The 72,089-nt window shown below is 34.2% G+C and overlaps 3 protein-coding genes across 3 annotated transcripts; 1 reads left to right on the top strand and 2 right to left on the bottom strand.

Moving 5' to 3' along the window:
• Positions 1-29,721: 29,721 nt before the first annotated feature.
• On the bottom strand, positions 29,722-30,258 carry LOC140450850 (uncharacterized). The gene has a single exon (XM_072544530.1). The coding sequence runs from the start codon at positions 30,256-30,258 to the stop codon at positions 29,722-29,724; it is 537 nt and encodes a 178-aa protein (XP_072400631.1).
• Positions 30,259-50,502: 20,244 nt separating this feature from the next.
• Positions 50,503-51,474, top strand: LOC140449582 (uncharacterized). Its single transcript, XM_072542796.1, has 2 exons — positions 50,503-50,898; positions 51,132-51,474. The coding sequence occupies exons 1-2, from the start codon at positions 50,737-50,739 to the stop codon at positions 51,399-51,401; spliced, it is 432 nt and encodes a 143-aa protein (XP_072398897.1). The 5' UTR covers positions 50,503-50,736; the 3' UTR covers positions 51,402-51,474.
• An 18,583-nt stretch (positions 51,475-70,057) lies between these two features.
• Positions 70,058-70,672, bottom strand: LOC140450849 (zinc finger MYM-type protein 1-like). The gene has a single exon (XM_072544528.1). It carries the CDS (start codon positions 70,670-70,672, stop codon positions 70,058-70,060), a length of 615 nt encoding a protein of 204 aa, XP_072400629.1.
• Positions 70,673-72,089: the final 1,417 nt, after the last annotated feature.

The raw sequence follows: 72,089 nt of genomic DNA, 5'->3' as shown, positions 1-72,089 counted from the left end.
TGTCAGGACTAGAATTGGTTTCAAGGCTGAGAATTGGTATTGCCATTCGTCACTGCATGTTAGGCGTATGTAACTTATTTTTATTTCTTTGACCGCTTTAATCCAACTATCCGATGCTTTTAATTCTCTAGCGCGCTTATAGCCGAAGTAAAAACCAGTGTATTGCACTGTAATTTCGACAACGGCTGAGCGCGCCAGAGGCAAGCACCGGCTATCGGATTTTCAGCTGTTGCCGGTGGTTGGTGTTATTATGCTAATACCTGCCGTCAACCTCTCCGTTATTCGCCGTTGTCGCTCATTGACCCATCTACGTCCCCTCCAGCGTCTGAACCAGTGTATTGCACTGTAATTCGTCGTCCGGAGGATTATGCAAATGAGCTAAGCGACGCTTTCACGGGGTTGGTTGTCGCGGTATTAGCGTATGCGGTCGGCGGATTAGGAGGGGCCTACGTATCTCTGCTTTGGTTGGTGTTTGTTGCCTGGGTGGGGACGGCTAGATGCTGTTTTTGTTTGGACATCTTCTTCAACGGTTTGGCGGTTAATTTCAATACCTCAACTATTCAAAAAAACACATCTTTAGCAGATTGTATTGGCCTTTTTTTCAAACGTGGAGGATAGCTGTGGCTACAACCTCACCTAGGATCAGGTATTATTGTGCAATGAGTTGGGAACCACAGAAACCAACTCGCCCTGTCCTTTTAATTATTTACGCGGTACTCATAAGGAGTTGATTCGAGGACATCATAGTAGTCATCTGGGAGATCCGTGCCTACGATGTTAAGTAGGACGGATGGGAGATGTGGAACTTTATTTTTAGGTTTTCTGACTGCTATGTGCCCTCTAGGATGGCAAGGCATCTTGAGAACTCTCTGGGCCCTGGTATTGCGACCCTGGATAGTCCGCAAGGTGTATCTCTTGCCTAGGGATAGGATGCGGGTTGTTATTTTGTCCATATTGTTAGCAACTAGGTGTATAAGTTCGGAAGGATAAAAATTAACCTTTCTGCATATTTTACGAAGGATCTTTCTCTCGCATGCTAGGATTTTGTTCCTTTGTCTACGTTTTAATGTCGTAAACAAAGGAGCACGGTATTCAATAATTGGCCTTATGAAAGTTTTATATGTGTGCAATAGTGTCGCTTTATTAGTGGCACCGAATTTTCCGTTTATACCGCCCAGTAACGTTGCTCGTTTTCTTACTTGTTTAAGTACATTACAAACCTCCGCGTCCCAGCTTAGAGTTTTAGATATTATAACTCCAAGGTAGGTCACAGAGGATTTGTGTTCGAGCCTCGTCTGGTTTAGGTATAAGGGCGGAAAGTCGGATTTTCTGTACGTCGGATGTCTAAACACAATATTTTGTGTTTTATCCGCGTTTATTGTAATTCGCCACTTTGCACACCAGTTATTGATATAATCAAGTTGTTCTTGTGCCCTATTGAATACCATTGGCCTCCTGCCTATAGAGAGAAGAGCCGTATCGTCAGCATACAGAAGGGTTTTTACGGAGTCTCTCGGATTTTGAGGTATATCTGCTGTGTAGATATTGTATAAAATGGGAGCCAATACGGAACCCTAAGGGACTCCCGCTTCAGGAGTGAATGGTTCGTTAACCTCGTTCGCTACTTTTACTCTAACCGTTCTGTTTGTTAGATAAGAGTGCATTAATATTATAAAAGGATGTGGCAATCCAATTGATTGTAGCTTTCTTATCAGGCCTGTGTGCCAGACCTGATCGAATGCTTTTTGGATGTCGAGGAACGTGCCTACAACAAGATGGTTTCTGAAATTAATGCACTGTGAAATGTGTGAGACTACTTCAGTTAATGCGTTTTGGGTTGAGTGTCCCGGCCTGAATCCAAATTGAAAATTAGGGATGATATTGTTATCTTCTAGGAAGTTTACGAGTCTCTTTTTAAGGAGTCTCTCGTAAATCTTACCTAGTGTATTTAGTAATGATATCGGTCTATATGATTCAGGGTTTGTCCGGGATTTGCCTGGTTTTGGAATCATTATTGTGTTTGATATTTTCCATGAGGTTGGAAAATAGCAAAACTTAATGGATGCATTAACTATAGTCTTTATAACTGTGAAAATACTCGGAGGTAATTGTTTTAAGCATTTGTTATGTATGCTATTAGGGCCAGGAGCTGTGTTTTTACTGACGTAACACAGCTCTTTAATTGTTTCTTCGTCTGTGGGGGCCATCATCGGACTGTTGATGATGTCCTCGAGACGAATAGGAGTGTTGAGTATTTCACGGACTTGTAGATCGGTTTGAATTTTAAAGTTAGCGCAAAAGTTAGGGTTATCCGGAGAACGGAATGTGTTTTGGAGAACGTTTTTAAACGCTTCCGCTTTGTTTTTCGGGGTAGAAATAATGTTATTTCCAATTTTTAGGTGTGAGATTGGGAGCGATTTTTGTTTTGTTAGGACTTTAAACAAATTCCAGAATTTAGAGCCCTCTTTAAAGTCCAGCTTCGAAGTAATGCTTCTCCATTGTTGGTTTTTCAGCGCATTTACTTCTAGTCTGATACTCGCAGAGAGTCTGTTATATTCTGTTTTTGTTAGTGGGTCTCTGTACCTTTTATATTCCCTCAGGAGACGGCGTTTTTGTTTAATTTTGGCTACGATACGTGCCGGAAGTGCCGGGGAATATTTATTGTACGTTGTTTGTGGGATTGCTAATTCGATAGCCTCTGTTATGAGGCTATCTACTTGAATTATAGCTGTATCAATTTGATCTGTGTTTGTTATATGGCCTAACTCGGGTAGATTGTTGTTAATGAAGTCTTTGAATAGGTCCCAATTGGCTCTTCGATAATCTCGTCTTTTTATAGGAATGTCTATTTGTGGTTCCGTCAGATTTGTGTTTACCAGTAGTGGTAAATGATCTGACGTGATTGAATCACCTATGAAACATTCATCGTCGAATCGTCCTAGCAAGTTTTCAGTGCATAATATGTGATCGACGATGGACATTCCATTGTGATTAAAAAAGGTTTGGTTAGAATTCTCAATTCTAATTATGGGAAGTTCTAGTAATAAATCAGTCAGGTGAATACTGTCCTGATTATTGGAAGTGTCTCCGAATTGTGTGTGACGTGAATTGAGATCGCCTAATAGGATGGCTTTATTGAGTAGGGTGTCAGTAAGTGAAAGGATTTGGATATTATAGGTGTGTAGGAGGTGTTTAATTAAGTGGTGTTTTCTACTGGCACCCTGGCAGTTAACTGTCCCTAAAACACTATTTATCATAAACTAGTTGCTTTTTAATATATTGGAACAAATCTGAACGCAACATTATTCCCGTGCTGCAGCGGGTTGACAACGTGTCCGAACAATGCCTGTACAACATTGTTCGACGCTTGCATGATGTCTCCCCGTCGAGCAGGGAATAAGTTCATTAAGACTAAATTATTGTAATATATGAGATACTTCAAATCCTGCGAGAGAGGATAAGGAGGATCTTGTCTGTACGGGAAAATAGGTTGAATATGATCGGGATTTTCTGGAATCGCTCTCCTAACCGGGCATCTCGGAGAATGCGCCGGATGATCACCGCCACAATTAGGGCATTTTGGGTTCTGCTGGTTTGGACATTGATTTGAACTGTGTTCTTGTCCACAGTTGGGGCATCGTGGTGTTCTCGCTTGACATGAGGAGGCGAGGTGACCACTTTTGCAGCATTTGCTACAATATTTGGGGCGGATTGGAGCAACAGTGGCTGAGTATGGCATTTCGCAGATAAGTCTCTCTCCGTTGATACGGATTTTGTCTCTGAGAGCTTCTGCATAATGGGATTCTGAGTCTGTGAACACTCTTACAAGTGCAGTGGGCGAGTTCGTGGCTTTTGATACAATTCTCGCCACTTTTGAGAAGGGAAACTTAGAGATTGTGAGTTGCTCTTCAATCTCTTCGTTGGATAATTTTTTGTCCACCCCTCGTATGACTAGATGGAAACTAGCCTGGGTGGAAGGTTGTGTGGTTTTTCTCGTATTTCTGTTCCGCCTGACAGAGGAAGAAACCGTTAGGTCCCTGCCAGTGACGGAACGAATTTTTGTTTGTAACTCAGCTGCGTTTAAAGCTGAGAGACTGTTTAGAAAAGCCGTTTTGAGATGTGGCTTGACTACGAAGGAGTCATAATTTTTGAGTATGCCGTTAGAGTGTAGTACTCTGAATAGGATGGATTGCGAATTTAGATCTTCTGATATGTTTTCAATGCGGTAGGTGAATATTTTTTTCACATTAGGGTCGGTGGTGGTGGTTTTAGGCGCATTCTTTTGCGATTGTGGGGCATTTTGGACCGGCGATGCCGGTCTAGGAGGGTTTGTGGGTGGGTTTGAGGGTTTTTTAATGGGTTTTTGGTTGATTATTATATTTTTTGAGGTTCCAGGGGTAGGAGAGGCGCTTCTGGCGCGTCGTACAGGACTCCTACTTACTGAAACAGTGGGTTGTGAGTGACTTTGGGGGGTTGTGGGACGGGAAACGGGATTTTTCTTTGGTTTTGTTGGTTTTTTTGGGATTGCACCTGTGGATTTTTTGGATTTTTGTGAGTTGTTTAGTAGGTTGATTTTTCGTTGAATTCTCGAACAGAAGAACTGAAGTTGGTTCACGTTCTCAAGTTCATCCAACAGGGAGTTAAGTTCGTCGGCAGTAGAGTGGTACTCTGTTGCTGCCGACGAGGCACTGGAGGGTGGACGGATTGGAAGGGATACTATTGATGTAGCAGGGGATAAGGGTGGGAATTCTTCGTATGATCCTACTTCGGGTGCCTGACGGCTTTGAGAACGTAGTATACGTTAAGACGACATGTTTAGAATTAACTACTTAAAAGACTCTGTTTTTGTGGGTGTACTGACCGCTGCCAGTACACTTCTGGGTGTCTCCCCAGGCCCTACTCGGTTGTTCACTCTCAAATGTGCTATGAGAGGGTTCCTCTTGCGTTCACAACTGCACAGATCAGTATCTGTTTCTGGTTACCCTCCTAGAAGGGCAGAGCAGTGTCTCCCTGACGCTCTGTGCAGTGTCCCGAGGGCTTTACGCCCAGTTGCACGTGTAAACTATCCGCAGTTGCCTTGTTATTTAACCAGAATCAGAAATAACTAGTTAAAAAACTCGGTTGAACTACGGAATTATCTACACGTGGTAGATTTCCCGCTAAATGCTTCGAGACGCGCCGACTGAGCGTCGCCAAGGCTACCAGCTATTGTAGGCCCCGCCCACTAGCTGATTTTACACTTGGCTTGATCAGTCGACGTGAAATTTGACGTGGATTTAGCTTTTGCTGCTTTTTTCACACTGTTTCCTCCAAGGAATAAGGTATTTGACCACTTTTTACCGTCATTAACCCATTCGCTGCCAAACTTAGTTTTTTTAATTTCATAGCTTCTACAGGTCAATTTTATGTTCTGAACTTATAGAAAAATATTTAAAAAATTCTTAATCTTTTCACAATAGCCCTGTGTCTAAAAAAATTTTTTGTTCCAATTTTGGAACATGGCCATAAATAGGTAATAAAAAATCAACAACGTCAATTTAAACTTAAACATTTATTGATAAAAAAATGATAACATTTTGAGAGGATCTATTAATTTTTTTTCATGAAAAGATTTGAAGCAATTAATAGGATGTACATTAATTTTACAAATACCGCATCCAAAAGTTGTGTTTGTTTTACAAATTTTGCAACTGTTTTGTTTTAAAGAAATTGGGTAATGTAGAACCGACATATTTTGTGAAACAGATCCTGGAATTTTTCGAAATAATGTTCCTAATTTTGTCTTATCAGGTTTTGGTTGTCGAGGGTTGAGTAGTAGATATGTTGCTACAATGCTTCTTGTAAACCCTAATAGATCCAATGGACGTGTAGGGGAAAGGATGAGGTAGCTGATTTAAAGGTAAATATTTGAAAAATTATAGTCCCACCTTCCTACATTTGGTAGATAAAAAATAAATAAAACCTCGAAGGACCAGCGACCAGTAGGTTGCAAAATTGCGGATTATTAATAATATAGTGGATAGTAAAGTTAAAAGTAGAATAATTAAAATAAGAATTAAGCTAGAAATATTTTTATTGTATTATTTACATGAATAAATAGTAGTATCGGGATTGCCAACAAATCACCCTTTTTAATAATAATAGAAACATAAATGTTCATATAAAATGTTCTTAAACCGCACAACTGTTTATATTAATAATTGTTCTTAAAGCTAAATACATGCGATTTATAGAACAAGAAAGTTTATAGTTTGTTGAATATCCGGCAACCCTGTAATTTTTCGGACCGGCATTTATGAAATGTTGGCATATAAACTGTCGATTTTCTTCTGTATAAAAGAATAATTTCAGGTACTTACATATTCGATGCACAGACACTGAATTTAATTAACTATTTAATAAAATAAGTTATTTGAAAACTACTTCTATTTGAGAAGCGTGAGAATTATAACTTGCTTCTATTTGAGAAGCTGAAAATAAGGTTTGACTTACGTGCTTCTATTTGGGAAGGCAAAAACGAAGTGGTGTTAAGGGTGGTTGGGTTTGAATATTTTGAATCTGAAGAACTGACATGCGCAGAAGATACAATGCAGCAGAAAGAATGCATGTCATGCTGATTGAATGTATTTAAATTAGTGAGAATAACAATTATTATTAGAATTATTATAGAAGAACAAACTATTGTAGAAAATATAATTAATTTTCTACAGGACGCATACTTTCAACGAATTCATCAGCGTTAGATTGAATGTTATTGTGGTGTTGAATTCTATATAAAATCCATGCGTTAGAGATTGAAGCAGACAAAAGGTGAACAAAAATTTGCCACCACCATTTATTGTTACGCAGTTTTGGTCTATAATTAGCGATATTTCTATCCATTAAATCAATACCTCCCATATGAGTATTATACTGCTGAATTGCGTAGGGAACGTCTACCATTATATATTTTTTTTTCGGCTGCAGAATAACGACGTACCAATTTTGTAGGTTGAACGCCATAACAATTTGAAGCCACGTGAGCGATGGCATTATCCTTCCACTGGATAACACAGGCCGACGAAAAATTTTTTTGTGAAAACTTTTTTTACTTTAATAGCTGATTTTTATTGATTTTTATGTGCTGAATCCAAATCTGGCCTTAGTTTTTTTGTATCACCCATAGTTTTTCTGCAATTTGGGTTTTTATGTAGTATACATTTTTATGTAGTTTCTTATGTAGTATAAATACGGTATATGGTGAAATTAATGAAACACTATGTTACATCATAATCATGAATATATTATTACAATAGGTTACTTGAAACAGTTATACATATGATTTAATACAGGTTCCATTAGTCATCTGGGATTGGTTTGTATTTTCTTTCCCTCTTTTCTTTGAAACTTCTTGTGTAGCTTTTTCTACGATGAGTCGCCTGCTGAACTTCTCTGTGAAGTGACCAACAGTAGTCCCCCATCATGTTAGTGTTCCAGCGGCCCTGATAGCGTTTTTCCATCAGTTTAATGTCCTGGTGAAAACGCTCTCCTTGCTCCTCACTTACATCGCCCAAGTTTTCCGGGAAGTAATCAAGATTACTGTTCAGGAAGTGAACTTTCAGGCTCATCAAACATCCTAACTTTTTAAAGTTCTTTAACATGTTAGCAACAATAGCAACATATTCTGGATCTTTTTTATTCCCCAAGAACTTGGTAACCACTTGCTTGAATGACACCCATGCTTCTTTCTCATTTGAGGTCATTGTCGATTCAAAGTTAAGGTCTAACATCATTTTTCTAATGTCTGGTCCGACAAAGACGCCTTCTTTCAGTTTAGCTTCTGAGAGGTGTGGAAACTTTAGGCAGAGATACATAAAACATGGCCCATCTTTAGGCAAAGCCTTCACAAACTGTTTCATGAGGCCTAACTTTATGTGAAGAGGTGGTAGGAGCACTTTTTTTGGATCTACGAGGTTTTTGCGAAGAATGTTCTGTTCTTTTCACCTGGTTTTAAAGATTCCCTAGCAGGCCAGTTCTTTTTGCACCAATGTTGATCTCTAGCCCTACTGTCCCATTCACACAAGAAACATGGAAACTTGGTAAAACCACCTTGTTGACCAAGTAGCATACATGTTACTTTTAAATCACCACATATCATCCAACCATGATCACAATAGCCTATTTTATTCAGCACTATTTCTAGGTTCTCATAGCTTTCTTTCATGTGTACAGAATGACCAACAGGTATAGATGCGTACTGGTTTCCATTGTGTAATAAAACAGCCTTTAAACTTCTTTTGGATGAGTCAATGAACAGCCTCCAGTCTTCCTTTTTGTACTCAACACCAAATTCATTCATCAGACCTGGAATGTCTGTACAGTACACCAAATCACCATCTTGTTCAAAAAATTTTGAAAATTGTTGCTCTCTCTTTCTATACACATAAATGCTGGTTCCAGCACCCAACAAGTTCTTTTCTTTTAGTCTAGAGCCAAGCAATTCAGCTTTTTCTTTAGTTAAGCCTAGATCCCTAACCAAGTCATTAAGTTCAATCTGAGTAAACAATTTAGGCTCTACATTTTCTGTAATACATCGAAATTCTTCATCATCTTGTTCACCTAACTCAGATTCTACATCATAAGATGGTTCAGTTTGAATGGAATCCAAATCATCTGGAGGTTCAGGGACCGGCATATCTTGACCGTGTTTCACTGGTCGGATGGCAGACATAAGGTTAGGGTAGCTTATTACCTTCTTATTTTTTGAGTTGTGACCAGTTACATCAACACTACAAAAGTAACAATCATCAGAATGATTTCTTTGCTCTCTCCATATCATAGGAACTGCAAATTTGAAGGATTTTTTCTCCTTTTTTGACCATTTTCTTAGATCTTCAACACATACATAACATACCTTATGCGGCGCCCAAGATTTATCCTGATCGCCAAGTAAAGTTCCAAAGTATGATCGATAAACCTTTTTCACAAAGTCCGTAATGTTTCTTTGGTGTTTTTTAATCACAAACTCACCACAAATATAACAAAAACTGTCAACAGAGTTTTTACAACCGCGGTTAGACATTGTGTTGAGCACGTGTACAAAAACCGTGAAAGTGAGGATAGATTGACAGTAAACAAACATCAGCTGTTAACGTTCAAATGGAATCTACCTTTTTTGATCTTTTAGTATGTTTCAGCAGTGCTACCAACACAATTTAAGTCCATTACCTCTACTTTTTTGATTATATTTAAACTATTATAGTATATGTTAAATTCTGTAGAAATCGCTTAATTAAAAAAATGTTACTACAAAATGTGAAGAAATTGTGGGTGATACAGCTTTGTAAGCATCATATTTGGATTCAGCGACCTGAAAGACATTAGAATAGGGTATTTTTAGTGAAAAAGTTTTTTCATCGTTGGCCTGTGTAATTATTATATCTTCATTAGAACTTGTGTATGAATCAACGGATCCTTCTAAAAAAGAAAGTACATTGGTATTCAGATAGGAACTCTAAAAATATTGCTCCTACCAGTTCTGTCCATATCCAGCATTTGAAATTCTTCGTCGGATGATTTAGGTTCAGAATTATTGAATTCAGTAACTATAATTTTGCTCATTTGTACGTCTACAAGTTGACTGTTAAAGCCCTCTGAAAAGGAATTACATAGGTAGTCAAATAATAACTTACATAATAATATAATATCGTTCCTACCGCTTGTGTCCTTGTCCAGCATTTGAACTTCTTGTTCAAAAAATGTACATTCAAAATTATTAGACTCAGCAACCATAACTTCGCTCATTTGTGCGTCTAACAAGTTGCTATTACACTCTGCTAAAAAAGAAAAGACATTGGTAGTCAAACATAAACTTTAAAAATATTGTGCCTAATACCACTTCTGTTCTTGTCCGGCATTTGAATTTCTGGTTCGGATGATTTGGGTTCAGAAGTTCATTTGAAGCATAATATTATAAAACAAAGTTAGTTAATTGTATGCCAGGCTTATCTTGTTACAGAGTCTTGATGATTATTTACCACCCTGGTTTAAAAATATGACCTCGGCTTCGCCAATAATTCTTGATAGATCTGAGTTGTCATTATTCTTTAAAGTTGGGTTCAAGACCGAGAAAAATGCGATAAAACAATAATGCACGCCGCTGAATCGAAAGTGTTTTTCTTTAAACGAAATGCATTTTAGGTCGTAATGTTTGCGTTTTCTATAGAATTTTTATGAAGAAAAGTACTTATCTCCTACACGAGAACACATTACTATAGAATATATATAACACGAAAACTGCGTAACTCCATTGAACACAATATTTTACCATACTGCCCTGTATAATTACTAATAAATCGAAAAAAGTTATGTTCCTTATTTAATAAAAGTTAGTCTTACCTTATAACAGCTTGTTGTTAAATTAAGCTAATATTATCACTGCATTTATGCTAATAATTCACTATACACGTGCACACATTGACACTTCGTAACAAACTGATGGATTTACGAAGTTTGCTGACTCTATTTGGCGGGAAAGGAGATACGCCGTTTTCTACTTAAGATATTGCAAGGCAAACAATTTAATCTTGGATTTATGGACTTTTCTAGTGTATGCGTTATAATATTTTCTACTAGATGGTACAAAAATGTAATTTTGTTAAAAAAGTGGAGTTACGCACTTTGCCGATTAAGCCGACGGTCTACATATAACTAAATACATACCTGAACAGAATAAAATCCTTTACGGTTGATATAAGAATCAGGATCATTTTCAGGTCTATCAATTTTTATATGACAGCCATCAATTGCTCCTTTGGAAATCCTCTATGTGCAAAATGTTGTTGGCTGACATGTTTTTCAGCTGCTGCTGGACATTTTATAATTTCTGGAGATAGATTACTCAAAAACATGGTCAATCTATATAAAATTCTATTGACAGAACTGTTACATCATATCTATCTCCTACATCCCGAAAGCTTGATGTTTGATGCCCCACATACAATAAAAATAAATAAATACCTAAAATTTAATTATTTTTAATAAGTAATTTAAACGAATATGCCTTACAATTAAGTTTGTTACATGAAAGTTATACTCAGAACTTATTATCTTTTCTTTTATAAGTTTTACAAAATTATAGGCTTACTTGATGTAATGCTGGTATTTTTCCAAAGGGTTCACTGTTATTATGGTAGTAGGGGCTCCTTTCGAATCTGTCGGAAATGTCATTGACCACATTCCTAGACAGACGGAAATGTTCAAAAAAGTCTTGGTCAAAATAGTTTGGTAGTGTCTTCTAAAATAAATTAATATTTAATATTATATAATTTATTAATATCTAATTAATTATTAAATATATCGTTTGCTGTATTACTAAATTATATTTACTTACCCAAATAATTTTCATTTCTAACATGCTCAAACATCACTTCACCTTCAAAATCTTCCTCAGAATCGATATCTGACATAAAATCGCTGTCTTCTAAATTGTCCATATTTTAAAAATTAGTTTGAAAAAAAAAAGAATTAATAATCAAGATTCCGAGGAAAAAATAGCGTGGATGATTTTCTATTATTGAGTCAACAGCTGATAGCATGGACCAGTGACAATTGATCATATAAAAATGACAACAATCTTAACTGCGCAACTCAGTACAAATAGTTTCTGCTTGAAGGCATGTATCAAAAGGACCGTTCAGTTACCGATTCCGAAACGGTACATGGATCTCTTGGAACAACATGGTGTACGATACGAATCATTGTCCATGTTTGCTTGGAACACATTTTTTATAATGCGCATGACGAGAGCAGTGCGAAGGACGGTTTTCATATCACTTGGAACGAACCTATTGTATTACCTTCAGCCTAAAATCGTAGACGGACTTTTATCTCCTCTAGGATGATTTTTATTATAAAGGCTAAATGCATTAAACAACATAATTTGGAAAATACGTATTCCAAGTTTAAGGTAACATCGCATACTTTTTCGATCGCAACTATAATAAGAAAACATCTGATCCTTGGTTTTTCAAATTGCTGCTTTCGTTTGTTCTCACAAAGAATTTGTTGGGCCTTATGTTCCGTTGATAACATCAAAATGTCTTTCTTATCTTTCCATTTTAAAATCTTGATTCCATTTGAATATTTTGAGATAAATTCCACTTTTTTAAGTTTTGTGTTTAGTATTTCAGGTGGAATATTTTTTCTGTTTGTTCTCAATGTACCGGTAACATATGTACCATTTTGTAACAGGTCATGTGCTAAACTAATACTTGTATAAAAATTGTCTACATAAATGGCATGTACCCTATGAAATATATTTTCACACAATTTGCGTTGATTAAACAAATTAAGAAGAGGTCGTATTTTAAACAGACGGTCACGGTTCAATATTGAACAGAAAAGTGGTATTCCAATAATCTTCTATTCTATTCAGATTTATTGTACCTTTGTGGTACAATAGTCCCAAAAATACTTTAAATTCATTCAGAGACACATCTTTCCATGCAGTAATTCTAGAATGTTCAGCAACACCTCTTAAAAAAATCTGCTCTGCAAATTTGTTTGTGTAAGAAAGAGGTTGTAAAATTCAGGTGTAGCGAATAAATTAAAATACGAATACGGTTCGTCATTCTCAAAATTTAATGGAATTTGCATACCCGTAAAGTCTATTTGCTGTAAATATTCGTTATCTGTCCAATGCCAACTATCAGAATTTTGGTTTTCAGCAACCGTAACCTCTTCATCTGAAGACGTTTCTTTTTCCGTCACATCAGATGTTGATTCATCGTCTTCAGATTCCTCATCGGAATCTAATTCCCCAGAACACAGCAACGCCATGGACTCCTCAGGCGTATATTTTCTTTTGAACTGTTACCTAAAATTTAAAACCAAACATAACCTCAAATATTTCTGTATCAATCAAGCTAATAAATTTCTAGCGGTTTTAAAATTTACCTTTTTGCTTTTTCTCCTTTCGAATGTTCCATTTTATAAGCATCATTTGATGTACTTGGACGATCCATTAGAACACTTAACCCATTCGCGGACACTTGGTATATTTTTAATCTACTCAGAACATCACTAGTTTTTTGTTTTAAAATCCTTTTTTATTGCAATAATAAGTACTGATCAAGAGTTAGAAAAGCGATTTCGTCTTTTTTTCTAGAAAAAAATAGGTGTCTGCTATTACAGACGTGTCCCTATACATTGAAAATATGTCTGTACAGGGACACAGTCTGCTATTGCAGACGCATAGTAGTAGAAACAGATATTGCCAAAATAAATAAAAAACCACGTATTTTGTTATAAAACTAGTTACTGTCGTTAATAATACTCAACGCAAGAGGAAAACATTTTCTCTAGAAAAAAATACTTGGGAAAATTTACGAGTGAAAATTTTTAAAACAATCTCCTGCACATAGCGGTGGCTTCTCATCACATCCAGAACAGCGCCATGATGTCTGCCCTCTTTTTCCATTTCTGGAGCATTGGCGACATTTCAAAAAATAACTTTTTCTTTTGTAACTGTTTGACAAGTTTTCTTCCGTCTTTTATATTTGGTGAAATTCCAAGTAGATCTTTTATTATAGCATCTCGAAACATAAGAAGGGTGATCTTCGATTTCGTTATATCTCGGTAAAGAAGGTAACTGTTGACAACAGTAACGTCAATCAGATGAAATATTACTTTCTTATACCATCGTATTGATTTTCGTGGACAGCTGTAATAAGATGTTAACTGGTCACTTCTGTCAATACCTGCCATATTTAGGTTATATTCTGAGACTTCTTTTGGTTTAATTTTAGTTTTGTTGTAAGAATTAGTAGTCTCGATCATTTCTGGATGGAATTTGGTGGTAATCATCAACACCTCCCGCTTATCTTTCCATTTGGAGACATACACCTTGCCCTTTCGCAGCCATTTATGCTCACCCTTCTTAATTTTTTTGGTGGTGATTTCTTTAGGATTTCCTCTGCGATTCGACCTAAGGGTTCCTGTTGTATGAGTTTTACGTTGAAGTAATTTGTTTGACAGGGGAACGCTGTTATAATAATTATCCATAACAGCATGGTGTCCCTTGTCCAAAAAAGGTGAAAGAAGCCTAAATACGAGAGATTGCAATTTTGTCATATTGCCTTCTTCTATTTCTTTGCCTTTATAAATGTCGATGTTGCAAGTATAACCTTTTGTCGTGCACAGCTCGTAGAATTTGATTCCATATTTTGCTTTCTTTCCTTTGATGTATTGTCTGAAACTCAGCCTGCCTCTATGTAATAATAGGGACACGTCCAGGGACAATGCTTCCTCGGGAGAGTAAGCGCTCTAGTAGTTCCTAATCAAAATCTTCACTAATTCACTAACTTTATTGAGTCTATCATTTTTGTCTTTTTCATTTGTGCAGTTTAAACATCTGAGCAGATGTTCGTATCGGCGTCCAGACATAACATAGGAAAATACAGGGTGGTAGTATAGTGGATTATATGAGAAAAGTTTTCGCATAATTGGAAATCGAATTTGTCCTTGCACTAAAGAAATCCCTATAAATTTGTAAAGTTCTTCTTTTGTAGTCTCAACAAAGTTAGTTGTTCTGGAATGTTTAGGTTTAGGCCGATTTGATATCTCCAGCTTGAGACCATATCCATTGGTACTATTTACAAGAAGATCCATTACTTCGTCAGTCCAAAGCAATTTGAAAATTTCTAGTGGTACAGGTTCATGGTCAAAATGTAGTTGTATCCCGGCAGCAGCATGATCGAACTGAAAGTCTGGTATGTCATCATACGTTTCTTCCCAATCATCAGATTCTTCGGAACTAGAACCATCCGCAACCTCTACAGTTTGATTTACGACAGGTGGTGGAATTGGGTTAGTTTGACCTACGACAGGTAGCGGAGCTGAATTAGTTTTATCTGGTGGTGGTAGTGGAGTTGAATTGAAGTTAGATTCGTCAGATGAATTAGCAGAATAACTATCATTTGTAGGTGAATACTCTAGGTATCTATCATCTGATCCAGCAAATTGGTCTGTATCGTTGCTACTCTCGTGATCATCATTTTCATCATCCGATTCAGGTTCAACTTCATCAAAAAGATCCAGTAATCTGCGTTCTTCTTTAGGGTCCATTTTTTCAGAACCTGGAACAAGTGTTTATTTGTAAAATAATTTACTTTGACCGTCAATACATTTTTATTTCAAAGATAGGCTAAGCACAAAAATATGTAAGAGTCATGTGATGGACGAAAAATAACACGTAGAACAAAGTAATGATATACCATGTATCTGTTAGCGTTAGCCGAAGGTTTGAGCGATTTTCAAACTAAACAATAAGTCCGGCTGTTCAATATCAAATTAGCAATCACGCAAAAATAATGGTTTTGTTTTAGTCTATTTTGAGAATAAATATACCAGTGAAAATAATGGTTTTGTTTTAGTCTATCGTGGGAATAAATGTAGATTTTATCTGAGGCAGTTTTCAAAAACAATAATAAACTTTTAAATGTACTTACTTTTGCTATAATTGCGACAATTTGCTTGCGACACTCAAAACGCGCGTGTAGAAACGCACAATAAACGACTGCACCATCCAAAGTATATGGAGAGACTGCCTGTTTTAACAGACGTGACGCCAGGAAAATATAAGGTGAGTAGGGGAGCGCGGAAGAATCAAGGTCAAATAAAATGCTTTCATGTGACATTTCCCTGACAACAAACTCGATATATAGGGACACCAACCTTCATATTTAATGTATTTCTTATGGGCATTGCGGCTGCAGTAGCAGACGTGATATTTTCGATGGTACAAAAATCGTCTGCAATCGCAGACCTGTCCCTACACATGTGTCTGCAATTGCAGACACGCCCGCGAATGTGTTAACAGTTATCTACTTCACCCTATAACAAAATAACAACTATCCAAACAAACAACCAACCATCTAGTAATATAATTTAAGGTCACCCTACCACGCCAACCAAATATACCTGCATATTCAGCGCTGCCAATATTATAGGCAATATACTTTACAATGTCCGAAAACGCGTATTCACGTCCTTGGCGTTACAAATGAAACACAGAAGACGCGAATTAGCGTCTTTGGCAGTAAATGGGTTAAGCTATCTTTGTTAGAATCTATGGAAATCAACAAATTAAAAAACACAGATATAATTCTCAATGACCAACTTGAGACAAACAGTTCTCCCCTCCTCAACCTATTTCATTAGAGACTATAAAGTGTAAACGAATGCCAAAAATAGATCAGTTGAGAAAGGCAATCAGCCGAAACAGCTGTAGTGATAAGAGTTTAAAATAAATTTTGTGGAAGTTTTGAAAACAAAGTTTTCATTGTTTTATTGTTACATAAAATGAATTTCCATCAAGTAACGATCGAATCCATCAATGATAGAGGTTTCAATATTTGTAATATTGCAAAGTACATTCTTTATTTCGTTAATGTTTTTATTAAATAATAATAATAATAATAATAAAACTTTATTCATCCTTGCAGATTATTTACATAATATAGGACATGTCAAAGTAAAAAGAAACGTTAAAGACTACCTATACAATATAAACATACACATAAATATAGAAACAACATACAACATATCTAAGACATAAATTCCGAGACACTATAAAAAAAAACATGACTCGATGAGATAAGTCTTCAATTTATTCTTAAATGCTCTATCATCATCTGCTTCACTTTTTAATTTGGATGGGAGCTGATTAAAAAACCTTACGCCGCTATAATCAGGGTTTTTTTCAAACATAGAAGTGTAATGTTTAGGAGTCCTAAAGAAATCTTTTTTTCTGGTACGATAATTGTGTACATCTGAATTTGATTTCAATGTATTGATATTAGCTTTTGTATACAGAATACTTCTGTATATAAAAATTCAGGGAACAGTGAGTATTTGATATTTTCTAAAATGCTCTCTACACGTATGTCTATATGGTAAATTAAAAATCAAGCGAATTATGCGCTTTTGGGCTATAAAAACTTTCGAGACATTTGTTGCACTGCCCCATAGAACAATATTATATGACAAATGTGAATAGATGATAGCGTAATAAACATTAAGTATCTGTTCCGTTGTAAATAAGTATTTGAGTTGCAAAAGAGCATAGTATCCAGAATTAATTTTCGAGCACACATGATTAATATGTACCTCCCAGCTCATATTACTGTTTAGATGTAGTCCTAAAAACTTTGTAGTGTCAGATAAAGTGATAAAATCATTGTCGACTTTGACAGAGAAATTTTCCTTTATTGGAGTTTTTATATAAAATTGCATACATACTGTTTTACTCGAATTTACTATTAAGGAGTTTTTTTCGCACCAAGACGTAAACTCATGGGCTAAGGTATTGAGTTTTAACCTCAATTCTTCAGCATTTTCTGCAGATGCCAAAGTCGTGTCATCAGCATACAAAAAAATATTTTCCGTACTCATATATTTAGGCATATCATTGATATAACAAAGGACCCAGTATTGATCCTTGTGGAACGCCAAGATCAATGTCATACAAATCTGATTGATAATGACCGACTTTGACATACATCTGTCGATATTCTAGATAGGATTGTAACCATTTTAAAAAATTACCTCGAAATCCAAGTCCGTTTAGTTTACAAATTGCTACATTTAAATGTATAGAGTCAAAAGCTTTAGTTAAATCAAAAAAAGAGGGCTCCAACAAACTTCTTTTGATCTAATGAACTATAAATGAATTTAAAAAATGTTGTTGATGCACTCTCGGTTGATTTACCTGGAAGAAACCCATTTTGATATGAACTTATTATGTTATATTTACTAAGAAATGACAACATCCTTTTATGAATGCATTTTTCAATAACCTTACACAAGACAGTTGGTACGGTAATTGGTCTATAATTTTCTAACATCGTTTTGTTTCCTTTCTTAAATATTGGGGAAACGATACCAATTTTCAAATCAGTGGGAAAAATACCCATCTCTACAGATTTATTTATTACATCAGTTAACGGTGGAATAATGTACACGCTCATATGTTTAACTAGCTTTGTGGAAATGCAATCAATACCCACGGAATTTACATTTTTTAAGGATGAAACAGCTTCGGCAACATCGCTATAGTCAATAGGATAGAAGAAGAATGTTTGGTCAACATTTAAGGTCGTATAGTTTTTAAATTGTGAATTTCCATATTTGGCATTTATTGCATTTTTTGAAAATGATGAAAAGAATACGCCGAAAGCATTTGCCATCTCTTTTTTATCGTTTATGAAACTTCCTAAGTGTTCGATTTTTCTATGTTTTTATACTGTCCTTTTTTTCCAGTCTTGATATTAACTGTTTTCCAAATAAACTTTTGCTTTTGATGGTTATTTTTGTTGTGAAAAGTATTCTGGAAACAATGCTTCTTTGCTTCTTGAATATTATCAGTATACTTCTTTTTGTCTTCTTTATATTTTAATTTTACATCAGGGTCTGTCGAATTTTTTGTCAACCAGAAAAGGTTTTTTAAATCAACTCCCATCTCTAAGATTTCGTTAGAAATCCAGTTGTTAGTATTATTTTGACTTAATTTTTTTACAACCATAGGACAACATATATCAATATGATACAATATAGTATTTACAAAAACAGTATAAGCAGAGTCAATATTGTCGAGATTTTCATAAACAACCTTAAAATCCTCATGATTCAACCTTGTTTGCAATGTTGATATACTTGGTTCAGACAAATTTCTAAATGTTATAGCATTCGTTATGTCATTTGTGTGGTGATTTGCTGATTATTGCTGAATATTAGAATAGTTTGATGTAATTTTTGTGTGTGTAATTTGAGCGATAGATATTGTTTATTCATTAAATTGTTTATTTTTAATAAGACTGTCGGTAATCAATTTTAAGTCATCGCTGTCTGGATTTCCAGTTATGAATTTAATGACAGTTCCAAGTCCGTTTATTAATCCGCGTTTATTTCGATTATGATTATGGATGGCAAATTGATCCCGAATATCTTTTAAATAAATAGAATATTGGGTTTGTAATACGGGATGGTTAATTTTAATGTTTAATTTATTTATTAGATTTTCTATACGCGTGAGGTTAATTGAAAGTAAAAATCTATGTTTTTGAATTATTTCTGTTTGTACTCCTGCCTCTTCTTGGAAAAATCAGTTTGGATTGTTGAAACATTGAATTTGAGCTTGGGTGGTGCATGGTAGAGAAGTAAGAAGAAGTAGTCTGAAAATAAAAAGGAAAATTTATTATTTTCTGATTCTTTTTATATTCTTAATATCAGTAGTTATTTTTCTATTAGCAGGGGTTAGGCCAACAATTTGAGTTTCAATTTGCTCAATAACTTTAATATTTTCATAAGGGGTAATCAGTAATCATCAAATTGTCAATCCTTTCATTGAGATTTTGAATTTGCAAAACTTATTGCAAATGCGAAAATTTGCTAATTTTCGTAAAATAATTCAAAAACATAGATTTTTACTTTCAATTAACCTCACGCGCATAGAAAATCTAATAAATAAATTAAACATTAAAATTAACCATCCCGTATTACAAAGCCACTATTCTATTTATTTAACCCTTTCAGTGAATTTGTCCCTCTAGAGGGACATTACGATCAGTAACCCTGAAGTATAGGTCTGTCATTTTTTGAGAAAAAAATTAAGTTATTTATTTTACTTACTTTATTTGCCATAATTAAGAGATTATTATTCGTAAAAGTAACATTTTCATAATCTTTAGTAGTTTTTTGTAATGTCCCTCTGAAGGGACATTATGTCTTGGTGAATCAAAATATTACAAAACTTTATTTACGCTAGAAATATTTATTCACATAAAAATAACAAAACGAACATTATTTTGAATGAAATTTTGAGAAACAGTTCCTTCCCTTTATCAGACACAGATGAACTTCACATTTGGAACAAAATATATGGGTCTTATTTTTGCACCCCTCCAATTTGCATCTAGAATTATCTTTTTTTCATCTAAATTTGTAAATCTAAACAACCAAAGGTCTGGAGGAAAAAGGCAAAAACGCTGTAATTGACAAAATAATATAATATGAATTCAACGAAAGAAAAAAATAAACAGAACTAGACTTGTTTAACTTAACTAAAGCTAAAAACATTAATATTATCTGTTAAATGAATCGATAACATTGTAAAATTCTTAAGACAAAAAATAAGTCAAATTTTTGTTAGCTGATCAAAATACATTCTTCCTTTTTCTGAACAAAATTTTTTTAAAACTTGGAGATCTTTGTATTTTGCCATTGGAATGGGCAGTGACTCAGTATAGGATCGAGAAGGAAAAACGAATTCTTTTCTAGTATACGGTGGTTCCCTACCAGTCACTTTTTTGTTAATGACAGCCGAAACCATTGTTCCATTGTAGGTGTCTCTGAAATAAATTAGTCTGGGATGTTGCTTTGAAATGCTTAATTCTCTTATTGGTCTAGTTTTAAAAGGTGCTTTTGTAACATACATAGGTGCAAGAAAAGTGTCCCAGCTACGCACCAAGTAGTTATCAACCACTTCTACTTTATAAGGCACAGGTTTTTGACGAGCCAATCGTAACACTGCTTCCCAATCTTCTGGGGTTTCTGCTGCACTTTTTTGATTAACGATACCAAAATCTTTATCCGTCTCCATGTAAGAGTGACCTCTTATAGGAAAGGTCACTGAAATAGAGTCAAATGTGTTTATTTTATGGACTAAATAATGTAGAAACCGGAATACCGTCCAATTTTTATTTTGGCCTCCACACGAATCACAGAAAATCACTAAGTTACGAACTTCAGGAGGAAGCTGGATTGTCACATAGTCATACAGAAATGAGCAAACTTCATTGGCACCCTTTCGAGCTACTGTCTCAGGGTACGAGTACATAACAACATCATTATCACTAAGTCGATGGATATTAAAGGAGTAGAAAGACAACTGCCTTTTATAATACACGTCGTTACTCGTAATATTAGGCATTGGAAGGTTTTTATTATAGTCCATTGCTATGACTTCATATTCTCTTGAGGTCCTTGCTCGTAGTTTAGCTTTTGTTTTTCGTTTGTAAAATGTCTGTGCTTTCAGCAAGTGAAGTTTCTGCCCTGTTTTAAGTTTATTAATTAATTTTTCATCTTTACATTCCCTTATTTTTATTTTGAAAGCATCACAAGCGTGTGTTGAATGTTTTTCTATATACTTCATAGCACACTGCTCTATTGGGATGTTTCTCAAGGAACATTTTGTACATCTTTTTAATGTTAAGTTCCTCTGGAAGGTACTTCCTGCTAGATTTTTTTAGGCTGTAGTGACTCATGCGTCCTTTGAATGATTTTATGTGATTTAAAATTAACTGCATAGTTTCTTCAGACAATTTATTGGGTCTTGAGCCATGTTTACCTCTATTGTCCTTGGCGGTTGTACCATGTTTTAGGGCTTTTTGTACAGTTTGTAATCTTCTCGTGGATATGCCATGAAGAGCAACAAAAGCTTTTTGACAAAACGACTGAACGTCTTTTGCAGGTGATGTAAGCCCCTCATCATTAGTTACCGCAAGGCGAATTCTGTAATAAAAAGAGCCATCTCTTACGTTGCAATTCTCTTCATCTTTTCTTGGCCTTCTTTGAGTTACAGGAAGTATGAATATTAGACCACCCAAATACATACTTTGCTCGTCCCAATTCAGCATAGAATTAAAATTACGAATAATTGTATTTCTTTGTTCAACCGTTATATTTTCAAAACACTGGTAACGTTTACAACGGCAGTCCTCGCCTGTTTCGTGAGTTTGCACTTTTAGCGCTTTAGCTACATCACGTATTCGCCCAAAACTTTTTCGTTTTCTTGTAGTTTTTGACTGTAAAGCCTCTTCAATTTCGCTGTCCTCACTTTCCATATTAATAAACAATAGTTCAAACTTACCAAACGTTAAAAAACAAACTGTGATTATGATAATATTGATACTTAAATAAACAACTTGTATGAATGCTGAACACTGACTGTGATTTTCCGTTGTAAATTGTCCCTACGGACAGGCGCATTGAGCACTTAAATCTGACTTATAGCATTGTTGCCTAGTTTAACCTTGACTTGCAGCGCTCTTCCATTGTACAGCATTATTTTATTCGTTTGTAACGTTTGACTTATTGCACTTTTATTTTGTTTGATATTTGTGGATTGTACTACGTGTATCCAAGTATCGAAAAATGTATTCCTCAAGAAATCGATAAAAATTGACTTACAGCGTTTTCCCCTGTAGTCTTCGTATGTAAACTCATGAAAAAACCAATAGGAGGAGGTATTTCATAAACAGAGTCAGGGGCAGGTGTATATCACTTAATACGTCTTGTTTCATACGTTACATTATTCATCCATTCAATTTTATTTTCAGTGAGGTCATATGTTTTGTGGAAGTCTTCTATTTCCTGTTTTAGATCAAGGTTTTTTTCTAGTTCCGTTTCATTTTCATTTGGTGCCTCTGAGCACGTTTTTTCTAGTTCTTCATTTTCTAGATCACTTCCTGCAAATAGGGCTGAAAAATTTTTTTCTTTGACAGTCATGTCTCGTTCTTCATCGTCCTCAATCTCGACCTCTCAATCAGATAACAACGAAACATCCGAGTCGTCATTATCTTCTAAATAGTACAACAGTTCCTCTTCAGTAAGGGGCTTCTTGTTTTTCCACATTTCCTGAAATAAAAAAGAAAACATCAGTAACTAGTACATACCTAAATCAAAACGTCCAAATAATAAAAATTACGTACAATTTTTAAAAACTTCATAAAAAGCATTTGCACTGATAACATTATTTAAGCATAAAGTAATTTTGTCCCTGCACAGGGACATAAAAAAAATACCCCCTCCATAAACACCACACTATCTTTAAATGCAAAACTATTGAGACGTCTAGCAAAATTAACTCTTTTACTTACCAAATTCAGAAGGTTACAGTTGTTGTTGGACAAAAAACCAGACTTAAATGTAATTATGTATGTATAACTTTCACAGCGCAGCAAATCTACCCGAAACCGCTGACTTATGTCAAACCTGAAATTGTTTAAACGTCACCCATAGGCGTGCATCGTCTTTTAATTATTTTAGAAAGGTTGTCGGTTGCAAGGTACATTGTTTGTTCGGCGCTCAAAAAACACAATCTATTTATTTAAAATTATAGAAAAATGTGTCCCTGTGGAGGGACAAATCTACTACGAGGGTACTTTTTTTTAATGTAAGTGGAACTGAAAGGGTTAAAGGATATTCGGGATCAATTTGCTATCTTTAATCATAATCGAAATAAACACGGATTAATAAACGGACTTGGAACTGTCATTAAATTCATAACTGGAAATTCATACAGAGATGACTAAAAATGGATTACCGACAGTCTTAACAAAAATAAACAATTTAATGAGCAATATCTATCACTCAAATTACTCACAAAAAACTACATCAAACTATTCTAATATTCAATCAAAAATTTAACGAAATAAAGAATGTACTTTGTAATATTACAAATATTGAAACCTCTAGGAAAATAGATATGACAATTACTTTATCTAAAGCCAATATAACAAATATTGAGCTATTCTACGTTAACCAGATTCAGATACAGATTCCAATACGATATAGAAGACCCTTTTGCTAGCTTTTGGTTTCGTGTTGTCTTTAACACCAAATAAGATAGATCCGGTGCATGTGAGCCTTACTCTCGAAGGTATCTTCAACGTACATCCTGTTAGTGTATGTCCGACAGTAGTGACTGCTGACTTTTGGTAATAAATTTAACCACTCCTTAACAGATTGCTGCTTTTCTGCATTATTAGTCACAGTTGTTTTGGTCGTTCGCTTTTGATGTCTAGTTCTTAGGTCTTGGTTTGTCCCATTTGCAGGTTGTTCCGCCTGAAGTGTCGATCCATTCCGTGACGGTTTCAGCCTGCAAGTCTAACGTGTTCAATATAAAGTTTTTACAGACTCTTATAGGTATATTTTCGTCGTCTGGAAGAAAATAGTCGAATGCTATGGATGCTTATGGATAAGATTTTTGAAGTATGCTTTCTGTGCTTGCCAGGTACCAAGAGACCAGAAATACTTGAAAAGAGATTGCCGTCTGTCTTCTGATATCAAACTGCAGAGAAAGCTCCTATCAGACTTAGCGGTTGCAGAATGTAAGCATTGTTTTCTTATAGACCTTCCTGTATGCAGGTCATAGTAAGATTTGGATTTACTGTTGTCGTCAGCAATGTAAGGTCTGCAAATTTAAGTAAGGTCTCCCTATGTCTCTCATTTGTGAAATATCTATTCTCTGTTCCACATTTCTTATTTGATTACTATTTATTTGGATATTTTGTTGTATATCGTCTAATTTTTCTTCTGTGTTTCTCCTGTCTTCGTTAATTTTTACTTCTAAGTTACATTTCTGCAACTCTATTTTCTGTTCTATATCTATCTTATTATCTTGAATAATCCTCTTTACTTCTGTCCTCTCATTTTCTATCCTTTTCTTGTAGTCATTTCGTATATTTTTTATTTCATTTGCTACTTTTTTCTCTGCAGCTTCAAGTTTTTTATCCATTTGTTTTTCTATTTGCTTTACAATTTTATTATTATTATCTTCTATTTTCTTTTCTAATTTTCTATAATTCTCTTCCAATTTCTGTTCCATTTTTTTCATGTCTTCTTTGACTTCTTTTGAATTCTCTTCCATTTTTTTCGTATTCTCTTCCATTTTCTGCTCTATTTTTTTTATGTCTTTTTTGACTTCTTTTGAATTCTCTTCCATTTTTTGTTCCATTTTTTTCGTATTCTCTTCTATTTATTGTCTTGTTCATCTGCATCATTAATGACATCAAAGCTGCCATATTGACATTTACCTCTCTTTCTGGATTCATTTCTGCAGTATCTTGTGGAACTTGAACTAAACTCTCCTCTTGTGTAGGTTGTGTTTCTACTTCCACATCTTCATTCTTTTTGCTTCTTGTACCTTTCTTTCCTTGAGACATTTTGAGACTTCACTTGTTCAAATATAATTAAAAATAAAATCTATAATTTTTGCTTTCTAATGAAAATTAATTTAATTATATGAGAGCACTTATCTTCCCAAACTAATTCTTTTAAATAGAGAGCCCCGCGGTGGGCGCCAAATTGTTATGATGTATTGTTTGTGAATGATGAGCAATGAGTATTTTTAATAATATAATATATATAGGGTTTTTATCGCGGTTCTCAAAGAATTAGTTTATAAGTACTTTTTTAAATTATCTTTATTAGATCTACTATGAAACACACATATATATCTAACCTAGCCAATGTAAATTTAAAATAAACTATCTTTAAATTGAAATTCTTATGAAACTAATTAAATTCTATAGACAATGTAAAATTTAAACAAACTATCTTCAAAATTGAAATTGTTATGACACTAACTAAATTATATTAACAAAATTTTGTACCTTTCTGTCACTGAATGCCTAAATGAACTGTATTCCACTATATAGATTCTAATCACTATTCAATGTCTTCCTGCTTTGGTTATCCTTGTTTTTGTGAAATTACTTTTTCCAATTATCAGCTTCCACCAATTTAAAATATATTTCTTCTTAAGCATTTATAAACCACCAAGCAAACCAGCAAACAACATTTATATTTATTCTTCTTTTCAATATACCAATATCCAATCACCAAATATATTATTTAATTTTAATATTCAATTAATACTTGGTAATAGTTTCCTTTTTACCAGGGCACTGTCTTGAAACTTCGTCATCAGTGAAAAATTTATGTACAGTGCGCCTTATTAATCCAAATTTATCAACTTTTTTACGGGTGTATTTTGTCAATCCTGACTTCTTTAAAGCAGTGGTACTCGTTTTGTATGAAAGGAAACTGTTTGCATATTTAAGTAATTTATATTTTTTTAATAGTTTACCTTTGATTACTTTCGAAAATATCTGTTTCGACTTTCTACCTCTTATTTCATTAAAATTTTCACTAAGTTCCTTTGTAAGGACTTTTCCAAATAAAATTTTTCTTCTTATTTCTTCTGTAACTTTATAACCCTTTAACATCTTATCGACTTCGGTTTTAGGTGAGCTCGCTTTAAGTGATGTTAGTTGACGGAAATTATTATTCTGATTTTAATTTTTAAATATCTCGGTAGCATTTTGCTCTGTCCTTTCTAAAGACTTTTCGACCTTGTAATTTTTGTCGACTAACTTCGACACTATTAGTCGTAGTTTCACTTTCATTGTGATTTTCAACTCTTAAAAATTGAAGTGGTGTCGAAGTACGATAAGTTAGATCCATCACACTCTTTGGTGTTTCATTCATAATTTTTTTCAATAACTTTTTCTTTGCTTGATATCGTTTAGAGTTTTCCCTCCAATTTTTTCTTCTGCTTCTTTTTTCTCTCAACGAAATTTGACTGATTAGTTTTATTGTTCCAATTAATTTCCATATATAAAATATTTAATGATAATTAGGACTAGGATTGTAATATAGGGTAATATATAGTTTTATTGTTCCATTCCCCTTATTCCTTTCGTACCTCTCATGTTCCATTTCTTTATGGACCGCTAGCCTGACAGAATCATTTTTAATTTTTTGTCTGCACCTTTTTTCACATTCGCTTTTTCTTTGCAGTCTTTCTTCCTCAGACATTCCTTTTCTTCGAGACATTTTCGTTTCTACTGTTGTTCTGTGTAAAATAAAAAAAACTAGCATATTTGTTCATTTGCGTGGATACTTATCATTAACATGGTTAAAATCTATCCACGTAAATGAGTTTTCAAAACGTCCACGTTAATGAGAATTTAAAATCAAATACCCTGTATACCTTTATACACTTGCCGATTTTTAAGTTACTACTACACATGAAAATCTTTGTAATTACCGATAAAACCCCAGTAAAATTAAATCTGTAAATTCATTACTACCGGATATATTACAACCAAGTTAATGAATGTTGATAAACATACGCACCTGACCCTAGCACAACTGAACACTCTCACAACTGAACCAAGACTGATCGTGCTTTTTAGGCGTCTGATCATAAAAATACCAACGGTTGTTCTATTTGATGACACTGTTGCCATATCTAATTTCAAATTATTGAAGGCAATTTGACGCTGTTTGTTTATGTCCACGTTAATGAACTCAGAAGCTGGTTGCATATTTTAAAGATGGTCTCAGCAAGTATAGATAATATTTATAGTAAACTATATTCACTCAGTTATTGCTTTATTATTACTCATTTAGTTTAGGAACTCAAAACAATTCCAAATAAAGGCAAATACTATGAAAGTAAAAATATCCGTAAAAATTGGCACCCAGTTGCATCCACGTTAATAAAAAATCAGTGGTTTTTTTTGTTTTGTTTTACTTTAAATAACTAATGTTTGAATAAAATTATATATGAAACTAATAGACCTCGTTCTTGCCGAAGTTACTACAAAAATTTTATAGGAAGATATTTGAATGATTTAAAAAAAACCTAAGGTTACTCGAAATATCCCTTATTGGGAGAATCAGCCATATAACAATTAAATAATAATATTGCATTATACTTCAGTGCAATATTCATTGACTATATGGTAGTCATAAATCAAAATTATATATACATATATATTAAATATATTATTTAAACACTAAAGATAGAATGAATGACACTAAATATTAATGTCCAATTTACATAGCCATTCAATTGCTTCTGGGGAACATTCCGCAAAGTCCTGGAGGTTTCCACGGTAGGCACGATATATATATATATATATATATATATATATATATATATATATATATATATATATATATATATATATATATATATATATATATATATTGTTATTTCCTAACAGAGAATTTTTAAATAGTAGAAAATTTTTTATTTCCTGGGTCTGTCTGTTGTAAATAAAAATACTTAACCATCTCTTAAATATTTCAGCTATTTGCCATTTTCAATAAGTACTTTATATATATATATATATATATATATATATATATAGAGAGAGAGAGAGAGAGAGAGAGAGAGAGAAAGATAGAGAATAGAACTAAGATGAAAAACAGTAGCATAATTAATGGATATTTATTAAAAAATTGATTATATGTAATTTTAAAGATATATATATAGTAAGATTTTTTATATTATAGTGTACTAAAATACACGGAAATAAGTATGTGATATTGCTTAATTATATTTGAACCCTATATTACAATCCTAGTCCTAATTATCATTAAATATTTTATGTATGGAAATTAATTCTAATTCTTAAAGTATAAAACTATTAACTAAAGTATAAAATTTTAACTAAAGTCTAAAACTATTAACTAAAGTATAAAACTATTAAAGTCTTAACCTCCTTAACCTTCCTCTTCCTCCTGTGCCTGGAACTCATGCACAAAATTCATTATTTTGCTACGAAGCATCCTAATCTTCTTGGGATTTTTAATTTGCCGTATTTCTGCGCCTAAATGTCTGTAACAATGTATGAGATTATTTCAAGTTATATACTTGATTTATTGCAACAAAAATATTTAAACATGAAAACCATACAAATATTTACAAAATAAGTACTAAATTTTTTTACTTACATCAAGAAACTATCAACAAGATCTGCTTCAGATTAAGAATCTGTTTCATGTTTTTCTAAAACTCTTGTAGCTGCCTCCATAATTTTTACAGCATGCATCTCCTTACTATTCTCTGCCTTTGGGACAAGTTTCGTCCTTTTGGGTTTAATTTGAGTTGCCTCCAAATTAGTTTCTGATGATATTAAAGGAGTTTGAGGCATATCAGATTGTACGGAAAATTCAGGCTCTGATTCTATGGACATTCTTGTTGACGGTGAATCAAGTAAAACATCTGAGGACTCTAATATTCTTTTTTGTAATTTCCTGGATGGCCCTGGTCCTTCAGATAAAGTTTGTCATTCCATTCTAGCTCAAATAAGTGACATACACTACTTCTATTTCATTAACAGGGTCTCTAAGCTCACTTACTTGTTCCACTAGATTGGACACACTTGAGCGTACAGAATTACTGCCATCCAGGAATTTTAGATTGTCAAAACACCATAAGGAGGGGCAATAAACTTGGTCTGTTCCACTACCACTGGTCATGCTGCTCCTTATTTTGTTTTTTTTTCAGCAAAATACTCAGTCGTAGACTGTTTATCTTTTTTCTGATATCATCTACACCCACGTTGGCCGATGGGTATTTATGGTTAAAATTTTCGGCTATGGATTTTAGTGAAAATAATATTTTTGTTTTATTTTTGTAATCAATGTTGGTTACCTAATACAATTGGGGATGTAATTCATAAAATTTTATTAAATAATGACATTCCTCGCGGGAAATTGTATGTTTTTCCTAAAAAATACATATATTATCTTCTGTCTTATTAATTATATAAGATAATAAGCTTACCTCTTTTCCACAACTTATTTTTTTAATTTTCAAATTAAAACTGTGTATAAAATAAACTGCTCCACGTGACTTGTTGGCAAGATCAACAAACAAACAATAAAAGCTTGCGAATGCGTTTATTCGGTAAAAGCCCTACTTCCCGCCAAAACCACACAGGTTGGTGACACTGAATTCACGTCCAATAAAAGCGAAAAATAGAACATGTCCTATTTCGTGAATTTCTTCACGAAGTTATTCACTGCAAAATTGGATGTCAGATTGTGCTTTACACACGTCAAATTTGACCTTGAAGTGACTTCATGAATTTCTTCATGATTTTATTGTTGGTGTAAAGCTCGTATAAGAATGCGTCCGTGCACCCGGCTTAGTGTACTAGTTACCGATATTCCTCTGTAATTTGAGCAGTCCAACTTATTTCCTTTTTTATGGATGGAAGAAATATAAGCTACTTTCCATAGACTGGGTGGTGTGACACCGTTTATATATTTGTTCATACACCAAGTAAGTGCTAGAAAGAGTTTATCTATGCCACATTTTATTAATTCGGCTGGAATGTTTTCTGGGCCAGGAGCTCTACAATTTTTTACTTCAGTTACAGCTTTCTTCACCATATCAACTCCCACTACTATCTCTTCGCCTTCAACGAATATTTCCGTTGGTGATTGTGTGGTATATTTTACTCTACTTTCTGTTAGCAAATTCTCGTAGTGTTCTTTCCATTTTTCTGTTGGTATTAACTGAATAGAAGTAGTATTTCTTTCTGTGTTCTTTATTTTTTTTTTAAGTTTCCATGTCTCTGAACACTTTCTTCCGCTTATGTTAGTGTTGATCTCTTGACATTTCCTATCCCACATTTCTTTTTTTGCTGCTATTACTGCTCATCTTGTTGTTCTTCGTAAATCCAGATATTTTTTTTTGTCTACTTGATGTTTAGTACTTAGCCACCGTGCGTACGCTTTCTTTTTCTCCATTATTAGGTTTTGTATGTCTTCGCTCGAACCACTGCCTGATAATAGGAAAAATATATACACCATTCGTAGACAGGAACCACACAGACATCAACAAAGAACACAGAGAAAAAATAGAAAGAACTACGTACACCTTAGGTAATCTAGATAACGAGAGCACACAGTTACTTTACTCCTGGAGACACAGGAGTACACACTAACACAAAAACTACAGGAATCACACAGATCAACGACGGATGAATACGAACATATAAAAAACTGCATGAAAGACGCAGCGCTAGAAGCCTTAGGGCCACAGGTACGGAGAGTAAATAAACCATATTGGTGGGATAAAGAAGTGGAAGAAAAGATAAAAAGAAAGAAGGAAGTATATCTAAAGTTATTACAACGGGGAGACGAACATACAAAACAACAATATAAAAACTTGAATAAAGAAGTCAAACGAGAAGTGGTTAAAAAGAAAGATAGTGCATGGGAACAAAAATGCCATTACCTAGACAACCATATAGGAGGGACAAAGAGCTCTAAAGTCTGGAGAACTATAAAAACGATGAGAACAACGACAAAAAACCAAGTCATGATAAATAGATTACCAGAGAACACATGGGTAGAGCATTTTGAGAACTTATTAACAGAGAGAAGAGAAAGGTTTAAACAGACAAATGAACAAGTGGAAGTAGAAGGAAGAATCGAAATATCAATAGAACAAGTGAATGAAGCAGTTAAGGGAATGAAATTAAAAAAATCTCCAGGCCCAGGCGGAATACATCCAGAGTTGATTAGGTATGGATCATCAAAACTGTTTGAGATGATCCGAAAATTATTCGAAAGATGCTTAAACGGAGAAGAAGTTCCAGAAGAATGGAGACAATCGTATATCTCTCTAATACACAAGAAAGGCACAAAGATGGATTCCAAAAACTATAGAGGGATCGCAGTGATTGCTACTATAGACCGACTATACTCAAAAGTACTACGAAACCTTATAGAAAATGATATTAAAGACAAACAACCCGAAGAACAAGCTGGATTTAGGGCCGGACGCTCCACTATGGATAATATTTTCACATTAAAAATTGCAATGGAAAAACGAGTGCAGAGAAGTAGAGAAACTCATATAGCTTTAATAGATTTGGAAAAAGCATATGATAGTGTACCGATCTCCCAACTATGGATAGAAATGTGTAACTTGAAAATAAACCCAATTCTTATTAACGCCACTCAAAAATATTACGAACAAAACTTTGCAAGAATTAAAATGGGACAAGAAATCACCTCTCCTTTTCAAACAACAAAGGGACTAAGACAAGGCTGCTGTCTGTCACCCACCTTATTTAAAATCTATTTGGACAGATCCTTAGTGAAATGGGTAAAAAAATGTAGAAACATGGGAATAACGGTGGAAGAAAACAAGCTATATACACTTTTGACCGGGTAGTAATTGCCGAAGACAGCTACGATCTTAGCTATATGGTAAGAAAACTGCAAGAAGAATATGAGGTGGCAGGTCTAAACATGAATATGACAAAATGTGAATATCTCTCAGTGGGAACAGATGAAATATGTGACCTAGTCTTGGAAGACGACAAAATCACAGGCGTGCAATCCTGCAAATATTTGGGGGTCATTTTCAACAAGAAGGGAAATAGCGCAGATGAAATCAGGGAAAGAATAAACAAGGGCAGAGCAGCGACCCGTGCGTTAAACTCTCTTCTCTGGCAAAAAACAATTCGACGAGAAACCAAAAAACACATTTACGGTAGTATAGTCCAAAGTATTACACTTTACGGTTCGGAAGTGTGGGACGTCACCAAAGCTAATAGAAACAAACTTATGACGACAGAAATGGCTTATCTGAGACGAAGCTGCGGTAGATCGAAACTGCATAGAGTTAGAAACGAACAAATAAGAATCGAAATGAAAATGGAGTGAAATATCAATGATGATATAGAAAGAAAACAATTAATCTGGTTCGGACATGTTAAAAGAATGCCATCGTACAGATGGCCTAGGAGAGTACTGGAATGGATCCCTCCTGAAAGAAGAAAGAGAGGACGACCACGGAAATGTTGGCGCAACGATATTGATGAAGCAATGGCGGCAAGAGACTTAGAAGAGGCAACTGCATATGACAGAAAAAGATGGAAATTGGGGGCAGAGAAGCGGCGACAGCCGTAATAAATCCGTTATATATATATATATATATATATATATATATATATATATATATATATATATATATATATATATATATATATTATAAGCATATATATAACTTATATTATAAGCATCTGGTATTTATAGATCTGGAGAAGGCTTATGATACAGTTCCTTTAAAACTCTTATTTAGTGTTTTGACGAAAACGGACCTTAGTAAAACATATCTAAAAGCAATACTGAACATCTATAAATGTCCTCAAAGCTTTGTAAAAACAGGAAATACTTTCTCAAGGGTATTTACAGTAACGAAAGGCTTGAGACAAGGATGTTGTCTTTCCCAAGAAGCAGTGCACTAGTGGAGACAAAAATGTGCGGGAATGGGGTTGAAGCTTAACAACCATTATCTGACAACGCTGTTCTTTGCAGGTGATCAAGTACTAATTGCAAGTTGTGAAGAAGTTGCAGATTATATGCTTAGAAAGCTCAAAGATGAATACGAAAAATAGGGGATGAGTATGAATATGTCTTAAAACAGAATATATGCGAATAGGCAGTGAAGACGAAGACCCGGATTTGGAAATTAGACAAATGAAAAGGTGCTACGAATACAAATATTTGGGAAGTATTATCTGCAGCAGTAAAGGAACAACGGAACGAGATATAGACTATAGAGTGCAACAAGGCAGGAAGAGTGTTCAAATTCTGAATTCGATACTTTGGTCCAACAAAGCTACTATGAGAACTAAAATGACTATAAAGTAATTGTAGAGCCCATTCTTACATATGGAGCAGAATGTTGGGAAATGACAGTAAAAGGAAAGAAAAAAGTTGACACGGTTGAAATGGACTACCTGAGAAGAGCTTGCCGTATATCAAGAGTAGAACGTATACCTAATTCTGAAATTAGAAGAAAAACAGATAGAGTACATACAACTTCTGAAAGAATAGAAACTAGACAGTTAATATGGTATGGACACGTACAGAGGATGGACGACAACAGATGGCCAAAAAGAGCTATGGAATACAATCCAAGTAATAGAAGGAAACGAGGAAGACCAGCCAAGTCTTGGATACAAGGTGTTATGGAAACCATGAAAGACAGAGAGATACACCTGGAGAGATAGAAAAAGATGGCGATCGAAATGCGGGAAGCGGCAGAAGCTGTAGGATCCCCGCTTATATATATATATATATATATATATATATATATATATATATATATATATATATATATATATATATATATATATATATTATCTTCGGTCCACCATAGCTCTGCTGTGTCGTTGGGATTTTTAACCAAGCGCTTCCTTTGCGGCTGTTTGCACGCTGTCTATTATATTTTTATACACTTCTTCCACGGATACATTTTCGATTATGTCTACTAATTTTTCATTTAGTCTTCGTTGATATAGTGTTCTCGTACTTTCATGTTGTAAGCTGTCCAGGTTGTAATTTGTTGTGTTAACAATTTCTATGTCTTCAGGTGGTTCTTTTGTTGATCTAAACGGAAAAAACTGTGTCCATTACGTGTAATGTATTTTGTTTTGTAATTACGTAATCTATGATCGATTTTAAATTTCTGGTTACTTGGATCCATGTATATGTGTGTATCTTCTTGTGTTTAAAAAATCCGTTTGTTATTTTTAGCTGATGGTTTTCGCAAATTTGAATTAATCTTTCACCATTATCATTTTGGATTATTTCTCCATGCGGACCTACCACTTTGTTTAGCCCAGTCTGGTTATACAAAAATCATCGATTTCACGGCAAAATGTTTCGCAGATATCTGAAGCTTTTAAGACATAGGTGGGGGTTACTATATGACGAATAGATAAAAAGATACTCCTATTTTTACCTTGCGTTTTTTTTAAACAATAATTTATGGTCAGAATTTGGTTTTTTATCTATAAGTTTTTTCCCTTATAATTTAAATAAACAATATTTAAACCATTTTTTTATATCAAAAATATCTTTATTTTCCCGTTTTTTCAATTAAAATTGATAAATAATTTACGGAGATATTTGCAAAAAAAGCAGTTTTTTTGCACTAATTTATAAACTTAATTAATTTATTTATTAACAAAATAAAATGTTATTAATACATTTCAACATTGAGGAACTACCAACCTTTAAATTTATGCGAAATTTCCCCCCGATAGGTCAAATAGTTTAAAAGTTATTCAATTTGTTTATCCCTGGGACTAATTATTTAAACCATTGAACTTGCCCTATGAATGATGCTAGACACATTTAACAAATTTCATAGGATTCTTTAAGACTAATACTATCTCAGAAGTTAAATGAATATTGAGTTTTCGTTGAAATTATTTACAAAATAAACGTTTGAAAAAGGGGTATGTTTTTTACTTATAAACAATTGTAATAACTTCTATATTTTTCAAGCTACAGACTTGTACGTACAACCATTCGATAGCTGGTAAAAAAACTCACATTTAACAAAACAAATAAACCTTTTACGAATAATAGGAACGAAGTTAGCGACAATTTTTTTGTTAATTATATCTCCATTGTTTATAAACATTAACAAGTAAAATTTGCACAAATTTTGAATGAAAATCTAAACTTTATATTGAATTTTATAGCTATAAAATTCATCCAATTTTTCGAAACTTAAAACCTTTCGAAACGAAGTTACTTTCGAACGATCGACATAGGAAAGTGGAGGGGAAACTGTTTTAGCTCCTCGCTGCAAAATTTAATATTATGGTTACGGATTTATCATTCAAAAGCTTCAACAGTTCTGTAGGAATTTCATCAGGTCCATTTGCTTTTCCATTTTTAGCGTTTCTTATTGCGTATTTACTTCTTCTTTCAATATGTCTGGCCCAGTTGCATTGATTATCTGAGTTAAGTTGTTTCTATCGTCTTCAAATAATTCATTCAGGTATTCTGTCCATCTTTTTATTTTATTCTCTAGATCTACAATAAGATTTCCATCTTTGTCTTTAAGTTTACCTATTTGGCATTTCTTTATGCTTCCTGTTATCTCTTTTAATTTTTTGTGCATATTGAACGCATCGTACTTTTTCTCATAGGTTTCCATTTCTTCACATTTTTCTTTAATCCACTCCTCTTTGGCTTCTTTTATTCTCTTTTTTATGTGTTTATTTATTTCTTTGTATTTGTCTGGGTAATTCTTCATCTTTCTTCTTTGTTCCATCAAGTCTAGTATATCTTGTATCATCCACCCTTTATTATTTGTTGTTGTTTTTGTAAGATGTTTCTTTCCTGCTGTTTATATAGCTGTATTTATGTACTTTAATTTTTGGTTAACGTTGTTTGTATCATTAATTTGTTGCTGCACTGAACGGAGGTTTTCACTTATTTCTTCTCCTGTTTCTTGTCGTATATTTTTGTTTCAAAGTTTATTTAAATCTAGTGCCTTTCTGTGTGGTCTTCTAATCTTTTTTGGTCTCGCCTCTATCACAGTAACTACCGGGTTATGATCTGAGCCTATATCAGCTCCTGGGTACGTCTTAGTACATTTAACAGCATTATGATACCTCCTTGCTATCATAATGTAGTCTATTTAATTTCTCACTATTTTTTTTTTGGTATGTTGTGGAGATGTCCATGTATATAACCGTCGAGGAGGTAATTTGAAAAAGGTATTTGTTATTACGAAGTTTTCACTTTGACAAAATTGTTATTTAATTGTTAATGTACGGAAAGACTGACTTAATAAGTGAAGACAAACAACCTGCAACAAAAAGGTTCAAACCTGACAGTGAAGTCGAATAAATAAACCAAATTTTAACTTTTAAACCAATGTATGTAAAGAAAATAAAAAAAGTAAAGTTCAATAAACATTGCAAAATTTAATAAGGCAAGTGATGAAAAAATCGACTTATTTTATCAAAGCAGTAAGACAGATTAGATTAATATTGTGTATTATATTTGCAAGAAAAATAGAATAAAAATCAATATTGTTAATTATAAAAATACAAACAATTATAATTAATATAAGGAATATAATAATATCATGTGTAAAAAATTACCTGAAATTTTATATATTTATAAAATATATAAGTACATATTATTACATCATTGATATAAAATGAAAAAACATGTTGATTTTCCGGGATTTTCCGAGGTTTATGGGGGGTGAAAATTATGTCATCATTATTAATACTGCGACAGAATATTCGAGCAAATTAAAAAAAAGTAAGTATTTAGGGCGAATTTCAAATGGACTCAATTTTTCCGAGTTTTCCCATATTTTCCGGCCAGTGAAAACTATGTAGTTATTCATATTTCGACGAGCTACCCCAGAATAAAAAAAAAGAGGCTTGCAGCTACAAAGGAAGCCAAGATAATGTAAATTTTTCCTACGTGTTGCAATTTGAAGTTCCGATGCCGAAAAAAAAAAACGGAGCTGAAACAGATATCCTCTCCACTTTCCTATGTCGACCTTTCGAAAGTACCGTCGTTTCGAAAAATTAGATAAATTTTATAGCTATAAGTTTCAATATAAAGTTTAGATTTTCATTCAAAATTTGTGCAAATTTTACTTCTTAATGTTTATAAACAATGGAGATATGATTTTTTTAAAAACAGTCACTAACTTCGGTTCTATTGGTCATAGAAGGTTTTTTATTTTTTAATGTGAGCTTTTTTACCGGTTATCCAATGGTTGTACGTACAAGTCTGTATCTTGAAAAATATAGAAGTTATTACAATTGTTTATAAGCAAAAAACATACGCCTTTTTCAAACGTTTATTTTGTAAATAATTTCGATGAACACTCAATATGCATTTAACTTCTCAGATAGTCTAAGTCTTAGAGAATCCTATGAAATTTGCTGAATGTGTCTAGCATCATGCATAGGGCAAGCTCAATAGTTTAAATAATTAGCCTCAGGGATAAACAAATTAAATATCTTATAAAGTATTTGACTGATCGGGGGGAAATTTCGCACAAATCTAAAAGATGGTATTTCCTTGATGTTTAAATGTATTAATACCATTTTATTTTGTTAATAAATAAATTAATAAAATTTATAAATTAGTGCAAAAAAACTGCTTTTTTGCAAATATCTCTGTAAATTATTAATCAATTTTAATTAAAAAAACGGGAGAATAAAGATATTCTTGACATAAAAAAATGACATAAATATTGTTTATTTAAAATATAAGGGAAAAAATTTATAGACAAAAAATCAAATTGTGACCATAAATTATTGCTTAAAAAAAACGCAAGGTAAAACTAGGAGTATCTTTTTATCTATTCATCATCTAGTATCCCCTACCTATGTCTTAAAAGCTTCAGATATCTGCGAAACATTTTTCCACCTTTTTTTTAACCAGACTGGTCTAGTTGTTTACTTTCTGCCCGACTCTACTATTCAGATCTCCTGCTATGATTACTTCTCTAGTACTTCCAATTTTACGTCATTGATTTTCTCAAAGAATTCGTCTTTAACAGCATAAGGTTCATCAATCAGAGATCGCATATATACCAAGAATTACAGGTTTTTGGTTGATTGTCATGTCGATTCTTATGATATTTTCATAACGTCTGTTATTTTGCGTTGATGTTTTTTATGTATCATTACGGATACACCTCTTTTTGCTCGCTGATGTTTCTCAACCCCACTTGTACATTCCAAGTGTCAATGTTCATTGTCCATTTAGGTAGCTGTTGTCGTTGTCTGTTGGATCCATCCGAAGTTCTGAGGCAACTTTTAGGCTTTTTGGTAAATGCGGTTTTTATAAGTGACAGGGAGCCAACCCGACGTCTCAACCCCCCAACTTGGAGGACCAGGTAATTTTTGTTTAAGGTATTCTTCCTTTAAACTAGTTGTCTTTCAGGACTCAGGAGACCACTCTTCCCCAACTTGATGTTTTATTTCGCGGCAGGTTTTCTCCTGGGGTATATTTAGGTGTGAGTGCGTGTCTGGTTTTGACGTTCTGGACGCAGTTTGATAGGTTGTACGACCTATAAATTCCCCGCTTCCCCAACGCCCAGATTCTGCTCCTATTAGTCGCTTTTTACGATCAAGTCAGGAGATACTGTGGGTGAATTCTATTTGAGTGGCCCGCATCCCACACGGGGTTATCTAGTTTAAATAATATTTAAACACTTATACCTGTATAAATCTCACTTTCTTTTAAATAAATCTTTAGATATACAATACAAGAAATTTTCTTCAACTGAACCACAAACCACAGAATATACCAACCAAAAAAAAAAGAAGGAAGACTACACCTACCAATCTTACCCTAATCTAATAGGTTGCGACAAAAATGTCAATAGAAAGAATGAATTATATCAGCAGTTGTTAATGTTTAAAAATGTGCCGGTAACGCAAAAAAGCCTCATTGCAGTTGATATAGTACCTTAGGAAGAATATTGGTACCGGTAACATTGTATATTATATATAACCTTTATCAAGCACCACTTTAAAATGGCTTTAAAAAAATAAGTTATTTATATAAGCCGTCTCTAAATGTTCAGTATAATCAAATATTGATATTTATATATCTGAAACATTATCCTGCAACAAATTACAGAATGTAACCATATGGTAACAAGGTCTGCAAAATAAACTTCAAAAATTACTAAGCTTTTTATTATTACAACTATATGGTGACAAGAAAACAAAACAGTTTACAATTTTTTATTTTGATGAAAGGCTTTGAAACAGTTTTTCTCCTCGGTGAGACACTAGACACAGCCTTGCATAACATTTTTCACACTTTAGACGACACGTTCCTTTGATGCAATACCTACATCTTCCTTTTGTGGTATGTATTGGCCAATGTGCATAAGAATCCAATCTTGCTAAATCATTTGGTCGTTCAACTACTGGACATCTTATTTTTGGAAAACCAGCCTGGCACAAACTTGGTCTTCCCCTTCTGGAACCTTTTCCAACTTGGCATAATGCTTTTGCAAGTTCCAATCTAAATTTCTTCAGAGGCGTGAACTTTATGTTCAAAGCTTTACAGTCTATTCTGTACAACAACCATTTGTCACACATATGTCAAGAATATAGGCAAAAATTGCAAAGTACCATCTTTCAGCTTTGTGTGGAGATTAGTAAAAACCCATTAATGCATTAGCCGTATCTACGCCTCCCATATGTTTATTGTACTGTTTTACAATAGAAGGGCAGGCAACATCTATTTTTGTTTTTGAAATTTTACTTTATCTTTTTACTGCGTCTACTGGGTCTATTCCATGCAATGTACTTCCTAACAATACAACTTTGTTGTACGACTATAATGCCTTTGTCTTTATCCGCCTTGTAATCATACTTTCATCTTCCTGCTATTTTCAAGACTATCTGTTTCTAATGGACATCCACCAACTCTGTTACTTCGTAATGTTCTCAAGCTGTAGATACCCATTTTTTCTTTTAACTAAATACAAAGTGGTAAGCCTGCAAAATAATTGTCGAAAAAAACTGTTGACTTACTATAATCTATTTCTAATGAGTGTAGAGTAATAAAATCTCATGAAGTATTCAAAAGCGCTACAGGGTAATCCGTCAATAATCCGTCAATAAATTCCGTCCGCATTGCAAAATTCTGTCGTTTCATAAAGAGCAGGTAGGTATCACCCTGTTTTAAGGGATTAGTCCATTGTTATCGACAGATAAACACTGAGCCAGAGGCGCGCTAGTGGGTTAATTGACAAAAGAATATGCATTCTTAAAAATCATATTAAAGGAAATAAAAATGTAATACAGCAGAACAGTGTTATTAAAAAAATATAAAATGTAACAATAAAATATATACGAACCGAAATCGGGAAATACTCACAAACACACACGAATGAACTTTACATATTGAAACACTTGTGGGGAGTTCAATGTGGGAGATCAATTTATTCACAAAAACTACAAAAACTTTACTGGATACGTTATTACAATTCTACATCACTATAGTCTTCATCCGAAGAACTGTCATCATCCCCTGGTGTTATAATTATAGGGTCAACCACCTGATCGACCAAGTTGTCCAGTTCCCACATTTTATCTTCCTCTTTTAAAACATGCTGGATTGCTTTTTGCCAGTTTTCTGATGTGATTTCCATAATGGCTTGATCAAACAATACCTTGACATCTTTCATTTTAAATGTGGTATTGTGCCTTGCAACATATCCTTTAACTTGTGCCCATATAAGTTCTATGGGATTTAATTCGCAATGATATGGCGGTAGGCGTAGCACAGTTACTTTATACTTTTCTGCTACATCTTCTACGGCATATTTTATGAAGCGAGATTTATGTTGTTTTACTACGGCTAGTAGTTCCTTCTTTATTGAATTCGTCTCAAACTGAATACCTTTATTTGACAGCCAGTTAATAATTTCTTGCTTTATCCAAGCTGAAGTTGGTACCTTCTCTATGCGCCTTGAATGGTAGCTTGCATTATCCATAACCACGACCGAATCAGCTGGAAGAAATTTTAACATTTCCCCGAAGTAGTCTTCGAAGACATCCGAATTCATGTCCTCATGATAATCTCCCGTCCGACACGACTCAAAGCTTAACAAACCTTCTTTTAAAAATCCTTCTTCGCTTCCAATGTGAGCAATTATAAGCCTCTTCCCTTTTCCCGAAGGCACTTTAATACCCGTCGAAAGGCCTTCTATGAAAGCTTGGCGAGCACTTGTTACATTTTTATCTTGCCACATTTTTTGGACTATATAACCTTCGTTTATCCACGTCTCATCAAGATAAAAAATTTTCTTGTGCTCTCTGCGGTACTGTTTTATAGTTCTCAAATATTTTCGTCTCCAGCAAATGATTTCATCACTTTCCAGTAATAGTGCCTTTCGATTGTGCTTTTCCCAGGAAAAATTCATACTTTTTAAAGTTTTCCATAAAAGTTTTCTGGATATCAAAGGAATATCGTCATCTTGGCTTATCTCCATTAGTATTTTGTCAAGGGTGGGTATTTCCTTTTTAAAATAAAACGAATGAACTTTTCTTCGAATGTCACGTTTGGTGTCTTCACCTAAGATTTTTATTGGTCTTCCTGATTTTCTCTTGCATGGACTTAACTGGCCTGATATCTTTCTTTCTCGCAATAATTTAAAAATCGTGGACTGTCCAATTCCAGTCATTCGGGCACATCGCTCAACACTTTCTTGCACAGACAAACTAGGGTGATCGTGTTTTATGCAATCATATACATTTAAAATTATAACTTTTTCACTAACAGATAGCGGAGAATTTTTTACACCTCTTTTCTTTGGAGTAAATGTCGCCATTTTATAACTTTTTCACTATTTCTATATCACAATATTACTGTACGTTTAATTGGTGTAGTAACAATTACTAACTCGAATGTCGAATGATAATAATAAAATAAAAGAGGGATTATAATGAAAGTGTAAGTAAAACCTCATTACGCGTTATTAGTCTTCATGTTGATTTATTTTAGTTCTTAGTAATATTAGGAGGTGCGTCATACCCTTATCAGTTTCTTCTAATGCTTTTATTCATTCAGTAAGGAAGTGAATTTGTTTTTATAAATAAAAATGTAATTAGCTTTAATGACCATATAATGGAATACGAGTTTGAAGAATAAGTTAATCGAAAAATTAAATAAAATTGGTTATCACAAAATATCCAAAATATGATATTTTGAGGTACATCAATTTTTGACGACGAAGTTGACATCCGTCCATTTGCCTACGCCCATGACGACACCGAAATTCAGGCAAATTTTATGATACTTCATGATTTATTACTCTACACTCATTTGAAACCAATTATAGGAATGTGTACTGATTTTGATAAAGCTATAACAATTGCTGCACCCACACCTAGTTCTATCTCCTCCTTCCCTAGTTCATTATGGGTGCCGTTTAATTCTTCTAATGTGCTTGAACCGTAATATGGAATAAAATCCACAATATAACCAGACACCCCTGATAGGTTAAAAAATTTGTATCCCCATTTGTGCGGCTTGCTTTTGATACTGACGTAAATTTCCAGCTCGTGTTCATTTGTACGCTACTATAGTTTCGTCAATGGAGTATTCATTTTCAGTGTGAAACTTTTTAAAATTTTCTCTAACTTTATCTAAAAGCGGACGTATTTTGAAAAACCTATCTGTTGTAGTTTGTGTTATATGTTCATTATTATTAAAATGAATAAATCTTCTCAGAAATGTGATGGGCATCAGGCTTGCAACTTGTTCGATACGTGTTCCACTGGCCCAATAATCTCCATAGGAAGGAAGATCTATTATACCCATCATGAACAAAATTGACAAGAAAATCTGTCATCTCATTAGGATCAGTACCAATGCTTGTGCCTTTTATTTGAGTACTATACAAATTTGTCTACTCAATGATGTAGTCTAAAATATCTAGTGAGAGCAGTTTGGTAAAATACTCCAATGGTGGAAGTAGTTCCTCATTTATTTTAGGAGCAAACTTAGTGTCTCTTTCATTTTGGGGTAAGTCGCTTTTCGTCCAGTTGAATGTTATTCCTGACTTTTTTCTTTTTCTAGGAGGTTGATCAGCATCTTCAGGGTCGTTTATTATATGTTCTAAAACAAAAATTGGAATAAGAGCTCCTAATTATATAGTAGCTCCTAAAGTTTTATGTATATTTTACCTGTAGTTTGTGTCCTTATTTGATGAACTTGCTTAGCTGGCATTAAATTCTCAGAGGAATCTGAGTGCTCAGAGTCACTTGACACTATTATATCTGAATCATCATCTAAAATTATTTAATTAAATAGTATTATTTGAAATAAAATAATATAAAGTTTGTTACCAATAAATGTTCTAACTCGACAATTTTGTTTTCGAAGGTTTTTTACGACTATATTTTCTTCATCCCCGTATCGGAGCTATCAGAAACTTGAGGAGGAGGAGGTATTTTACCCTTCAAATTTCCGTAGAAACTACATGAAGGAATCTCATTGAATCCATCCATAATAGCAAAATGCTGAAAACAACAAACTTTTATTGATACTTGTTACCATATGGTTACCAATGTTTTTTTATAAAGTTATTTTATCAATTATCACCTTATATGTAATATCAAATAATCAAGAAACCATGATTATTCGTTTTGCATAGAAATATATTTTTACTTACCAAAAAAATTCTTAATAGTATGCACATACACAGCTAACCTAACAACTGACGGAAGAACGCGCGAAATCTACAAACACGTGAAAAATGGGTCGCAACATTAATCATTGGTTGACGTTCTCCCACCGCAAATGACCGATACCATATGCCTTCACTGAACAGCAAGCCTTGTAAAGCGGAGTTTGATTAAAATATGCATTTGATTCAACGTAACCGTATGGTTCCATTATCCAGTAAAAGTTATTGAAATATTTTTGAATGTGCCCGATAAAGGGTTAAGTAGGTGCTTACTTAGTTTTATTAGGAATACAATAAATAGTACTTACCATTATATTTATTATAACACTGATTTTAATGTGAAAAATACGTAGTTCTGACAAGTTTTCAATTATCTTAACACAGTTTTTCACTACGAAAACACATTTCTTGCGTCGTGCACGTAGGTATGAAGAACTGTCAAATCTCCGTTATGTGTTATTTCAAACACATAACCGATCTTCTTATAACGACTGTAACACATAAAAGATAAGCAAGTGCAAGTTCTAGGTCGAATTTCAAAAAACGGATAATATCAATCGATATTGTCCGAAACGGATAATATCAAATCAAAAAAAAATTGCTCAGCTAAAGTTTCAAAAATAATTTCTTCTTCTTGTAGTTCTTCCTGATCTTGATCTTCCATTTGTTTTTGTTCATACATTTTAAAGGATGTCATGGACTTTATCATTTCATCTGTAGGTTTGAAACTTGCACGTCCAGTGTCCAAATTAATAGGCTGAGATGAGTGCATAATTCCATTTAATGTTTCGGTAATGATTTTATTTCTGACTTTAGTTTTTATTAAATTAACTTTGGAAAAAATTCGTTCGTTGCTTGGACTAGACTGAGGCAATGATAACACACACAAAGCAAATTCACTTAAGTCTTTAAACAGATAACTACCCTCGAAATTTGTGATCTTACCTAACTTGCAATAAAATAAATTAAGATCCTCTTCAAGTGGCTGTTCTTCTAAATGTTGTAGAGTTCTCCACTGATCATAGATTTTCTGCATTTTATCAAAGTCTTGTTGTGAATCACAAACACGTGGTAACAATTCCATCAATGGAAAAAGTGTGTTAACGTGTTTAATACTACATTTTTCTAACAAACTTAGTTTACTAAGAATAGGATCTGCAAAGTCATACCTCTTTTTAATTTCTAAACAAGAATTAATTAAAAAGCATCTGCATCTCTCACAAAATTCTTGCTTATATAATTTTCTAAATCATTAGTATTTCTAAGAACAATTAATAAATCTTTATAGGTATTCACCATTTGCGTATGCAATTTCATTATAACGACTATTCTTTTCACTACAGACAACAAAGAAAGCAATCTGGTTTGTCCTTGTGGCAATATTTGGTGAGGATATACATTACAAAAGACCTGAAACCCGTTAACACTTTCACTGCTAACTTAAAATTGCGACATTTGCCAGGATCGGTAATGTTTTTTGGTTGTTGTGATTAGGGGTTAACGTCAGAATTCCATTTTTGTGTGTGACACAAAAAACTTGATGACGCTTACGTGTTTTTGACGCGTGACTCCGATCGGCGTCATGCGCACCTTGTTAAAAATTCCTTGCTTATTGCTCAGCGACGCCGATCGTCTTCTTCTTTATCAACCATTTTCCATCCACTCCTGAATGTAGGTCTCTCCCAATTGCTTCCATCTTTCTCTATCTTGCGCCAATCTAATCCACTGTTTGCCTGCCACTGTTCTTATGTCATCTACCCATCTTTTTTGAGGTCTTCCCGTGCTTCTTGTTGTCGTCCTTGGTCTCCATTCTAGAATTCTCCGTGTCCACCTGTTGTCATTATATCATTCTTCCACAATATCTCTAATCTTCGTTCTACGTCTTATCTCGGTGTTTCTAATCTTGTCTCTTAGTGATATTCCAAGCATGATTCGTTCCATTGCTCTTTGCGTTGTTTCTAATTTTTTAGCAGATTTTTTGGTAAGGGCTACTGTCTCCAAGCCGTAAGTACAAACTGGTAGTATGCATGTGTTATACACCTTTTTCTTTAAGTTTACAGGAATGGAGGTGTTTTTCAAGATATATGCTAATTTGCCGAAAGCCCCCCTTGCCAGTTGTGTTCTTCTTTTAATTTCAGCATCTTGATTTGGTTTTCCTAGTTTGATAACATGACCTAGATATACATAATGTTCAACATTTTCTATGGTATGATTTTGTATTGTTATATTTGTCTGGTCTCGGCTCAGTATTTTTGTTTTGCTGTAGTTCATTTTTAAGCCTACCGCTCCTGAAACTGCATTTAATTGTTGTAACATATCATTTAGTTCTTGGATATTATCGGCTATTAAAACTATGTCATCTGCGAATCGCAAGTGGTTTAAGTATGATCCGTCGACGTTGATACCCTTATTGTTCCATTCTAGTTTCTTAATAATGTCTTCTAGAGCAAGGGTAAATAGTTTGGGAGAGATGGTGTCTCCTTGTCTTACTCCCCGTTGTAGTCTTATGGGATTAGTTTTTGTGCTTTCGTCCAGCTTTATCTGCATGGTGGCATTTTCATATATGTTTTTAATTATGTTAGTGTATCTTGAATCTATACGTGCATTTTCTAGAGATTCAAGCACTGCCCATAATTCGATGGAATCGAATGCTTTATGGAAATCGACGAACGCCATATGAATTGGAACATTATACTCTGTGCATTTTTCTATCAGTGTTCTTACGGTGTGCAAGTGGTCTATGGTACTAAAATGTTTTCTGAATAGAGCCTGCTCGATAGGTTGATAGAAATCGAGCTTATGTGTTAGGCGGTTGGTTATGATTTTAGTTAGTAATTTATACAGATGTGAGAGCAAGGATATTGGTCGGTAATTCTCGATGTTTGCTTTGTCTCCTTTCTTGAATAGTAAAATGACTTCGGAGTTGTACCATTCTTGAGGAATCTTTCCTTCATCAATTACTTTATTAAATAAAATATTTAATACCTGTTCTATTTTTCTTCCACCGATTTTCAGCATTTCGACTGTAATTTTATCCTCTCCCGTACATTTATTCGTTTTTAGTTGATTTAGGGCCATTCTTATTTCATAGTCGGTTATGTCCGGTATTTCTTCTGAGCCGGTGTTAATTATTGTTCGTTCAGTACGTCGTTGTTGTGGTTGTGTATTTGCCGAGTATAATTTAGTGTAGAATTTTTCAATGGCCTCGCTTATTTCCTTTCTGTCTCGGACGGTGACGTTTTTCTCATTTTTTATTTCTATGATTTTTCTTGTGCCGTTTGAGTTTTTTGCTTTGAGTACTTTCATATTGCAGTTATCTTGTATTATATTTTTTATTAGATTGTTAGTATAGTTTCTATGATCGTTCCTAATTTCTTTCTTCACGTTTTTGTTTAAACTTTTGAAGCTGTCCGAAGTTCGATCTGTTCTGTTTCGTCTTTCTTTTAGTAATTTAATTGTATTAGGTTGAAGTTTAGATGTTTTGGCTGTTTTCGTGTTTGAGCATATTTTCTTAACCGATGTTGTTACAGTTACTTTTATTTTATTGGCTAGTCCGTTTATATCCATTTGTCTCAGTGTCTCTACTGATTTTAGTCTTGTGCTTAGCTCTTTTTGATATTCCGTTTGTTTTTGAAATAGCACATCGGTGGTTGGGTATCGTTCTCGTTTAATAAGTTTGTTTCGTTCTATTCTCGTCTGTATTTTAATATTCGCTCTAACCAATCTATGGTCACTTCCGGTATAGAATTTGTTTAGTACTGTCACGTCGGTGCATATGTTTTTGTTATTGGAGAGTATATAGTCTATTATATTCTTATTCGTTCTTAGTTTTCTTGTCTGGGCTGATCCATGTCCATTTACGTTGTTTAGATTTTTTAAAGAAAGTGTTGAGACAAAATAAATTTTCGTTGTTTAAGTAGTTGTACAACATCTCACCCCTTTCGTTCCTGTTGTCCAGCCCAAAGCGACCGATATATTGTGTGTCGCCCTCTTCTTTTGTTCCAATTTTTGCATTAAAATCACCTGTGATTATTACGAAGTGTGAGTTTTCTTGGTTCCTTGCTGTTGTCAGATCCTCGTAAAATGATTCAGCTTCCTCGTCTGTTGAGTTTCCTGTCCGTGCATATCCATGTATTATCTGTAAGCTGTATCTGCTGTTCAAAGCGATGACAAGATATATGACTCTGTTTGATACTGCACAGAACTTCGTTACTTTATAGGGAGCTCGTTTGTTTATCAGGAACGCTACACCGCCTATGTGATGATTTTCTACGGAGTTTTTCTGGTATAGGTGGTGACCAGATTTTAAGATGGTACATACTTCTCCTGGTAAGCGAGTTTCACACAGTCCAATTATATCCCATTTGATATTTGAGAGCCTTTGTTCTAGTTCGTCAAGGTGTTCTTGGGTCCTCATAGTTCTTATATTGTAAGTGGCTATACGAAGCAATGATGGGTAGTTTTTCTTATTTGATTCAGTCGAATATTTGCCTCCCCCAGAATCCATGAGGCTGACTGATTGTTCAGTGTGAGATTCTGAGTGTTTAACTCTACTCACCTGGGGTAATTTCGTATTGATACTCGACATCTTCAACTTGGGAGGTTTTAGCATATTTAAAACGCCACGCTTGCCGAGCGGGTTGGCGAGTGATTCTATACAATCCCTAAAATCAGGGGATTGCCACTTCCGCCATCCACGCCGTACCGAAGGTATTCTTCTCCGCCGTGTCTGCCGTTGTGGACTTCATCCGTGACCCTGGATAAGGGACCCTAAGCAGGTACTAGTTTCCCTGGTCAGGAAACCCTTGAAATCTGCGGAGGGCAGGGATTGATTCATTTTCCCTGATAGGACTATCCAGAGGAGTTCCTACCCGCTACCGCCGATCGTAGTCACATATATTTTAGCATCTTTCAAGAGAAATACAGGTACTAAGTGCTAAGTATGGGATATACCTACCTGTCCGCTGTTAGATGAAGATATAAAAGGCAACAGCATGAACAAAATATTTTTATTATAAAAACAAATACAATATCTCTCCTACAAACTGAAATAATATTATTCGCGTCACCAAAAAAGTATAAAACAGAAACAAAACTAACTAATTTCAAATACTATAAACAAAGTAACAAAATCTATTACTCCGCATGGTCATTGTCGAAACATTCTACACAGAATCCTGGGTGATTAATAAAATGAAGCTATGGATACGAAATTGGATCGATAGAAGAGATAAACTAGGAGATACCAATTGTCTTCTAAAAGAAATTAGCATTGAAAGACCCCAAAAAATACTTTGATATTTTTAGAATTTCTGAAAGTTCTGTAAATTTTCTAATAATGAAAAAACACTCTCGAATACATCGGACTCTTTTAAGAAGTGAGATTCCTACAAAAACAAAATTACAAACAGTTCTATACTTTCTTAATATTCCACAATCATTTATGTTTTAAATATTTGTAAACGAATTTCAGTTTTTAATTTTAGTTAGAAACAAACATTTTGCAGCATCTAATGAGCTCGACTAATTTAACTGGTTCGGACTTGTTTGCATACAATTACTTAAATCCCTAACGTACTTTAGTATAAGGTTTTTCTCATTGTAAAGTATTTCGGGTAGTCTAAATGAAGTATGTCCAAAAATGAGTTCGTACGGTGTAAATCTATGGGCTTTGATTTTTGTGTTATTGTAGCAAATAACTGTATAAGGTAGAACATTGAACAGATGTTCATCGGGATTTTCAGCTTGATTAGCTCTTATCATTTCGCTTAGGGTTGCGTGAAATCTTTCGATAGAACTGTAAGATTGTGGATGGCCCACACTTGAGAAGGTTAATTTTATGCCATAAAATTCACAAAGATCTTTCATCAAAACATTGTCGAATTCATAGTGTATGCGTGACGGTGTACCATAATGTTGGAAAAAGACAATTAAATTATTGACGACTGATTTAGCTGTTTTGTCTTCAAGGGGATTATACTTTTCTTTTATTCTTCGTATAGTCTAATTTATACCCCGATAGAGATTGCTTTTACCATGGTGATAATGATCTAGTATTTGGGGTATTTCATCCTGTTCCGTAGTTTTAATGACATCTTGATATATTCTCACTTTTATTTCTTTATCGGCAAGGATAAATGAAAATATTTCTAGAATTGGTAATTCGAGTTGATTTTCGATATAATAGATTTGCGATAGGTTAAACTCATTTTGTGCGACATAAACGATATAGAATTGATGTTGTACTACTGTAACGATAAGATTACTTTATCGTTACTTAGAGATATAAAATAACTTAATTTGGGTAAAAGATATGTTTATCAATTGGTCAAACTGCTTACCTGTCGTTTCCGCTTAGCTTGGAACTGACAGAAGTCAACCAGAACCAGCTAAAAGTTTTTAAAGAGGCACTAAATGATGCCAGGTCTCATGCAAAAGCATGAGATCTCATGTTTTCCAAGCAAATCTCATGCTCTCATGATTTTATTGCAAAATCTCATGCTTTTCAACTTATAGACATAGTGATAAAAATAAGGTATATTAAACATTATTTGTAAACTACAGATAATAAAGTGAGCATAAACAAATTTTGCTTATGTCACAAAAACTATGTCACTAAATTTCAACCCAGTAACAAGGAATGTATAATGCATGAGAATGAATAAACACTTTTATCACGAAACTGTAACCCAGCATTTCACAACATCGTCGATCGTGCTTAATGGTATAAATAAATGGCATGGTCGCGCTTTGAATGTGTGGTAATTTGATTATTTCTGTCGGGTATTCCCCGAAAACGATAATAGGTATCTTTAGTTTGTAAGATATAATGCCTGGTTGCACCAACAGATCTTAAGCTCCAGCTTAGCCCAGCTCCGCTTATAGCTAGGGCCGCCTTAACTCTCATTTACGTTGCACCATAATTTTCGATTCTTATCTAAGTACGTCTTAACTAAGATGAAATTTAAGATGCAATTCACGTGGCAACCATGTAACTTGTCAATTGTAAATTATTAAGTGACGTTTTTAGGTTTATTTTGTCCCGCGCAATTTTCGTTTCAGTATCTACAAACTTTCAATTTAATTTAATTTTAAAAATGGCCAAAAAGAGAATTAATTATACTCCGGACGAAAAAAATTTACTTGTTCACCTAGTACAGGTAAACAAACACATAATAGAAAATAAAACCACTAATGCTGTGAGCAATAGGGAAAAGGATGAAGCGTGGAATCATATCACAATGCAATTTAACGAAAAGGTAAGTTTTAATATATGATTTGATATGTAATAAGTGTGTTTACTAAACAACTTATTTAATATATTTCCCATTTATTCTAAACTCATTTGACCTAACGGAATTATCACTAAAAATAAAAGTCGATTCTAATAGAAGGTAGCCTTGAGAAAATTTTATGTTAAATTTGCATCATATATTAATTGTAATATGAAATAATAGTGTAACTCGATAATTGTATTGTAATGTATTTTTAGCTAAGAAATGTTCACCGAGATGAATCTTCCTTAAGGAAGCAGTGGTCAAATATTAAGCAGGACCTAAGAAAGAAGGCTGCAGAATCACGACGGCAGTTATATAAGACGGGAGGGGGACCTCCAGCTCCAGAGACAAAAGATATGGATGAGACAATTATTTTAGAAGTGGTGAATACTAAAACAATATCTGGTCTCGACAATGAGAACGACTGTGACGTTTTGTCTCAATATATGTACAAGTTTATTATCAATAATAAAAGTAATTATTAAATCATGTTAAAAATAGTATAATAAAGTAGTGTAAAAAAATTACAGCATCTACAAACACATATATGACAAATGACAATCACCCACAATACAACCAAAACCATAATATAAGTGATGTGGAAGAACATGTGGTAGAAGAACGCAGTGTAGAAGACAGCAATATTCAGAAGAGAAGGGCAAACCGGCAGTGGGTTCAAAAAAGGAGGCCAGTAAAAAGGAATTCTGCTGTAGAAGATGCTAAAGTTGAAGTTTTAAAATACAGGCAGAAATGTTGAGAGAAGAAATGTTGAATAAGCGAAAACTATTTCAACTAGAATATGAACATAAAGAAAAAATGTTTAAGTTAGAAAGACAAGTCGCAGAAAAGAAATTAAAACAGTCTTAAGATTATTTGATGTTCATATGCTAATTTAAATAAGTATATTTTTTGAATGCTGTGTCATACGTTAATAACAAAAAGTCATTAAGTATACATTACAGTAATTGACCACCTATCTCAATCAACCAATAGCATAATCTATATTATATAGGTTTTGCTATATTATATGGCTGATTATGGCGGTTGTTAACCTTTTCTTGCAAAAATGCAACAAACTTTTAACAGTGGCAAAGCTGTCATTTACTGAAATGTGTACATAATGAGTTTTTCTTTATGATGATAAACTATGATATCAGACGATATTATAGTTTTTTTTCTGAATTTAAATATGAATTATATCTTAAGTAGTAACTCTTCTTGTTTTATTTATTTAAGAGTAACAGATACAGGTAAAAATAAAAAAATGATTAAATTTTATTAATAAATATATACATTAACCTTTCCGGAACCGTGCTATAAAAACTTAGGTTGCAGGCCGTGCGGGGTAACTATGGTACCCCACTAAAATACTTTAATAATTCATTTAAATTATACATTATTGTTTGGAAAGTTATATAATAAAGCGCTAGTCACTGAAATAATTTGTTTTTATTATTAAAAAGATGTACATTTTTTTTATTTTACCTGTAATTACAATAATATGATCTTATTTATCATTTTTACAGTCAGGGCAAAAAAATGTTTTAGTTTCTTCTCGATGTATGTTGTATATGGGTTTTCTGCATGTACTACATGATATTTTAGTCTTTCTGTCCCGTGTTCTGGCACAAAAGCTGCATCTTCGATTTGTATATTGTTGAATGTATCTGGCAGGGGTTTCTGACACAGTGGCATTGCTATTAGAGAGAAATAAATCTATTGCACTTTTTACAGTTTTGTGAAAATTTTTATTATTCTGTTTCCGGTGTAGAATGTTTTGGAGTGAAAGTTCTTCTGCCAAGTTTTGTAAAAAAATTCTTCGCCTACTTCGGTCATTACTCTTCCAATCGGGAAACTTTTTAGTAAATATAATATAGGAATTGAGTGCAGCCATATCAATAATTTCCATAAAAATCCTAAATGGCCATCTCCTAGTTGAACGAACACATGTATATTCTCTAGTCATTTTATCTCCGGTGTCAACTGACCCTTTGGTTTTATTGTAGTGTAAAATAATTTCAGGCTTACGTTTTTTTTTTCATCAGAGGATATTTCGTCGCTGTAAAACTGTGTCGATAACAAAATGACAGCTTTCTTTTTTGTAGGTACATAGGATACTAATGTGAGATCATTAGAAAATCCAAAAATAGAGGAACAGAATTCTTCGCGCGCAGAATTTGGAGCAAATTCAGCAGGAATCTCCTTTTTGTTGGCCCTTCGAGTTCCCGTAATTGTAAGTTGACGTCTTAGCAGTTCTTCGGCTAGGGGAACAGAGGTAAAAAATTGTCTGTGGTAACTCCACGCCCTGATCCAAAATAGGGTTTAACCATGTCTAGAACTACCCTAAAACCCTGATTTATTTCTCGTTGATTTTCTATCATTCCAGTGTATATCTGACTTTCAAAATATAAGCAGTATCAGAGTCCGAACAAACCCAAATTTTTATTCCATATCGACCAGGTTTACTTTTTATATAAACTCTAAAAGGACATTTTCCTCTGAATGTAGCTAATCTCTCATCGACTGTGATATTTTCACCAGGTGAATAATTATCAACGCAATTTTTTACAAATTGATCGTATGTATTGCGAATTGCTTGTAGTTTATCTTTTGTTTCTATTATTCTATTTGCTCTTGTTGAGGGGTCATTAAATCGCAAGTGTCTATATATAATTTTGAATCTATTTCTAGACATTACAGCAGTAAAGAATGGTTGTTTGAATAGTTCATTTTCGGCCCACATTTCCGACAAGTGGAGTTTTCTTCCGTGATTCCTCCCACTTGCTATAAGCACTGCAATGAAAGCGTATAATTCAGTAATTGTAACATTCTTCCAACGCATTTCATCATCAGGATGAGTTTCATTAAAATTTTTCAGAATATACTTCTTTATGTCGATTTGTGTGAGTGCATATGTCAGCTAGCATATTGTCATTTAGATAGCATTGGAATGCTTCTTTTATTGAAGTTAGAGCCATGCTAAAACGAAATGCGAATTAATCAAAACATTTGTTTATTTTCAAAATGTATACTCACCTATTATTTTGTAAACCTTCTCGACAATTTAATATATTATGAGCCTTGCGCCTTGTAGGTGCAGGGGGTTGCGTTTTCCATTCATATCCTGATTTCGATTTTAGTATTTCCGCAATTGGCTCAAAAGTAGACTTTTCACTTTCGTTTTCAGAGACTGTAATTTCATCTAGAACTGGTTGTTGTTCTTCGACATTGTCGGTACTTTCTGATTCACTATCGCTGATCTCGTATTCATCATTGTCACTCTCTTCTAAAATTCTACGTAATTCCTCTTCAGTATAATATTTACGTCGCGTCATTTTCTCCGAAATACACAAATACGTACCGCAAAGCAAAGAAATTACTACTAAGATCGACTAAAGTAATCTAAACCTGATTATTTTAGTCTAACAGTAATCTAAAAATAGAATATTGTTTACATTTCATTTCGTTTACATCATATTTGGCTGGCCGACGACAGGAATATACGCGTATGATTTCAATACGCAGCAGGCCGTGCGGGGTAACGGAGGTACCCCAAGGAATTAATTTCAATTTTACTATAAAATTGAAATTATATTTAATAATTTTTACAAAAAAATGATTTGGTAATATATTTTCTAAGATTACCTGGAGGGATAAAGAAAAATAAAAATATTTTGAAAAGTTATAAAAACAAAACCGCATCTGGGGTACCTAAAATACCCCGCACGGCCACGGAAAGGTTAAACTTAAAACTAGGATTCACTACCATGTACAGACTAGCAATAAATTGGAAAGGTTAAGAAATCAAACTTACAGTTACAGTTCCTTATATCTAAATAATGTTTATATTCTATTAAAATAATTGTCGACAAGCTCCCTTCGAAAATCCCTAATAACATTATTAGGGACTAGTGCTGCAGGTATATTACCATTTTGTATAAGCTCTTCAAACTCTTCTGCATTAATATTATCAAGAGGAGGTTCAGGTTCCCCATTTAATTGTGCAATATTATGCAAAACTGCAGTTGCAACAATAATATTTAAAGTTGTTTGAGTTTTAAACGACAACCATATGCCAAAATAGGAAACCTCCTCTTCCAAATACCAAATGTGTTTTCCACCTTTACCCTGCTTTGAACTAAGCTAATATTGTATTGCCTTTCACCTTCGGTAGTTGGATTTAAGAAAGGAGTCAGTCGATAATTGTGCACCATATATCCGCTATCTCCTAAAATAAAAATTATGATGGTAAAATGCTGTAAACATATTTTATTTTGGCCCACAATATTTTTTATTATGGGTGCAACATGTTTGTAGGATTTATGATGTATCAAAGTAAATTACAGTAGATTAAAAGTATAGATACCTAACAAGATGCTGTTTCCAAATTCTCCTTCAAATCTCTGTTTTATCCTGCTATTATTGAAAATTGTTGAGTCATGGGCAGAACCTGGCCATCTAGCTACTATGTCTTGAAATAAAAAATTTGCACTGGCTACTGCTTGAACATTTATGGAAAAATATGATTTTCTATTTCTATAGATTTCACCATCTTCTCCCCCTACAAAAAGATTTCATTTTGCAATGGTTATTTTTTAATTTTGATTTATATTTACCTGGACGAATTATTTTTACATGACAACCATCAATCGCCCCAATGACTCTAGGAAATCTAGCAATTTGGTAAAATTGCTGTTGTCTTTGATTTATGGTTGGTTCGGTTTGTGGCATCTCAATATAATTAGGCCGTAAAGATGCCAAGCATTCTGTAACTCTCTTCACAATCCTAGACATAGTAGATTTGTCAGCTTCTATAAAATCACCTATTGCGACCAAATGTGTTCCTGTCGCATACAGCCTCAAAGTTACCAATAGTTGATTGATGGGACTGAGGGAATTATTCCTGTAAATATAAGTACAATCAAAGCAATCTCACTTTTGTACTTCTACTTGATATCATTTATGCTCTTTTTTTTTCATTTTATTATTATTTATTTATAATAAATAAAGATTTTTTTACTTACAAATTATGCATATATTCTAATTGTGGTTCCACAATTTCCAAAATATGCAGGACACGTCCTTTTGTTAGACGAAATCGTACAAAAAATTCTGCATCCCCGTATTTATCAAAGGGATTATTACGAACAAATACCTTACGAGGGATATTCGCAAATAGTGGTACATCGTTCTTCGTCAACAATGTCTCGACATTGTCTACTAAATCCACAAAATTAATATCCATTTTTAATATAAAAGTGTATCTGTATTTCACAACAAAACTGTAAATTTTTTGAGGTTAGATTGCTCATCTTAAATATTCAGACAGCAGCTTAAGCTGAGAATAACGGGGACTTGAAATTAAGATAGGTTTAAGCTGAAAATCGAACTAAGACTCAATGGTGCAACGCGTATGTTTCGTAAGTGGAGCTTAAGGCACGTCTTAAGCTTAAGATATGTTGGTGCAACCAGGCATAAGTGTGCCAAACAGGTGTTCGTAAAGTTCGTATTCGTAATTAAAAGATTTTATAATTATGAGTGATAGTAATACTGGTAGTGCTACTGAAACTGAAACTGATCAGAACCAACTTGGACTTAGTTCAGCTAAAAGGAAAAAGGTTTACAAACAACATTTTAAAAAAGATTGGGTGAAATTACCAGGATACCATTGGGTAGAATGCAGTAAAAAGGGAACAATGTATGCATGGTAAGAAATTTTAAATAATGTAATATGTATTTATATGGTTTTTACAAAATATACCTAGGTACGCGTATATCTAAACAAATTTTATTTTAGGTGTAAAATATGTAGATGCGACATTAATATAACTGCAGGAAAAGTAGAGCCTTTTTAAACATTTAAAATCCAGTAAACATAGAAAATCTGTGCAAAATATTGAAGCAAATAGTGGAAGGCAGCAAAATATTACCGATATGTTTTCAGCGAGCACGAGTAAATTAAACGTTGAGGAAAATGTGAAAGAAGGGCATTATATATTCCAATGAATTTAATGGAACATTTCACTGATTACCTGAATGCTGTTTGTAAAGATTCGGAGATAGCCAAAAAAATGAAAGCAGGAAGAATCAAAATAACTAGGGTCTTCAAAAAAGTTCAGGAACATCACAAAAGATATATTTGATTGAGCTGATGAAAACTAAAAAGTTTAGTTTAATAGCTTAGGAGTCGGCAGATAATTCCTGTATTAGGCATATGTGTTTAGTGGTTAGAATGGCCATTGAACCTAAAGTAGAAGATACCTTTTTAGATCTGATGCCGGTAGTAGAGACTACAGGAGCTGTACTTTATGAGAAAATCATAAATTTTTTCACAAAACACGATATACCTTACAAAACAAATTTTATTGGTTTAACTTCTGATGGAGCTAGTAATATGGTGGGTATTAGAAATTCATTAGTCAGTAGGCTACAAGAAAATATAGCAGGCATATTCACAGTCAAATGTATTTGCCACAGTTTCCACCTTTGTGACTCCTATGCGTGCAAAAAGCTGCCAAAAGTTAAACAACTAACAAGAGAGGTAAATATTAATATATTAAAGTAAAAATTTGTTTTGAATAAATATGTTTTTAGTTTAACTTTTTTGCAAAATAGTCCCAAAAAGAGTTGAGGAACTAAAAGAGTTTCAGGAGTTTGTCTTCCTGCTCTTGCTAAATTCTTGCTAAAATTCTTCACCCAAGTCAAACACAAAATTGGAAGCATTTGAGATGTAGCTATATCGGAGAATACTTAAAATACCGTGGACTGACCGAGTCACCAATGAGGAGGTCCTCAGAAGAATGAAGAAGAACCGAGAGGTACTGACCACCATCAAATCTCGAAAGTTACAGTACTTTGGACACATTATGCGAAATGAATCCAGATATGCCCTTATACAAGCCATCCTGCTAGGAAAGATATTTGGACAACGAGGTCTAGGAAGAAGAACGTCCTGGTTGAAGAATCTCAGAATCTGGTTCAACACAACATCTATGCAGCTTTTCCGCGCTGTGGGAGATAAGGTGACGATTGCCATGACGATCGCCAACATTCGTCACCGATAGGCACATCAAGAAGAAGAGAACTCATTTTTCATGTCGGCAAACTTAAAAGTTGTATTTTTAGCTGCTACATAATTTTATCATACTGTTTTTTATGTATATTAACAAGTGCTGAAAGTTGCACTTTGAGAAGTAAGTCGTCAAAGGGGATGCTTTTTAGATGTAGCCATTCTTGGATATCCGCTTTTCTAGAAGATGTGGTGGGGATCTTTTCAGATTTTCTGGAATGATACGACGCATTGTCCATTACACTCACAGAATTTGCTTCCAATTTGGGTAACGTTTTCTCAAACCAACTCTCAAAACCTTTTTCATCAATTTCCCATGGTAATCTCCACTTTTCTTTGATTCAAAACTCCATAGAGCGCCAGGAACAAATCCGTCTTAGCTGCCTATGTGACAAATAATCAATCGCTTTCCTTTACCTAAAAATTCAAATATTATTTATCAATTTCAATGTTCAACAAAAAATATTACCTCGTGGATTTTTCAGACCTGTCGAGAGTCCATCCAAAAATGCTTGTCTTGATGAAGTGACTGACTTATCAATCTGTTTTTCATTTAGTATGACCGGCGTTAATCCAAGTCTCATCTAAATAATATATTTTACGATTGCCATTCCTATGATCTTTTATCTGCTTTAAAAATTCTCTTCTCCAGGTTACAAGGTCATCTCTGTTTGTAAGCATACTGTTCCTGCCACGTTTTTCAAATTTGAATTGAAGTTTTTTCAAAAGCTTGTAAAAAGTAGTACGTTTGACATCAGGTAGATTGGGGTCGTCGTTGACCTGTTGTAGAACTCTATCTATCGTGCGAATTTCATTTCTAAAAAAGAATTGATGCACTATTCCTCATTCCTCTTATTGCTACCTTGTCAAAATCATCTACAGATTAGAGTTTGCCTTTACGAGTGGTAAATTTTTTTGGTGCAGCTAATGTGTGTGTAGTTTTATAGTCTCTAATAACTTTAAACAGAACTATCCGATACTCCAACTTTATCGGCTACTCTTTTCTCCACGGCGGACAATATTAACGCCAGATTTTTTTGTAACTCTTGTTTATACACGTTTACAATTACTTCAGTTGAGAGAAAACAGCAAACATCTTAAAAATGTTCACAGTTCTAAGTTTATTTAAATAACACTATAATTATATACCAACACACACACACACACACACACACACACACACACACACACACACACACACACACACACACACACACACACACACACACACACACACACACACACACACACACACACACACACACACACACACACACACACACACACACACACACACACACACACACACACACACACACACACACACACACACACACACACACACACACACACACACACACACACACACACACACACACACACACACACACACACACACACACACACACACACACACACACACACACACACACACACACACACACACACACACACACACACACACACACACACACACACACACACACACACACACACACACACACACACACACACACACACACACACACACACACACACACACACACACACACACACACACACACACACACACACACACACACACACACACACACACACACACACACACACACACACACACACACACACACACACACACACACACACACACACACACACACACACACACACACACACACACACACACACACACACACACACACACACACACACACACACACACACACACACACACACACACACACACACACACACACACACACACACACACACACACACACACACACACACACACACACACACACACACACACACACACACACACACACACACACACACACACACACACACACACACACACACACACACACACACACACACACACACACACACACACACACACACACACACACACACACACACACACACACACACACACACACACACACACACACACACACACACACACACACACACACACACACACACACACACACACACACACACACACACACACACACACACACACACACACACACACACACACACACACACACACACACACACACACACACACACACACACACACACACACACACACACACACACACACACACACACACACACACACACACACACACACACACACACACACACACACACACACACACATATATATATATATATATATATATATATATATATATATATATATATATATATATAGAGCTATTAAAAGTAAAAATAATATTTATATAATTAAATTCAACAGACATAAATGTGATTCGTAAGGATTACTGAATCCATATTCATATCTGTTAAAACTGCAAATTATGCGTCTTTGTTTAGAGGTGTAGATTGTCGTTACTTGTGAGTTTCTACTTGTTACTTTTGATACGCTTTTGTATATAATCAGTTACAGTATAAGTGATTTTGTAACAAGTAGATACTTGTTCAGTATCTCTAGATTTTGGGAATGAATATATCACGAGTCCGTAGTGTTTATATTCCACTTTTCTCTTAGGCGAATATAATATAGGACAAGGTAAAATTGAATAGTATATATTTGTAGCTAATATAAGACTTCGTATTTAAATGAAATTGTTTAATACTGCTCGTATGGTAAAAAAAGGGTAATATAAGTGAGTCTAATAAATTGAAAAAAGGTTAGAAATCTTCCGGCTGAAGGAACTAAAGTTATAACATATGGAATTAATTTAAAATTGAAAAGGCTGAGCTCCTCAGAGACTTGATAAGAATAAAAGTAAAGGAAATTACTAAATAATAAAGGGGAGGGGGTTAAAGGAAAATAAATGAGTTAATCAACAAATTAGAGATAATAGAGGTCCTTTATGCTTAAAGCATCTAGCACCCTGAACAAAATATATTTTGGTTGTATTAAATTCGGTTTATAAAAGCCTGAAATTTGATTTGTGAGTGTGCTATACTAAGTTGTTGACTAAGAGAGGGAAGCAATGGCTGATTAAGGATTTTGGTAAAGTGGGAAATAGTGAATTCTGATAAATTGTTGGGTTATGTTTAAATGATTACTGAGTTTAAAACTAATGAGTAGATGGTTGATATATGAAATGACAGAGAAATAGCAAAAGAAAGAAGAATGGACAGGAATATGATGCAGACGTAAAGAGTGTAAAAATGATGAAATAGTGAGGTATGATAGGTGTGGATGGTTATGAAGTTAACAATAGGGTCGGAAAAATTGGGGGGGGGGGGGTTGTGACAATGGTTTAAAGAGAATGGTTGTTTAAAGAAGCAACAATTATTGAAAAGGATTAAAGGTGTTGACGTTTATAGAGGAAGGTCAGGCAAAGAAGATGAGGCAAATTTGGGAAGTGTGGGTTATGAGAAGAGTTGTCAGTGTAAGGGTTGAAAGTCACGGTTGAAATTTACATGGTGATTAACGCAGTTGGGGCTTCTTTGCTTTTCTTTGACTATTTCCTAGTCTTCATATAGATCTAATTTTAGAAAAATTTTTTGAGGGATATTGTGTAACAAAGAGACGTCTTCTGGGATGTTGAGGGTATGTGTATGTTGTGCGAGATGTTGTGAGAAGGTGAAAGTGTTCTCTTTTTTAGTGTTTTCTAGGGACGGGAAGTTAGTGATCTACAGCTTCTACCTATATATGTAGCATCACAATCAGAGCACTGTAATTTGTAAACACCACTACGATCCATGTAGTTGATGCGTTTTTTTGAATTGGTTAAACATTGTCCTAGATTGTTCAGGACTTTAAAAAAAATGTGGGTATTCTCAACAGATCTTTTTAGGATATATCTGATATCTCCAGAAAGACGTTCTTGAAGGTATGGTAAGGAAGCATAATGAGGTTTGATGGTCAAGTCTCTGGGGAACGCAGCCGCTCTCAATAATTTGAGTTGTCTCTTATGGATTAGTTTGTTAATGAGGTTGGGGTCATACCCATTGTTGGATGCTATTTGTTTAGAATATTGAGTTCTGTGTGGTAGTTGGATTGTGATAGTGGGATTGTGATAGTGGGATCCACAGTTACATTCACCGTCTAGAAAGTTCATTACTGAGCATTCCAGTAAAATAGATCTCAACTCAAAATCGTCCGATATATAATGAGAAGTTAAACCCAAATAATTATCTACGTTCGTAGAAGTCCAAGTATCTGTAGTTAAAGTGACATTTGTTACTGATAACAGTTCGTGTCTAACAGCATTCAAACATCTTTCATATTCTGCTGGTATCATGCAGCTGGAAATAGTTTTTCTACTTGGCAGGACGTAGCTGGGATTAAGGGCAGTCACAAATTTTTTGAAACCCCTATCTTCAACAACTGAAAACGGCTGGTAGTTTTCAACAAATAAATTTAATAGAAGTTTGTTAATTTTTTTTCTGTGTTTCACTAATCTTCTTTGGTTGTGAAATAAATGATCGAATACTTGGTTGATAATTTACTGATCGAACTAGTGGAAGCGATATTGTCTATATTTATAATTTACATTTCACTGTTACCATTTCTAGTACTGTTCGAAGTGGAAGGAACAGTGACATCTACATTTGTGGATTCCCTTTCACCAGGTCGAGGTAAAGTAACAGTTGAATGTTTCCGTAATAAATGTTTCCTAAGATTTGAGACAGTAGTTTTATAGCTTTGCGATTGCCCACATAAATCACATGTAGCAATTTTATTCACATTATCAGTAATATTAAAGTAAGACCACAAATAACTTGTCTTTTGTTTTTTGCTCATTGTGATTTTAAACAAAACAAATAAAAATAACCACTTACAATAAACTACTTAATATTATTAACGTACAGGCACTCGAGAATTTATTTTTGCATTAACTACAAACAACTACACTAGAATAAGAGCAAGCAAATTCTAATGACATACTAATACTAACAATAAACATAGTCCCCGTCTTAATAATCGTACGTGCTTATGGTGGTATTCCCAGCTATTTAAGTGGCAAAAACTAAAGCTTATCCATAAATTCGGTGACATTCAGATCTATTCTGTAACTTTTAACAAATCGAATAGAAATGACCAAGTCAAATCGTAATTACCCGAAATCGAAATGTTGGATATCTATCGCGTCGTTTTCGTGTTGGGATTGGCATTCTGTAACTCACAAATCGGGGGATCGGTCATCATTCTGTAATCGGTGTAAATCGACAACGCCAACTTCTCTTTGACGCGCTCAGAAGTTGGTGGCAATCCCGCACTGAAAAGTGGAATAAGTGTTCTGTGACGTTATGTTACTGAAAAGGCTAGTGCGCGCGAAAAATTCATCAAAAAAAGATTATATTTATCAGGTTGAGCGCTGTAGCATACACCGGTGTCTGCTCTAGTACTTTCCTTCCGGACCATGGCAGACACCGGTATCTGCTCTGTATCTGAAACTTTATCGATCTGTACTGGCCAGGCAGACACACTTTAACGCGTTTTAATATGCTAGCATGTCTGACGTGGCCCAGAAGAATAGTGATCTGATGCTGGGTTTTAAGTAGCTGTTTTTATTTTTTTTTTTTCAAAACACTACAAAAACACAATAAAATATTTTAATCACTTTTAATGAAGCAAAAAATACAGAATGAAGCAAATTAACTAAAATTATAAGGGTAAAACATAAATGTTTAAAAAATATAAGGTTTCCAGTGCAATCAAATTATTACTTTTTATGGAAAAAAATTGAAGCACTCTAAGCAAAATCTTGGTTGTCCTTTACAAAGAGAACAAAATGTTGTGACACGTTTGACCTTGCTTTTCGCTAATATTCCTTCCTGCTTATTTTTTTGTAACAGCCTCGACAGTATTTTCTGTTTTCTCGAGCTTTACAGTCTAATTTGGAAAAAACATGAGTTCGAAGATTCTGAACCGTCTGCGTCTGCGGCCCAGAATTGATTTCATTGTCATCTCCGAATTTCAATAAGTTTTCTATAACTGACATTCTAAATTCGGTTATAGACATGGTGCTCCCTTCGCATTCCTTGTAAAGAAAATGAGCATTTAGCATTGATGTACATAGGATTATCTCAATGGCCACTTTTTTATACCACCAAATTGTGCGACGTAAAGCAGTACTATAACTTGACATTTGGTCAGATATGTCGATTGAGCTTTTTCCGCGATTATAATCGATTACTGCTTTTGGTTTTTGAATCTCTTTTTCACGGCGTTGAACCTGCAGTGTCTCATCGGTGTGACAGGTAGAAAGAACTAGCACATCTCTTTTATCTCGCCATTTGAGGATGCATATTCCTCGTTCATTTTCCTGAGCAGCAATTTCGCCCCTTTTCAATTTCTTCAGAACATCAGAAGGATTCCCACTACGATTAGCACGTAAGGTACCCAAACAATGAGTTTTCTTATCGAGAAGTATGTTTGCGAGTTGTAGACTTGTGTACCAGTTGTCAGTAATGCAAATTCTACCACTACCCAGAAGTTCTTGAGACAAAGACAAGACAATTTGTGTTGAGACCAATACATATTTATTTTCGGTTTGTTCTTTCTCCTTGCCCGCATAAAGGCTAAGATTCCATGTATAGCCATTATTACAGCATAACTTAAACATTTTTATGCCATATTTGTGAGCCTTCTGTGGGTTATATTGTTTGAAAATTAAAAGACCCTGGTAGGGTATAGTGGTCTCATCAATACAGAAAGTTTTATCGGCAGTATACAACTTCTTGAAGTTTGATATTAGCTTGTCTAATAAAGGCTGAATTTTGAACAAGCGATCTCCTTCAGGACAAAGATCATTATCAGAAAAGTGGAGCATTTTTAGAAGATTTTCAAAACGATTGCGGCTCATTACACTGCGACAAACTTCGCTTTTTAGGAGCCATTTAGTAGACCAGTAATCTCGGAGGGAGTTCATCTTAACAATGCCCCTATAACCCAATATGCCAAAGAAATGTAAGATTTCTGTTCTATCTGTTGGCTCCCATTGTTGCATGCGGGCTTTATTAGTAAGGCTAACATTTTCTATACCATATTGAGTTGCGTAGTGATTTGTTTGGTCAACGATTAAATCTAATACTTTAAAATCAAGGAATGATAAAAAATATTGAATTAGTTTTTCCCCTTTCAACGCGCCCTGCCATACTGCATTCATTCCACTTGAAAAAGTTTCTTTAAAAAATGCATGCTTACCACAAACAGGCCCCCAAGTTGATTGTGAGAGATCTAGAAAAAGGTTACTTTCACTTTCCATTATTTGGCGACTATCAGTATTTTCCAAGTTTGGTTCTTGTGTTGAACTGGCTTCTGTTTCACTTTCCATTCCTTGAGGAGTAAACTTTTTTGTAGTTTGAATGGGAGAAATCTGGCGAGAAGCACTGGATGGGCCTGGATCTGATTGTTCAAATATTTTGGATGTTTTTTTAGGCGGTTGATAACCATTTTCATCCTCTGTATCACTACTAGAATAATCTTCAGAGCTCCCATTAGAAATATACCCTGGATCTTCTTCAGAATCCGTATCGTAAGGATCTAAAATAAATAAGAACCTATCATCAGATACGTGGGAAATATAGTAGATAAGCTTTTGAAAAACAGTACAGCATTTGTGCAAAAAAAACAATAAAATGTGTTGACATTAGCTGCGCTTTTCGTTTGTTGGTTTCACTTAAACAACTCTGTGTAGTAATATAGACGTTCTACTTACCTGCAGAAGCATCACCAGAATCTTCTTTTGAATGTAATACCATTTCCACCATCCTTTTTCCACGATTCGTCATTTTGAACAGTACATGCACCTGTTTATCACCACGTGTAATAACAAACTACCCTAATTTACGTCGAGGCAATGTGTATGAGCGGTAAAATTGCAAGATCGGATATCGAATCGGAACATTTCGACGACACTTTGGATCGACACAAGTGCAAACGGCTGGGCCAAAGCAGACACCGGTGCCTGCTTCGCCGTCCTATAGGGCCAAAGCAGACACCGGTGTCAGCTGTGTCAACCTGTAGGGCCTAGCAGACACCGGTGTCTGCTCGATTTTTCTCAAAAACTAACAAAAAAAAACCAAAAATTTTTCGCGCGGAAGTCATAAGATACAAAAAACTAAAAGAAAATGACAAAAAACGGTGTTGGTCCACGGGGAAGTTTTGGCTTTTATGCATCGGCGCTCAACCTGTTAAGGTTGTCGTCAAGTAGTTTTGATTTTTTTTGGTCAGATATACATATCTCTGGTTTTGGCTAAGTTTGAAAAGTTCGTGATAAGAATACAAAAGACATCATCATCATCATCCAGCCTTCATTTATCACGTCCACTGCTGGACATAGGCCTCCCTTAAACTCATCCATTCTTTGCGATTTTGTGCTCTTTGTTGCCAATTTTTCGTGATACGCCTGATGTCGTCAGCCCAACGTGTAGGTGGTCTTCCTCTACTACGTTTGTCTGCCCTTGGCCTCCAATGTGTAATTTTACTCGTCCATCGTGAGTCATGCATTCTCACTACATGGCCTGCCCAATTCCATTTAAGTTCCGCTATGTGTTCCACAACATCAGCAATACTCGTCCTTCTTCGCAGATCTTCGTTTCTTATTCGGTCCCGCAACGGTACTCCCAGTATAGATCGTTTCATTCGTCTCTGTGCCACTATCAATTTCGAAGCCGTAGTCTTGGTTAGTCATAGTTTCCGCCCCATAGGTCATGACCGGTAATACGCATTGGTCAAAAACTTTTCTTTTGAGGCTAATTGGTATGTTGGCTCTAAGTGTGTCTCGCAGTTTTCCAAAGACTGCTCACGCTAAAGTAATTCGTCTTTGGATTTCGCATGTTTGGTTATCCCTGCTAATTCTTATTTCGTGACCCAAATACGTATATTTCTCCACCAGTTCTACCACTTTGTTTTGAATAGTTAAATGATTATTGGGGACCATATTTGTCATAAACTTAGTTTTCAACAAATTCATTCTGAGGCCCACTTTCTAACATGCAAAGTCCAATTCATTTAACATATCTGTGGCTTTTCCTAAATCATCTGTGATAAGGACAATGTCATCTGCGAAACGTAGATGGTTATGTATAAACCTCTTTTTGAATGGAAGATTCAGTAATATTTCCCTAACTAAATTAAAAAACTATTTTATTTACCGTATATTTATAACATAAAGTTTTACAATAAAAATAATCAATGATTAAAAATTAAAAAATATTTTCATTGTCCAAAAAATAATGTCATTTTATTATGAATAATTCTTTTACTTTTACTAGTATCTATAATTATTTTATTATAATGATGAATTCGGACGTTAATGTAGGTGAAAATTATTAATTTTAATAAATTGGAATAATGTGACTCTAAAAAGGAATAATGTTTGAAATGGTTGTTTAAGTTCTTAAATAATAATTGTTCTGTTAATTTTTTAATATTTGGATCTTAACAATACTAGCATTAATACGTTTATTAACGTTTATGTGGACTACTTATACAAAATTGAAATTCCAAAACTCCCATTTTTCTATTGTTTTCACAAAGCTTTACCCCATCAACTAAAGTTAAGGGTTTTAAATATTCAGCAGTTTCATTTAAAAGTCATTAATTTTGATATAATTATCTGTATTTAAGGGCTTTTTATAATCTTTTTGTGACATCTGTCTGGAATTAAAAACATCAAACAAATTTTATTTAAGATGCGAATAAAATTAACCGTAGCAGCAGAGTTACTAAATTGTTGTAACTGTAAAACTTGTGTTAAATATTCAATAGCATCTGCCACAGGTTACTACGTGAGTGTAACACATATGTGCTACATGAGTTACTAAATAATTGTATTGCCAACCTTACCTTCATTTTTTGATTTTTATAATTAATATGAGATTTTTTAAGTTTATTTCGTAAATGAACTTTTATTCCTCTTGGAGTTTATTTAATTCCTTAATATATTTCCACTCTACAGTTTCACCATTATCTTCAATTAAAATTAGTTAATCTCCTAGGGTGTTTCTTAATAATTTTATCATATGAACAGAACTGCAATTTCTTTATTTGAATTTTGTAAAGTAAATGTAGATTTTAATGAATTTAATTAAAAACCACACCCTAACTCCTTTATCATTGTCACATTATTTGATGCACTATCAAAAGTTACTGATATCACTTCTACACCAGATTGATTTACCAAATTTAAGAATTGTAATATTAAATTTTGTTTTTGTTTGCCAGTTAATGAATTCAATTAAGAAATACCCTACAGAAAGTTTCCAAGAACAATTAATACAGACTAACATAAATACTATTGCTACTAACATGCTGATGAATAGCCATCTCGTCAACTGTTAAATTACAGAGCAATTTATATGATGTATTCGTGGCCTTTATCTTCAACAGTTCAAAAACTTTTTTTGAAAAACCAGCATCTCCATTGACACTTTGGTACCACCTTGATATTATTTTGGGATGGGGTAATGCAGAATTAAAAGTAGTTCTTACATAATTATATGCTTTAACGGAGTAAAAATATGTTAAAGGAAAGGTTTTCAGTTCACTACCATATTTTCTTTTAGTAGACAGTTGTCTGTGTAAAAATTTCGTATTTGGTCCTATTACAGTTAACTTTTTTTTAATTCAATATCTTTTAATCGTTGTATTTTACAACGAGGCTTTTAGTTTGATATTTTACACCATATATTTATTCATTATATATCTATTAAAAAATAATAAAGAACTTACCGATTTTCTTCTTTTCAAATTGAAGATAAATCCAATTATATCAAAAATAGCAATGGTACATTATGGCACACTAGTAATTGTTTTATAGTTTATGTTTTTAGTAGAATTTTATCGATAAATACGTGAAACTAAGGAATGCAAACGAAAAGACACTACAAACAAAATCGCCACAACAATAATTGCATTATAGGGTCTTACGCACTAACTACACACAGAGCCAAATATATTATTTTTTTTATAAATAAGCTCGATTCGTCGATTTTTTTTTAAAGCAAACTTGTCTATAACTTTTTCATTAAAGTTTGGTATTTCTTTTATAAGTGTCTTTTCTACTGACAACATGGTTAATGCTACAAGTCGGTCTTCAGTCATGGAATTTCTCAAGAATGTTTTAATCCGTTTTAAACTCGAAAAGCACCTTTCAGCTTCTGCCCTACTCATGGGCACTGTAATTAGAATTTGAAGCAGTTTTACAGTTTCTTGAAAAGGCTCTGTTAAATTATTTTCAATTAAAAATTTTAAAAAAGGTATTGCCCCATTAATGTCTCTACAGTCTCTTCTAAAATAAATAACAGATAATTCAGTCTTCAAGCGCTCCCTATCTAAATTTGGATATGACGCGTAAGTCAGGCTTAAATTATCATCTGGGAAATTATCACAATAATTATCAAATTGCTCAGGATAAAGCAATGAAGTTGCAAGTAGGTGATTTTTAAAAGCAAATCTATCATTTGCACAATTTATGATTATATCACAAACTTCGATAGATGCTCTCCGATGACCTACTGGACTGTTATCCTTCCATAACCTTTTAGTTGGTAATGGTTCAACGCATAAACTAGAACCTTGGTCAATGGTATCATCTATTGAATTTCTAACTGAATTCATGTATCTTTCGAAATCTGTCACCTTTTTATTGATTTCCAAAGGATCCGTTTTAGTCTTTTGAAGAGCATTATACAAAACGTTTACTTGTGGCATTATGCCATGGAAAAATGTTAACCAAAAAACAAAATTTTGATCCACTAGTATTCTTCGAATGGAAGACGCTGAACTACAGACAGCTGCCTTATCAAACGATTCTTCTATTTCTTCCATACATTCGATAAAAGAAGATCGATGTTCAAACAGAACATTAACAGTTCGAATATTGAAGTTCCAGCGAGTTGGAGCGCCATGAGGAATTTTCTTTTGGACGATTTTATCTAAAACTGCCACTCGTTGTGGCGAATTTTTAAAAAAGGTAGGGATTTCATTTAAATTTCCAAAAAAAAAAGTCTAACTTGAGAGTTTTCGGAACAAGCCTTAGACATTATTAAATTTAATTGATGCGCGTAACAGTGTACAAAATGAGCAAATGGATATTTTTCTTTGATTCTGGCTTGAACTCCTGCGTGCTATCCACACATGACCGCTGCCCCATCATAACTCTGAGCAATTAGTTTATTATTTGAGTTTTCCAGGATAGGATCCAAAACACTGAAAATGTTTTTGCTTAAAGTATCTACATTTAATTTTGAAGGTACCAAATATGTCCAAAATCGTTCTACCGGTGCTCCATTTCGACAATATCTAAATACTACAACCATTTGTGATTTTGCTGAAATGTCTGTAGTCTCGTCGGCCATGACAGCTAGATATGGAGATTCCCGAATTTCCTCCAAAATTTTATCCTGGCATAATTCCAACATGCAGTCCAAAATATCATTTTGAATTTCTTTAGAAATGCCCTTAAAAACCGTCGATTCTTCCAAGTGTTGTGCTAAAATTTTATCCAATTCAGCAGTACAATTTATGAGGCCGCGAAAAATTCCAGGATTGTCGGATGTTTGTGTCTCGTCGTGTCCCCGAAGCGCCAATTCGAAAACACTACAAAATTTTATGCAGTCTATAATTTTTGAGAGAACATACCTATTTTTTGTTACAGCTTCATTGAATTTTTGAATATTTATCCAGTATGCAGAATCTAACTGTTCTTTAATATTCACGGAGCCTAATAAAGCATATTCCATTTGATTGTGCAAATGATGCTTAGAAGTTTCGTGCTTTTTTATTTTATCACTTAAATGTACTAAGTCTGTTACACCAACTTGCGTTCATGACTTATCACCTCCAAAGAGTACACAAGGAAAACAGAAAAGAGCGTTTTTTCTGTTGCAGCCACATATCCAACTATTTCTCGTATAAATATCGCAATTAAATTGTCGTTTGTAATTTTTCCCTCGGCTTGATCCTTCTTTTACGATTTTAATATCCGGCAAAGGACGTCCTTCGCATTTTAATTCTAGTTTTTCGTCATAAGAATATTTAAAGAATCTCTTAACATTAATCAAATTATAAATAACATCCATCCTGAACAGCACTTTTATTCTCATATACTTAATATAAATACCGAATTACGTGCAGGACAACTTATTTTAACAGTCGTCGCGTCGCGATCACCGATTATTTAAAATTACAATAAACGTAGGTTTGTACACACTAGTTCGAACTGCGACAAATGCAGCTCAAATATTGCTTTCAGTCGTCGCCTGAAAAGTGTAGGCGAGGGGTTGAGCGGGTGTTATCGGGGATATCTTTAACAGTTCACAGCTCGGAGTAGCACCGGTCCGGTCAAATAAGTGGGACTTGCTGTCGCCATGAGATGCGACGGACGACAGATTAAAATAAAGGCGGCCATGCACGAAAACCATCTAAATGAATTTAAATTTTATAAGTAGTGATATTTTTTATTTAATTTTCAAAGTAATTTTGTTTGGATTATTTTGGTGGTTCTGCAGCTCCGCAGCACTTATATACCAACCGCCACTGATAATAATAATAAAATCAAATTAGCAATAATAATAATAACAAAGTAATGGTTATTGGCCCGTTGAAGGCAAAAAATATGATTACAGCAGCCGAAATCCGAACATATAAAAACAATAGCTAGACCAACGGTGTTTTATGCATGTGAAACATGAACTATGAACCAGAAAGAAGAAAAAAAAGTTGTATAAAGGGAGCTCACGGTGAATTGCATACGAGAACTTACCAGAGCTGATGGAGATATATATGACACCAAAAATCGGAGAGTTCGATAATTGGAACCTATTTTACTAATGTCAAAGGAAAGAAAGGTTGGAATGGAATCTGGTTTGTCGTGTTTTTTAATTGGGACGATAATATACTCCTTCCAACTTTTAGGGATTGTTGTTTGTCCTGTCCGTATTGCATTATATATACTTAACAAAGATTTTTTCTGATATATTGGCAAATTGCCATTGAATATGAAATATTTATGCCAGAAGAGCTATTGTTAGTATGTTTGATACTTCGTTCCAGTTAGCACATCAGAAATCTATCGTTTAGATAGGTCGTATTCCTTGGTACTGACGAAATTTGGAGATCATATTCATCTTGGTTGGTTGGTACCCATGGCGGTGAAAT

The sequence above is a fragment of the Diabrotica undecimpunctata genome, chromosome 9, assembly GCF_040954645.1.
Source record: "Diabrotica undecimpunctata isolate CICGRU chromosome 9, icDiaUnde3, whole genome shotgun sequence".
Taxonomy (NCBI): Eukaryota; Metazoa; Arthropoda; class Insecta; order Coleoptera; family Chrysomelidae; genus Diabrotica; species Diabrotica undecimpunctata.
The sequence above is the reverse complement of the archived record's forward strand: the minus strand, read 5'-3'. Positions and strand labels throughout refer to the sequence as shown.

Bases quoted from the DNA above. Each gene is read 5' to 3' on its own strand.
- LOC140449582 (XM_072542796.1), top strand. From the start codon at position 50,737: ATGGCCAAAAAGAGAATTAATTATACTCCGGACGAAAAAAATTTACTT. The intron at 50,899-51,131 runs GTAAGTTTTAAT...ATGTATTTTTAG, and splicing joins CAATGCAATTTAACGAAAAG to CTAAGAAATGTTCACCGAGA.
- LOC140450850 (XM_072544530.1), bottom strand. From the start codon at position 30,258: ATGTGGGATAGGAAATGTCAAGAGATCAACACTAACATAAGCGGAAGA.
- LOC140450849 (XM_072544528.1), bottom strand. From the start codon at position 70,672: ATGGAATATGCTTTATTAGGCTCCGTGAATATTAAAGAACAGTTAGAT.